Here is a 70,909-nt window from a genome sequence, read left to right as displayed (position 1 = left end):
AGTTGTTGAGGGGTTGCAGTTTTGATTTTTTTTAAAGTGCTGGACAGTTCAGAAACTGACCAGTTGAAGGGAATGGGTACAGATTGGGAAGCCAGTCTGGCTACCATAGGGATCACCCTGGACCCTTAAGCGGGTCAGTGGGGCAAAAGGGACCCAGCACTTGATAAGTAGGTGTCCTTGATGTTATGCAGGTACCAGGGGCATAGCTGCCCAGAAAGAAGGTTGCAGCTGGCAATGGGGTGCATGACTGTCAGATTTGGGTTGTGTGGTGGAGTGGCAGTACACTTCACATGGTGGGCATAGAGTGGGAATGGGAGAGGAAAGAAGGGCATGAAGGCCATACTCTCAGCATAGGATCCACTGTCGAAGACGGGGCAACTCGGAGATAACCGGATCCCAGTGCTACACGGAGCTGAGACTCTCTGGGTAGACGGGCGCTGACATCTGTGGTCTCGTCGCTGAAGACCTCAGCACTGGTCACCCTGCCCTGCCAGCAGCCATCAAAACCACTGCGGCCTTGAACTTTGCTTCTGAATTCTTCAAAAGATCAGTTGCGGATCCTAGAGGCATCTCATAAGCGGCTGTACGCCACTGCATCTGGCAGGTCACGGATCTATTTTTGACGGAGCTGAGCAGTACATTCATCTAATGACAGATGTGGCCTTCGGGTTTTGCTGCTATCACTGGATTCTCCCAGTGCACAGCACTTCCTCCAGCCACCGTCTAGCAACAGGATCTTCCCCCTCTCCATTATGGCTTGCAGTATTAGATTTAGCTTGGCATTGATGAAGGGGGGGGTCACCCTGCCCTGGGTTCCAGGCCTCCCCCTCCCCTGTGACATCTCACTTCCTCCTGGTGCTCTGGAAGGCATAAACTTCAGATTTCTCCCTTCAGAAAACAAGCAGCCTCAGTGATGTCTGCTGTGAGGAATCGAAATCAGTCCCACACTTCATCCACAGAATCATAGAAAGTTTATGGCACAGAAAGCGAGGCCATTTGGCCCATGATGTCTGTGCTAGCCTAATCCCACTTTCCAACATTTGGTCTGTAGCCCTGCAGGTTCCAGCACTTGAGGTGCCTATCCAGACACCTTTTAAATGAGTCGAGGGTTTCTCCCTCTACTACCCTTTCAATCAATGAGTTTCAGACCCCCACAACCCTCTGGGAGAAAACATTTTTCCCCATCACTCCTCTAAACTTTCCAGCAATCATTTTAAATCTCTGCCCCCTAGTCACTGACCTCTCTGCTAAAGTAAATAGGCCCTTCCCATCCACTCTGTCCAGGCCCCTCACAATTTTGTACATCTCAATCAAATCTCCCCTCAGCCTCCTCTGTTCCAAGGAGAACAACCCCAGCCTATCCAATCTTTTCACATAGCTGCAATTTTCCAGTCCTGGCAATATCCTCGCAAATTGATCTGACTGGACTCCATTCCTGTGCCCTGGCTCCAATTGGACAGGAGTCTTGTCTCCATACCAATTAAGGGTTCACTCCTGTGAAAATCTGAACTTTAATCAGTTCCCCACCAGAGGTAGGGTCCTGAGCAGAAAACAAACCCAACCCCTGTTTCCTAGAACAAAAACAAAAATACCTGGAAAAACTCAGCAGGTCTGGCAGCATCAGGGGAGACGAGCAAAGTTGACGTTTCGAGTCCTCATGACCCTTCAACAGAACTGAATCAGAACAGTTCTGTTGAAGGGTCATGAGAACTCGAAACGTCAACTGTGCTCTTCTCCGCCGATGCTGCCAGACCTGCTGAGTTTTTCCAGGTATTTCTGTTTTTGTTTTGTGTTTTTATTGGGCTTTATTGTTTTATTTTGGTGCTTCTGATCCTCCTCCTCCAGGTACCATGCCCTAAGAGGGCATTGGTGTCCATGGACTTCCATTGGCTTGATCCATGATTGTGCTTGGCAAAGTACTGCAATGGTTTGACATCGCCTTATGCAGTATGCCTGACCAGGAAACTCTCCCGCTCTTTGCCACCTACCATCGGGCGTTTTGGAAGGATTTACAGGCTGATAATCAACCTGGTTGGCCAGGTCATGAACACATCTTCCATGGTTATCAAGTGCTGAAGTGGGTCTTGAATCTGGAGCTTCTGGCCCAGAGGTCAGGATGCTACCCACTGTGCCACAAGACCTCCCTCACAGTGCTTCTGATAGCTGCTCTTAAAAATGTCGTTGTGATTTACGGCATTAATAGGACTCGAGTTAAGGTTGTCATTGTTCCTTGCAGCATCTGTTGAATAGGCACATTGAGGTAACTTGCTGTGGTGCCCAAATAACATTTTAATTTTCCTTTTGTGTTTTCAGAGACCAATTCTCTGCACAAATGCCCAAGTTTAAAAAAAAATCCTGGAGTATTAAATTTCATTTTTTTGCAAATCAGAAACTGCGCAGGCATGATTGAACATGTTTAATGTTGAATATTCTGAAATAAAGTGAACTCAGATACTGAAGCATATGTAGCAAGACCTGGACAATATCCAGGCATGGGCTGATAAGTGGCAAGTAAACATTCGTACCACACAAGTACCAGGCAATTACCATCTCCAACAATGAGAATCTAACCACTCCCCTTGACATTCAAAGGCTGAATCCCTCACTATCAACATCCTGGGGGTTACCATTGACCAGAAACTGAACTGGACTAGCCACATAAATAATGTGGCTACAAGAGCAGGTCAGAAGCTGGGAATTCTGCAGCAAGTAACTCACCTCCTTATTCCCCAAAGCCTGTCCACCATCTACAAGACACAAGTCAGGAATATGATGGAATATTCTCCACTTGCCTGGATGAGTGCAGCTGCAATAATACTCAAGAAGCTTGACACCATCTGCTTGATTGAAAGCCCCTCCACCTCCTTAAACATCCACTCCCTCCACCACCAATGCACAGTAGCAGCAGTGTGTACCATCTACAAGATGCACTGCAGCAACTCACTAAGGCTTCTTCAACAGCACCTTCCAAACTTGCGACCTCTACCACCTAGAAAGAGCAGGGCAGCAGACACATGGGAACACCACCACCTGCAAGTTCCCCTCCAAGTCACTCACCATTCTGACTTGGAAATATATCACCATTCCTTCACTGTCGCTGGGTCAAAATCCTGGAACTCCCTCCCTAACAGCACTGTGGGTGTACCTACACCACATGGACTGCAGCGGTTCAAGAAGGCAGCTCACCACCACCTTCTCAAGGGCAACTAGGGATGGGCATTAAATGCTGGCTTAGCCAGTGACACTTGCATCCCAAGAGCATTTTTTAAACATTTTCTGTTTATTTTTATATACTTTTCCTATCACTTCCCCACATTATATTGCATCCTGCTTGCAGCTTACTTTCGCAACCTAACTTCGTATTGCAAACAAACCTCCGTCCTCCCATCCCCACCCCGTCTCTCCCCCCTCCCTTTTTTTTCAATAATTTATATAGATTCTTCTTTCCCCACCTATTTCCATTATTTTTAAATCTAAAACTAAAACTTTGTTAGTCTTTCCACCCCACCCCCACTAGAGCTGTACCTTGAGTGTCCTGTCTTCCATTCTTAATTAGCACTTTTCTTAGACAATATCACCACCTTCAACACCTCTTTGATCCTTTTGTCTGTGACATCTTTTGATTATCTGCTCCTATCACTGCTTGCTTATCTCCACAATCACCCCACCCTCCACTTCTCTCTCCCCCCGCCCCCCCCCACCTTAAACCAGCTTATATTTCACCCGTCTCCTAACTATGCTTCAGTTCTGCCGAAGGGTCGTGAAGACTCGAAACGTTAACTGATTTCTTCTCCACCGATGCTGCCAGACCTGCTGAGTTTTTCCAGGTAATTCTGTTTTTGTTTTGGATATATTGCACTCAGTCCTCTCATCTAAGTCATCAATAAAGTTTGTAAATAGATGAGGGCCACGTACTGATCCTTGTGGTACCACACAACATACCAACCTGAAAATGATCCATTTATTCCCACTCTGTTTTCTAACAATTAAACAATTCTCAATCCATGAAATATATTACTCCTAATCCCATGAGCCCTCATTTTGTGTGGTACCTTATCTAATATTTTATGAAAATTCAAAAACACTACATAGTTACTACCTCAAAAAACTCTAAAAGATTTGTCAAGTCTGATTTTACTTTCATAAATTGATGCTGGCTCTGTTTAATTATCTGATGATTCTCTAAATACCTTGTTACCATGTCCCTAATGCTAGATTCTAGTATTTTCCCTACTACTGATGTCAGGCTAACTGGCCTAGGGTTCCCTGTTTTCTCTCTGCCTCCCTTCTTAAATAGCAGGATTAAATCTACCGCCTTCCAATCGATGTGGAATGTTCTAGAATCTAAGGAAGATCAAAACCAAAGCACCCACAATCTCTGCAGCCACTTCTTTTAAAACCCTAGGATGAAGGCCATAGGGTGCAAGGGATTTGTCAGCTTTTAGTCCCATTAATTTCTCCAGTACTATGTCCTTATTAACACCGACTTCTTTGGGGTCTGCAGTCTCATTGCCCCTTTGGTTCCCCATTTTATCTGGAATGTTTTTTACTGCCTTCTTCCATGAAGACAATTACAAAGTATTCCATTCCCCTTTATTTATGTCTCTAACTTCCCCTAAAATGCATCTATGCTATTTGCCTCAATTACTCCCTGTGGTAGCGAGTTCCACATTCTAACCACTCTTGAGGTGAAGAAGTTTTTCCTGAATTCTCTTGAGGATTTATTCATGACCATTTATTAATTATGGACCCTGGTTTTAGGTCTTCCCCTACAAACAGGAGAGACCTACATCTACATATGAAACCCTTTCATCATTTTAAAGACCTATATGAGGTCACCCATCAGCCTTCTATCTTCAAGAGATAAAAGCCTCCAGTCAGTTCAGTTGGTCCTGATACTCGTACTTGCCTAGTTCTGGTGTCATCCTTGTAAATCTTGTTTGCACTTTCTCTATTGCCTCTATAACCTTTTTGTAGTATGGAGACCAGAACTGCATAATATTCTAAATATAATCTAACCAAGGTTCTATTAACTTTAACACAACTTATCTGGTTTGGAATTCTATTCCGATAGAAATGAATCCCAACACGTTGCACTTTTTAATGGCTTTCGACTTGTAATAATTTGTGTTCCAAGGATTATGTAGCCTCCATATTCCTCCTTTCAAAATGCAACTCCTCACACTTATCAATATTGAAGTTCAATTGACAATTATGTGCCCATTCTGCAAATTTATTAATTTCTTCCAGTAGTGTTGGCGGGTTTAAGTAACAGTCTTTTGCAGCAAATTGGAAAGGCTTTGTGGAGGCAATTTCCGACTAGCCCAGTTGGAAGTTAATGGGGCTCTTACGCCCATGGGTAGAAGCTGCAGTTGTGAAAAGGGAGTTACAGAAATGTGATGTAAGTTAGTGAAAGATATGGGGCGGAATTTCACGCTGGCAGGATTTTACAGTCCGGCCGAAGTCAACGGACTTCTGAATGGCTCGCAACAGGACCGTAAAATTCCGTCCATAGTTTCATATTGTTAAAAAGTAGATAGCATACTTGGGGGGGGGGGAGGTGTAGTATAAAAGATTAACAGAATGGATATGCTAATATATGATGTAGATGATGGTGTATCACTGACACAGGTTATGTATTAGACTCGAGAGAGAGGAGAGAGAGAGAGAGGTTGGAACACACAATGCTCAGGAGCAACATGCTTACTCTCTAACTAATGTAGTACTAATAAACAAGGGTCAAGCAGGTACCAGAGGGTGGCTTCATTCTGTCCAATTGCGAAGAACTATGCCAAGAGTCCACAGATCAGAGGGGCCATCCAAAACATATATTAGGCAGTGATTTTTAACTTAATATTGTTTATTTATTTACTGAATACATTATTTTGTAGGAAATAGAATAAATCTTTTTGATAGCATTTAACTGAAGTCCTGTTGAAAGAAGCAATAGCCTGCTGTATTGCTGATGAGAATTTAAGTACTAATAACCAACTGTCCCATAAGTTGGCCTTTTGTCACATGACCTGGCCCAGGCCATCCCGATACGTGTTTCATCTTTTGCTGGAGATCTCACTGCGGCACATGTGTTGGGCCTGGCATGTATGTGGCTTGAGTTTGGGGATGTCCTGTGACACACTGGATGGGCTGGTTGCAAGTAGGCAGAATTAGAACCGGTATGGACTGCACAATTGTAGGCCCCCACGCCAGTCCCACATATGACCCACTCCCCCCACACCCCCCATTGCTCCTATAGGCTTCCCCAGCACCTCCCCCCTCCCATAGGCTCGTCACCACCCCCTCCACTGTCACTGGTCTTCCAGACCCCCTCCCACCCCTTGCCCTCACAGGTCTGCCTACCCAACACCCCTGCTCTCCCAGATTCACTAGCGTCCCACCCCCAAACCGGTCTGAACAGCTCACTAGCACACCTCCCCTCCCCCGGTCCTACAGTACCCTGTGCCAAAGTGACTCTCAATATTTTTCACCGCGAGTTGGTCACCCTGCTAACAACTGGCAAATGAACAGAACATTTTGGGTTGCAGTTAATCCTAACATGGTTCTGTTTAATTTACTCCCTAATCCCAGGTTTCCATTTGCATCGCAAACTGAATTGAGTTCAACAACTTCAGACCATGAACTCTCTCCTTCATCTTTACCCCTTCTTACATCCATTTATTTATTCATTTTTATTTAATTTTTTTATCCTTTTCTCCCAACCCTGCCCCAAACACACACAGGACCATCTGTCACTTGTTTCTGTGTTGTTATTTCACAGAGTGCTGACCCTTGCTCTGCCATTAATACATTTTGCTATCTTACCTTAATGCCACTATCAGCACCTTCTTTAATCTTTAACATTACCATGACCACTCCCTTTGTCTCGTGTCTATGAATCTTTGTCAATCTCTCCTGAGCTCCTACCTCTCCCTGTTCTTCCATTTTGCTCCACATGCTCTTAAACAGCTGTGGAGGTCACCTTATTGAATATATTTAAGAAGGAAATGGATAGATATCTAGACTCTAAAGGTGTCAAGGGAGAGCGGGAGTGCGGTGTTGAGATAGAGGATCAGCCATGATCATACTGAATGGTGGAGCAGACTCAAAGGGCCGAATGGCCTACTCCTGCTCCTATTTTCTATGTCAAAATCCATCACGTTTCTACTTCTCTTAAGCTCTGAAGAAGAGTCATACGGTACTCGAAACCTAAACTCTGTTTCTCTCTTCCACAGATGCTGCCAGACCTGCTGAGTTTCACCAGCACTTTCTGGTTTGAGTTTAGGATCTGTCTAGTTGCAAACGACAAAAGACACAGATTGATTCAGTGCGACTGACACTGGCTCGGTTGTTTGTAGGGGAAGTGCTGCAGGAGACAGAATTCAGCCCTGGCCTGATGTGAAGCGAAGTTGTGGTGAAGCTCAGATAACAAACAACCTTGGGGCATTGAATTGTGTGTGGAAATAAAAGAGCGGGCTGGTTCACTGCCAGTGGGCGGGTCCCTTCACCAGGAAGCGGCTTTGTTACTATACAAAACCAAACCTGACTTGCTGCAATTTAACTTGAATTGAGAAAGTAGGTTTGTGTGAAGAATTGGACTGTGTTTCTGCACGGAGTGGTCCTGATCTACAGTCTTTCCGTTTTACAGGGAAGAGCCGAGTTTGGATTGCATTAAATTTAAAAAAAAATCATGACAACAGCACAGTTTCTACTCCAGGTCCTCGATGAACTGAGCGAAAGCGACTTTCACCGATTCAAATTCTATCTCCAGGACAGCACAGGGTTTAAACCGATAGCCGGTGGTGTGCTGGAGGGTAAATCTCGTGTGGAAATGGCTTTTCTACTGCAGAAACACTATGCCCAGGAGGCTCGGGACATCAGCAGAAAGATCCTCCTGGAAATTCCCAGGCGCGACCTGGTGCAGGACATGTTTGGAGAGGGAGGCGCGAGCGGCGCAGAGGGAAGGGCTGAAGGTAATAACACGGCGTGTCAATTTCACCGGGGAAACTGACAAGGGGGGGTCGTACCCAGGGGGTCGTGGAAAGCGCGCTGGGGGGACCCCCCCCCTCCCGGAAGTCCCCACACAAGGACTACACGGGAAGTGCCCAGGAAGGTTAAACTTCCGATGGGCAATTACCCTGCACTGGGCACCATCTGAATTTAAATCACAGACAGAGGATGGATCAGACCCTCTTACAACAGTCACCCAGGAAAAGTTAGAAGAATTAAAAGCGCTTCTAACTCCTGGGTAACTATAGTACTGGACCCCCCGACTACCCCCCAGTGTCCCAGACTACCCCTCCACCCCGACTACCCCCACCCAGACTACCCTCCACCCCGACTATCCCCACTCTGACTACCCTCCACCCAGACTACCCCCACTCTGACTACCCTCCACCCAGACTACCCTCCACCCCGACTACCCCCACTCTGACTACCCTCCACCCAGACTACCCCCACTCTGACTACCCTCCACCCAGACTACCCTCCACCCCGACTACCCCCACTCTGACTACCCTCCACCCAGACTACCCCCACTCTGACTACCCTCCACCCCGACTACCCCCACTCTGACTACCCTCCACCCAGACTACCCCCACTCTGACTACCCTCCACCCAGACTACCCTCCACCCCGACTACCCCCACTCTGACTACCCTCCACCCAGACTACCCCCACTCTGACTACCCTCCACCCCGACTACCCCCACTCTGACTACCCTCCACCCAGACTACCCCCACTCTGACTACCCTCCACCCAGACTACCCCCACTCTGACTACCCTCCAGAGCCCCCGACAACCCCCTACCCCATACTACTACCCCCGACTACCCTCAGAGCCCCCAACAACTCCCCACCCCAACTACCCTCCAGCGCCCCCCTACTACCCCCCACCCCAACTACCCCACCCCGTCTACACTCCAGAGCCCACGACAACCCCCCTACCCCGATTACCCCTATCCCCAACTAACCTCCAGAGCCCTCAACAACCCCCCCAACCCTGGACTACCCCCACCCCGACTACCCAACTACTACTGTCCCACCCTCAACTACCCTCACCCCTGACTACCCCCACTACCGCCCTATCCTCCCTACGCTGAGATTCACTAAAGTTTAAACGGACACGATTTCACAGTGACTTGTGCTGTATTTATTGAAAAGCTAAGAATGGCTGTGTTTATCGCAGAAGCTTTCTTCGAAAGAGAGGGTTTCTCTTCGAGTGCCTCACTGCAAGTAAATTCTAAAACGGAGCCAGAAAAGTTAAAAACAGCGTTAAAAGCAGAAATAGGTGAGGTGTTGGCTCAACACCTGAACCTTAAGGAAGGAAAAGGTAACCCAGATAAAATGCAGCTCGAGCGAGCGAAGTTTGAAGCAGCTTGGAATAGAAAAAGAAGTGAACTCACGAGAGAAGAAAGATAAAGTGAAAAGGGAAATGCAAAAACTTGAATTAGAATTCCAAAGGGAAGAAAAAGATAGAGGGTTTCAACGAATAAAGAGAAGGAAAGCCTTGAATTACAAAGAGAAAGGGAAAGCCAGGACATTTGCACAGGACAGTGAAAGGCTTCGATTAGGTGATCAGGGAGTAACAGGTAGATTTGACGAGGGGTCAGATTCAACTCCTGGTTTTGGTTTAGCTAGGAACATTCACCTCGTGCCTAAATTCAGTGAGGAAGCAGTTGCAATGCATTTAGTCTTGTTTGAGAAAATTGCTGCAACATCCCAGTAGCCACAAGATATTTGGACAATCCTATTACAAAGTGTTTTGATAGGAAAAGCCTTGGAGGCTTGCTGAAAGAAGAGACATGTCTAAGCTTTTCATCTTGCAATCGTCAGGACACTTGCAAGAATACCAATATAAGGGGAAAACAACAATTTATACTGTATGTGAAGAGAGTGCTGATTGGTTGGCAAGTGACGTTGCCTTGGCGAATGCACATACAGTATAAATTGTTGTTTTCCCCCTATATTGGTATCCTTGCGAGTGTCCTGATGAGTGCAAGATGAAAAGCTTCGACATGTCTCTTTTCTTTTTAGCAATACTCAAGTTCTCTGCTATCAAATGACTACTGGTATACCTTGGAGATTTATTCAACTGTTTCTAATGAACAGTCTGCAAACTGTGGTACGGCTATGTCTGCTGTGCTTAATGCGTATGAGCTGGTTCCAGATGCTTATCAAGAAAAATTTCAACACTTGAGGAAGAAGCAAAATCAGACTTTTGTGGAACTTGCTAAAGAAGAAAGAGATGGTTTTTGATCGATGGTATAGATCCATGAAGCTGAATTAGGATTTTGAAAACCTCAGAGAGGTGTTGTTAATGGAGGAATTTAAAAACAGCATTCCTTTCGGAATCAAGTCCCAGCTAGAAGACTGTTTCTAAAATAAGGGAAGCAGCTGTTTTAGCTGATAGCTACGACCTGACCCACAAACATCGAGTTGTCTCCACACCATTGTTTGCAAACCTACACAGGAGCCTGGAGGGAGAAGCAACGAGATAACAAACAGGATACGAATTACAATGAGGGGGATAGCAGCACTGAAAAGACAAATGCTCCTCAAATTAGTAAAAGAGGATAGTAATAGAGGATAAAAATGATTCGAGAAGACCAATGTTTTTATGGTCACAAGACGGGACATGTCAAGTCAGAGTACTGGAAGTTAAAACCAAAACCGGTAGAGTTAGTGAATGTATCTAGCATTTCTCCAGAAAATGCTGTACCAGTGGGAGGATCCAGTGACAAACCAAGACCATGTAATGTATTTTCAGACAACAGAATATCTAAAAGCCCTTGGAGAGATAGAATTAGAAGTGATAACAGAAATTTGTGATCAAGTATGTACCAAAGGATACATTCCAAGTGACTTGAGACATTCATCAATCATTACGTTACCTAAGAAACCTAAAGCAAAGGAGTGCGATCAATTTTAAACTAGATGCTCATTGAGTCATCTTATTAAAGTGATCCTGAAGATCATAATAGAAAGAATTAATAACACATTTGAAGTAGAAATTAGTGAAACACAGTCTGGATTTAGACTGGAGTAGGAACAAGAAAGGGAAAATTTAAACCAAGAACAATCTTCAATAAATAGCTAGAAGTGAACAAGAATGTTTACATATGCTTCATAGACTATGAAAAAGCATTCAGTCATGTTCATCAGTAAAAGTTAGAGACATGTTGCTGAAATGTGACATTGACAGTAAAGATCTGAGATTTATCAAGAGCCTATATTGGGAGCAAATAGCGACCATCAGGATAGAAGAAGGACAATCAGATATGTTTCAAGTGACGAGAGGAGTACGACGAGGCTGTGTGCTCATGTCAAAATTATTCAATCTGTACACAGAACAAATATTCAGAGAATTAGAAGTACATCCAGGGGTAAAAATTGGAGGCAAGAACATAACAAACTTGTGGTATGCTGATGACACAGCATTACTTGCAGAATCAAAAGAGGCTGTAATAAATACCATAGACCAAGTAAGATCTAGAAGTTTAGAATATGGATTGAATATGAGCACCAAAAAGACAAAGATAACAGTAGTTAGAAGGAATAAAGTGAAGATTGAAGTGGATGGTATCACACTGGAACAAGGAGATAGGTTTGTCTACTTAGGACGAATGCTAACAGAAGATGGCAGATGCAATGCCAAAGTCAGATAAGGATGGAGGTAGCCAGAAGTAGTTTTGTGAAGATGAAGTATGTGTTAACAACAAGAAGACTCAAGCTTGTAACAAGGGGAAAACTCATAAGATGCTGTATTCTATCTACTTTCCTGTCTGCCTCAGAAACCTGAGTAATAAGTAAAGATCTGTGGAAGAAAATCGAGGCCTTTCAAAATGTAGATGCTCTGACATATTCCACATGCTAAAAATTCCACACACAGACCAGAAGACGAATGAAGAGGTGCTTGAAATTACAGGAGCAAAAAGAGCTCTAAAAAGTGACATCTGGAAAAGAAAATGTCAGTATTCAGCCATTTGATCAGAGCTGAAAAGCTACAGAGATCTCTTCTAGGGGGCAAAGAGGAGGGCAGCAGAAAGGGAGGTCAACCTGGGTATAGTTAGATGATGGACATTACAGAGCGGCTGCAGATGAGCTACAATGGATGTATAAGGATGGCGCAAGACAGATGAGTGTGATATACCATGACAGAAGATCTCCCCCAGTAGGGGTAGCTACAAGGAGGACAGGATAGGACAGTGACAATGGAAAGTCTAATTTTAAAGATGAACCAGAAGACATGCTGGAGCACACAAGAACTAAAGAAATATGAGCAGGAGTACAGGAGTAGAACATATAGTAGACCACGACTGAAGGCACCAGATACTGCAAAGGCTATGGGCCCTGGTAATATTCCGGCAATAGTACTGAAGACTTGTGCTCCAGAACTTGCCGCGCCCCTAGCCAAGCTGTTCCGGTACAGCTACAACACTGCCATCTACACGGCAATGTGGAAAATTGTCCAGGTATGTCCTGTACACAAAAAGGAAGACAAATCCAACCCGGCCAATTACCACCTCATCAGTCTATTGTCGATCATCGGTAAAGTGATGGAAGGGGTCATCAATAGTGTTACCAAGCGGCACTTGCTTAGCAATAACCTGCTCACTGACGGTGGAAGAGATTGAGTTACGTCACAAAATTGGGGATTTTGGTAGTCAGTAGAAAGGGGCACATTCTGTTCAGCTGTTTAAAGCATAAGTTCCATTGAAAAGAAAATAGTGTTTAGTCAATAGTGTTTATTTAGTCATTTGTTACAGTATAGGTTTTAAAAACATCAAATCTTGTGTTAATAACTGGAAGTTCAAATTTCTTTTTAAACCATTACTGGTCTCTATGGAAATTGTAACGCAAGTTATAAATGCTCCCTCAGCTTCCTGCTCACAGTAACTAGCACCTAACCAGGTAATCACTTCAACTGATTGACTGGTAACTGCCACTGACAGGCAGTTTCTTCTACAGTTTTTAAAGTTCTAAGTTAAGTTCAAAATTTTAAACTAAATTTCAGTTTGACTCTACTCATCCTCTGGTATCCTAAATTGCTACCAATGAAATACCTCAATCCTGTGCATGATTTGGACCTTTCCCACAGAGATATAAATAGATATAAATACTCTCAGTCTCTCTCCAGAATATAGTGTACAAAACGTTTAAGTTCTTAGCCCATAAAGCGCGCCTTTTTCATTGGTCAGAATCTGTGTGTTGGAACAGCAGAGGATTTCACTTTGGGTGGAATCCGTCTCTGCCAGGCTACTGCCCGATGTGGAGGGGCATGTGCTGCTTGTGCCCCCGGTACCTTCATCCCAACATGTTTGAGAAGTCCCTGCGCTTTATCCGAATGTCTTGCAGTAAGTCAGATTCAAAATTAACAATTGAGCTAGCATCAATTGCCATTTGAGGAACAGAGTTCTCAACTCCTATCACCCTTTGTGTCTGAATGTGCTTCCTAATGTCACTCCTGAAAGGCCTGGCTCGAATTTTGACACTCTGACCCTGAGCGTCCGAAATAGGGTTGACAGGGAGAGAAACTGTCAGTTCTGCTTAATGTCTTGAAAATTTTGATTAAATCACAAAATCGCACCACCTTCCTGCACTAAGCCCACGTCCTTGATTCCCTCAACATCCAAAAATGTGTTGATGTGGAAGAGGATGAACCGTCCCTCATGAACCTGCTGAAGTTTTCAAGGGGTCGTTGTTAAGAGAATCAACTTAGAACCTAGCAGTACCTAGTGTTGGGGTTCAGGGGGCTTCTGGCAGATCGGAGTCATTGCTGGGTATTCAGGAGTAGTGGCTTTGGAAAGCAAAAATAAAAATAGCTGGAAAAACTCAGCAGGTCTGACAGCATCTGCGGAGAGGAACACAGTTAATGTTTCGAGTCCGTGTGACTCTTCAACAGAACTAAGGAAAAATAGAAGAGAGGTGAAATATAAGCTGGTTTAAGGGGGGGTGGGGTGGGACAGGTAGAGCTGGATAGAGGGCCAGTGATAGATGGAGATAGCCAAAAGGATGGTGATATCTGAGGAATGTGTTAATAGGTGACATTAAGGGTAGAAAGCAGGACGAGCAAGGTACAGATAGCCCTGGTGGGGGTGGGGTGGGGGGAAAGGATCGAAATAGGCTAAAGGGTAGTGGCTTTGGAGTTGATCTGGCCGGACTCGAAACATTAACTGTATCCCTCTCTGCAGATGCTGTCAGAGCTGCTGAGTTTTTCCAGGTATTTTTTTGTTCTGAATTCTCACACCTTGTTCCTTTACTTAGCACAGAGAAAGAGGGAGACACCTGAGAGCCGTGAATCTTCTGGAACTGTGTCCGATCCTTTGGAGAATGAAGTGCTCCCATTGAAGAAAAACAGTATGTAAAATCGTGCTTAAACATTCTAAAATTAAAATCATGGAATATTTCAAACAGGGACATAGAAGTTAGAGAGGTCACAGTGGTCTCATTGTAATGATACACATCAGTTCTGTACTGTTGTCTCCGTCTCAGCTTGCTCCTGTGCATAACACTGCACTTGGCAATAAATCTACAGAACAGGGCAAGACGGCTCCTGAGGTTAATTACAATTCTTTCCCCTCTCCCCCGCTGTTAAGCAGAGAATCAATTGGTTGATTCACTGCCTGGGAGCTTATCCCATTTCCTTGCCCGGCAGGGATCCCAGGGAGAAGGGGAGCGGCAGAGCTCATAGCAGGTCTGGTACCGCCCTCACTGGCCCTCTTTTCAGGACCTCGTCACCATAGCCAATGCTTTATCCCAATACTTTATCTCTTTCTTTGCAGAAGTGGAGCCAAAGTTACTGACAGACAAAGAACTGATGACACTGGCCAAAAACATGGGCCATAATTGGAAGCAAATTGGAATCCAATTCCTGGACCTGCAAAGCTACGAAATCGATCAGTGTGAAGTACAGCACCGGACCGTAGTCTTGCAAAGCTTTGAAATGTTCAAGTGCTGGAGGAACCGAGAAAAGGAGGGGGCAACTGCTCTCAAACTGCACTCCATTCTCGCCAACAAGGAATGCCCCATCAGCTCTGAACAGTTCGATTGTCTTCTTGACAAAAATCATTGAACAAAGACAAAGAGGGGAATATTTTCTGTATCTTTTTTTTATTTAAACGATCTTAATAAAATTTGTACATTTCAGAAGTTAAAAATAGACCGTCAATGACTGATGCAGATATCTTACGGCATTAAACCCTAGGAAGGGAGTTCCAAGATTTTGACCCAGCGACAGTGAAGGAACGGCGATATATTTCCAAGTCAGGTTGGTGAGTGACTTGGAGGGGAACTTCCAGGTGGTGGTGTTCCCATGTGTCTGCTGCCCTCGTCCTTCTATATGGTAATGGTCGTGGGTTTGGAAGGTGCTAAGGAACCTTGGTGAGTTGCTCCAGTGCATCTTGTAGATGGTACACACTGCTGCCACTGTGTGGAGGGAGTGAATGTTTGTGGATGTGGTGCCAATCAAGTGGGGCTGCTTTGTCCTGGATGGTGTGGAGCTTCTTGAGTGTTGTTGGAGCTGCACTCATCCAGGCAAGTGGAGAGTATTCCATCACACTCCTGACTTGTGCCTTGTAGATGGTGGACAAGCTTTGGGGGAGCCAGGAGGTGAGTTACTCACCACAGGATTCTGTCAACATCCTGGGGGGTTACCATTGACCAGAAACTGAACTGGACTAGCTTTTAGCATCTTTTCTGGAAACTACATGAAAAGTTTAAATCCTCAATTGAGATACCTGTAGACTTCATGGCTCTACACAAAGCTCCAAAATGGGCCATCCGTCGCATCTGTTCTGATGATGCTACCTTCAAAAACAGTTCCTCTGACATGTCCTCCTTCTTCCTTAAGCGAGGTTTTCCACCCACGGTCGTTGACAGGGCCCTCGACCATGTCCGGCCCATATCCCGCGCATCCGCCCTCATGCCTTCTCCTCCCTCCCAGAAACATGATAGGGTCCCCCTTGTCCTCTTATCACCCCACCAGCCTCCGCATTCAAAGGATCATCCTCCGCCATTTCCGCCAACTCCAGCATGATGCCACCACCAAACACATCTTCCCTTCACCCCCCCTGGCGGCATTCCATAGGGATCGTACCCTCTGGGACACCCTGGTCCACTCCTCCATCACCCCCTACTCCTCAACCCCCACCTATGGCACCTCCCCATGCCCACGCAGAGATGCAACACCTGCCCCTTCACTTCCTCTCTCCTCACCGTCCAAGGGCCCAAACACTCCTTTCAAGTGAAGCAGCATTTCACTTGCATTTCCCCTAACTTAGTCTACTGCATTCGTTGCTCCCAATGCGGTCTCCTCTACATTGGAGAGACAAAACGCAAACTGGGCGACCGTTTTGCAGAACACCTGCGGTCTGTCCGCAAGAAAGACCCAGACCTCCCTGTCACTTGCCATTTTAACACTCCACCCTGCTCTCTTGCCCACATGTCTGTCCTTGGCTTGCCGCACTGTTCCAGTGAAGCTCAACGCAAACTGGAGGAACAGCACCTCATCTTCCAACTAGGCACTTTACAGCCTTCCGGGCTGAATATTGAATTCAACAACTTTAGATCTTAAACTCCCCCTCCCCCCATCCCCACCCCGTTTCTTCCCCCTCCCCTTTTTTTTCAATAATTTATATAGATTCTTCTTTTCCCACCTATTTCCATTATTTTTAAATCTAAAACTAAAACTTTGTTAGTCTTTCCACCCCACCCCCACTAGAGCTGTACCTTGAGTGTCCTGTCTTCCATTCTTAATTAGCACTTTTCTTAGACAATATCACCACCTTCAACACCTCTTTGATCCTTTTGTCTGTGACATCTTTTGATTATCTGCTCCTATCACTGCTTGCTCATCTCCACAACCACCCCCCCCTTCAACTTCTCACTCCCCCCGCCCCCCACCTTAGACCAGCTTATATTTCACCCCTCTCCTAACTATACTTCAGTTCTGTTGAAGGGTCATGTGGACCCGAAACGTCAACTCTTTTCTTCTCCACCGATGCTGCCAGACCTGCTGAGTTTTTCCAGGTAATTCTGTTTTTGTTTTGGATTTCCAGCATCCGTAGTAGCTTTTAGCTTTTTGTTTTTATCACAGGTTAATTTAACTGTAATTAACCCGGGCTTGTTTGATTTGCATTTAGATTACATATCTACCAATTTCTCAACTAAGTATTTCCATTTATTGACATGTAAGAAAATTCCCAATTCCCAAACTACAAGTTATTTTCTAAAACATGAATTATGAAATGTTTGTGAAAATATTTAAAGCAATACTAAGTTTAGAATTAAAAATTTGAAGCATTATAAATACAGGTGTTTTGAAAAGTTCATCTGAAGCTGCTGCCCAGGATCAGAAAATTCACATTTATCATGGATGAGGTGAATGGCTAGAGGGCTCCTTCACTGCCCTGTAACATCTAGTTTTTCCGCATCAGAAAACATTTCCACAGAGCTTTTTGTCAAGATCATCGCTTTCAAATCCAGTTGTTGTGGTTCACCTATTCCCATTGAAATAGAAAGAGATTAATTTCAGAATCTTCTGTCAAACTACATAGTCATCTCACAAAGAAGTGGACATTTATCCGGTCCCAGAGTGAGAATGGACAGTGTGATATCCCACTGTACCCAGTCCCAGAGTGTGAAAGGACAGTGTGATAACCCACTGTACCACCCAGTCCCAGAGTGTGAAAGGACAGTGAGATAACCCACTGTACCACCCAGTCCCAGAGTGTGAAAGGACAGTGTGATAACCCACTGTACCACCCAGTCCCAGAGTGTGAAAGGACAGTGTGATAACCCACTGTACCACCCAGTCCCAGAGTGTGAAAGGACAGTGTGATAACCCACTGTACCACCCAGTCCCAGAGTGTGAAAGGACAGTGTGATAACCCACTGTACCACCCAGTCCCAGAGTGTGAAAGGACAGTGAGATAACCCACTGTACCACCCAGTCCCAGAATGTGAAAGGACAATGTGATAACCCACTGGACCACCCAGTTCCAGAATGTGAAAGGACAGTGTGATAACCCACTGTACCACCCAGTCCCAGAGTGTGAAAGGACAGTGTGATAACCCACTGTAGCACCCAGTCCCAGAGTGTGAAAGGACAGTGTGATAACCCACTGTACCTCCCAGTCCCAGAGTGTGAAAGGACAGTGTGATAACCCACTGTACCACCCAGTCCCAGAGTGTGAAAGGACAGTGTGATAAGCCACTGTACCACCCAGTCCCAGAGTGTGAAAGGACAGTGTGATAACCCACTGTACCACCCAGTCCCAGAGCGTGAAAGGACAGTGTGATAACCCACTGTACCACCCAGTCCCAGAGTGTGAAAGGACAGTGTGATAACCCACTGTACCACCCAGTCCCAGAGTGTGAAAGGACAGTGTGATAACCCACTGTACCACCCAGTCCCAGAGTGTGAAAGGACAGTGTGATAACCCACTGTACCACCCAGTCCCAGAGTGTGAAAGGACAGTGTGATAACCCACTGTACCCAGTCCCAGAGTGTGAAAGGACAGTGTGATAACCCACTGTACCCAGTCCCAGAGTGTGAAAGGACAGTGCGATAACCCACTGTACCACCCAGTCCTAGAGTGTGAAAGGACAGTGTGATAACCCACTGTACCACCCAGTCCCAGAGTGTGAAAGGACAGTGTGATAACCCACTGTACCACCCAGTCCCAGAGTGTGAAAGGACAGTGTGATAACCCACTGTACCACCCAGTCCCAGAGTGTGAAAGGACAGTGTGATAACCCACTGCACCACCCAGTCCCAGAGTGTGAAAGGACAGTGTGATAACCCACTGTACCACCCAGTCCCAGAGTGTGAAAGGACAGTGTGATAACCCACTGTACCCAGTCCCAGAGTGTGAAAGGACAGTGTGATAACCCACTGTACCCAGTCCCAGAGTGTGAAAGGACAGTGTGATAACCCACTGCACCACCCAATCCCAGAGCGTGAAAGGACAGTGTGATAACCCACTGCACCACCCAATCCCAGAGCGGGAAAGGACAGTGTGATAACCCACTGTACCACCCAGTCCCAGAGTGTGTAAAGCCTATTGTATCAAGCTGTCCCAGAATGTGCCTTAGTCCCACCCTGAGAAGAGTATCCCAATTGGCACCTTACGACATTAGCTCTTTTTCATATGTCAGCCATCCTTTGCCATCTCGGAGTAAAGTTTGCACTGCCATCGCTCTATGAGCAGTATAATGAAACTGATCTGCTGCCAGTTATGCACTGTGGGCTCATGCCCAGCAGGAGCTGGACTGGGACTGCCCTTTTTACATGCCAACCTTACAGTAACGACTTCGCACTCTACTCACAGGGGATTTCATTGTCTACTAATTCGCCATGCAGGGCTAGTGTGGGTCGGGGAGAGGATATCGGCTGCAGAGTCAGTGAGTTCAAAGCGGATGGTAATGACTGAATGACGTGAGTTGTTGCATTTCTCATCATTAATGCCATGGCCGCAACGGAAGATGTGAAGGGCTATTAAATGTAAAGATCCGACCTGTGGGACAGTCGTCGGTTCGTGATATCTGTACGTGCCAAAAATTTTAAAAAGATAAAAAGAAACGGCCCTCTTCGCCAGCTGCCCTTACTACACCACCGCAGATATCAGAGCAGAATACATAACGCATTATATTACAAGAAACAGAAACCCCGCTGCTATTGGCCAAATCAGGCTGGAGCAGAGCATCTTGTGATGGGCGCCATTAACTGGACTGTTCTCTCCACCCTTCAGCTCTGAGAAACGTTTGCGTTTTAACTTGCTGGAAGTGTGAGCTGGGTAATAGTGTGACGAGGGCGACGGGGCAGTGAATAATGGAACTAACAGTTTATCACTTTAACCAATGAATTTTGAGGATTGAGAAATAAACAGAAGAGCGACGGATAATAAAAATAGAGTTGAATCAGATAGAAGATCATAGAACGGTTACAGCACAGGAGGCCGCCATTTGGCTTGTAAAATCCATGCTAGTTCTCGAAGTGCTCCTGCTCCTAATTTGTATGTCTTAGAGGAACAGTTACCCAGGAAAAGTTAGAAGAATTAAAACCACTTCTAACTCCTGGGTAACTATAGTACTGACAACCCACCCCCCTGCCCCAACTACCCCACCCTCCCACTACCCCCCAACTGCCAACTTTCCCCCCCTACTACTCCCTACCTCCCCCAACTAACCCCAATCCCCCCCAACTAACCCCTACCTCCCCACCGACTAACCCCCATTCCCCCCACTACACCCCAACCCCCGACTACCCAAATGGCATGCCCCTTGTTGGACGTAGAATTTCAAAAAACTATCCCGGATGCACTCGAGAAATTCACTACCTTTCTGATGTATGCTAGTCTGCTTATTCCAATCTATATGGAAGTTAAAAGCCCCCATTAAAACCATTCTGCCTTTGCTACATGCTTGTCTAATCTCAGCATTTATACATTCCACCACTTCACAAATGCACTCAGGTCCCTATACATAACTCCCACAATAGTTCACTATTTCTTAATTCTACTCATAAAATTTCCACTGCATGCTTATTTCTCCTTATATTCTCTCTTACCATTAAGGATGAAATCCCTTCAATCATTAAGGCTACTCCTCTCCTTTGACCATTTTCCCCATCTTTCCTGAAGACCATATTAACCTGGTATATTTAGTTCCTAGTCTTGATTGACTTGCAGCCATATCTCAGTATGGCTACCATGTCAGATCCTCCAAGTTGAACTTGTGCCTGCAACTCATTACTGTCCAATATCATAATAACACTGATCTCAGAAATTCAGGGTCACGCAGACACACCTGGAAACTGATGAAGACCTGAGCCTAGTCCACCCTCACTCCATGCTGCAAGAAACATATATTTTTATTTCTGTTGGGCTCTTGTAAAGAATGTATCTTTTTATTTTCTGTTGGAATGTGGAATTTAAAATTACATGGCTACAGTTTGAAAGACATGTCCACTGGAACAGGATGAGATATATATACAATGTTGTAGTCCTGGAAAAGTGTGTGCCATGAAAGACAGGATGGTACCAGAAAGGAGTCCTGGACTAAGGGAACTGCCTGACAACAGCATTTTAATTTGCTCCTGACCAGGTGACCAGGTTAGTGTGAAGAACAGTGCAGCTGAACAGCTCCTAGCCTGAAACGAACAAGGCCTAAAACCTCTCTCTCCTGTGTGTAAGATTCCAGTAATCCTACAAGAATAGCTAGCTGGCTTTTTCTCCTCATATCTCTATAACCTGCTCTGTCTGAAAACCCCTGTCAAGAGGCAAAGGGGAAACTCATTGTTAGAGACATTGAAAAGCAAGTGCTCAGCCAGTGAGCTAAATACTGAAAGTGCTGGAAGACCCACCTCGTGTCATCAACACAGAATTGAAAGGAATTTGGAAGACATCGATCAAAATCAACCCATCGGATCCTGTACTCGGGAATTGGTGCTATTGAACTGTTTTATCCCACCCTTAAGATCCATGTTTTTGTGTGTCTTACGTGTGTGTGCGCGCATCGGGATTTAAGAAGGGGTAGAGTTTAGGTTATAGTGTTAGAAATTAGCAGTTCATGTTTCTTTCTTTTGCCACTGGTTAACGAGTTTGTTCAATGAGCAGTTATTTACATATTAAGTTTACAAACCTGGTCCTCGTATTCTGTTAACCTAAATTAAACAGTTGGGTAGAATTGGGGCAATCTGGTGGTTTGGTCAAACTTTTCACATTTGTCATGGCTCGGGGAGCAGTGGGGCTGGATATTATAGCGCACTATCCCCAGTGAGTCGTGACAATGCCAATATTGTGAGTACTCACTGTCTTTCACGTTAAGTGCGGGTTCACTTGTCAACTTGCAGTCTGTAAAGTCGTGGATTGGCCTGGTGTAAGTCAAGGACTTAACCACTGACACCTCTTCTACTGAGACAGGCAAATACTCTCCAGCCCCCTGTTCCTGCACAGGTTCCTGGGTAACTGCCTCAGCACCATTCGTTTCATCAGGCTTCTGCTGAGAGAGAACAGACTGAGTTAATGGGATAGACAACTTCACAATATAAAGAAAAACTCAAGCCTGCCATGAAATCACTGAAATCAGCTGATGATCAATGGGGAATTCTAGTATAGGAACCACCGTGAACCACATGGGTTTCTGCACATTAATATCTGAGAATAGAAAGGTGTGCATGTCACCTCTTGCTGCCAAATTCCACACTGTGCTCCCATGGAGGTGAAACGCTGAGCAGGGAGCTTCGGGTTGTGAAATCTACTCCAATATCTGAAATAAACGCAAAGCTTTTTGATGTTTAGAATCAGTCCATCCAAGACTTCAAAGGCACTCCTATATTTAGGGAGGCTATTCTAGCCCTCTCTCTCTCAGACCTGAAAACATTTCTCAGCTGACAGATGACCCCTCGCTCATCTCTGGCCTCCAGCCTCCATTATAGCTATCTCTCTCTCTCTTTCGGTCAGTACTGGTTTCCTCGCACTGTATGTTGGGTGAGGGGTAGAATAATGCTAGTTCTGTTTTTTGGAACAGTGGCACCAGTGTTGTATCAAACTGACCAGCTCTGATCATAATATAAGTAAATTTAATCTTACTGTGAAGCAAAGGTTGCAGATCATCTAAACCCCATGTCTTAAAAGAGCTAACTTTACCAAAAAAAAAGTGCCCATGGCAAAACAAAACCATTCGGGCTAACAAGAAATGTATAGGTGCAAATTCAGTTGGAACAGAAGACATTCTACACACTTAACATAACTTGCAGGAGAGCAGGGACAATATCACAAGACATTGAGGGGAACAAAACATCCATAAGATTAGCCTCTGGAAAGGAAGCTGGTGTGTAATTGGAGCAGGAATGGTAAATGCTGTTTTAGCTAATGTCAGAAGTCGGAAAATCATTAAGGATTATATATGGTCACTGAAGGATACTGTTGATCAGATTCAAACTGACTCTCAGGTTATGATAGAGTTGCTAAGTGACTGTTTTACATCAGTCAATATTCCTGTAGATTTTGTGTATGTTCCAGATGAGGAATGCTCAGTGCTCAATGGCAGTGCTAATATTAAAACAGATAGCAGCGTCATCTTGGATAGATTAGCAAATCTCAAAATTGATAGGGCTGCAGGTCTGGTTAATAACCATCCAAGGGTTATAAAAGAGATGGGACAGCTGCTCTGTGAGTCTCTTGCCTAACATCAATAGCTCAATAAAGTCAGGGATAGTTCTGGGAGACTGAAAACTATCTCATGCAGTTCCTACTTTCAAAAAATGGAACAGATTGGAGCCAGGGAACTACAGACCTATCAGCCTAACACTCATTATTGGGAAGATGCTAGAATGCATTGTAGGAGATTCCTTTTATGATCACTGGGAAAGGGATGGGGCCATTAGAAATTTACAATATGGCTTCTGAAAACAATTTGATAGGAAATCACTAAGGTAGTGGATGAGGGAATTTCAGTAGATGCTGTTTATCTGGACTTTCAGAAGGCCTTTGATAAGGTTCCTTATGCTTGATTATCCAAATAGGAATTTGATATGCTGGATCAGGAATTGGCTCCAATTCTGCAGCCAAAAGTTGTAGCTAATAGATCTGGTTCAACTTGGAGACATGATTGACCCAACGCTCACCACTCTTCACAGTTTGTATTAGTGACCCAGAGACTGGTGTTGGGAATGTGGGAGAAAAGTTTGCAGATGACACCATGGATAGGAGTGAAAATCCAAGATGTAGGTGTGCTCAGGGAGTAGACCACACATTGGCAAATGGTGTTTAATTCAGATAAATGTAGTGTTCTGCATATTGGTAGGGCCAACACATAATTTGTAGGGAAACCAACTCTGCTCCTGACAGAAAGGGCTCAGATTAATGGAGGGCACGAATGGAGTCAGTCATGATTCAAGAACCTGCTGACACTTAAGCTCCAGGCTCATGTGCTGAGATGGTCCATCTGAAAGCACAGTGCTTTACATGAGGGGGAGGGGAGCTGGAGGAGAAGGAAAAAGGAGCTTTTCCATCAGAATATCTCAAACGTTGGTTGGCTAACTGAAGTAAGTCTTTCTCACTCCTTTACGTCTCATCTCCATGAAACCATGGAGCAACATAAGGGTTGAAACCCATCTCAGGCGGGTGTGAATTGGCTGCTCATTGACTCCAGTGGGAAAGCAGATCGAGTTGGGTGTAAGGTGAGTGGCGCATTTACTCGCGTCCAAAATGAATTTTATCCCCTTGCTTGACCCCAGATGATAATAAACATTGAGCTTCATAAAGGATATAAGGACAGCCTACCTTTGAAAAGAATCGACGAGCTGAAAGACACAAAAAAATCAAATAGTTTTTAATAACATTCACACATAACAAATTCCTGATAATAATGAAATAAAAACAGAAAGTGCTGGAAAAACTCAGCAGGTCTAGCAGCCTCTGTGGAGAGAGAAACAGACTTAACGTTTTGTGTCCATATGGGACTCTTCTTCAGAGCTGCACTTGCTGTTCTGAAGAGTCATATGGACTCGAAACGTTAACTCCGTTTCTCTCTCCACAGACGCTGCCAGACCTGCTGAGTTTTTCCAGCACTTTCTGTTTTTATTTCAGGTTTCCAACATCCACAGTATTTTGCTTTTATTTTAGTACAGTACCCTGATAATAGTGAGCCAGGTTCCGTGCAATCTTCCAACCAAGTCCCTTCTAGTCCCAAAACATCCCAATTCTCTTGTCTGGCTGCTCTGACAGGTTTCTGTCATCAGGTGGGTCAGGCCCCTGTCAGCAGAACCCATCTGCAAAGTTGGCCAGAGTGCGTGCACACTAGTGAACCCTCTGGTGTAGTCCCAGGCCCACCCAGGACACCAGCCAGGTCCCCCAGCTTCTAGGCCCAATCTATGCCAAGTAGACTAATCTGAGCCAAGGGTGACAATGACGTGGCTCGAGGGGATCGCTGCAGGCTGTTGCTCTGAAGCAGGTGGCTTGGAGTCCAGGAAACACCAGAATAGATAGATCTCCTGTCACTTGATGGAAACAGTGACAGTCAGGAATTATCGCCTGTGACACATCAGAATCCACCTGCCCATCTGATTCTGAGACCTGGGTGTCAGAACTTCCTTTAGCTAAATTTCGTAAAGAAACAGAGACAGTCCATTCAGATCCCCGTATACTTATTACCATTTCGCTATGACTGCATTAACTGCCTGTCTGCTCAGGCTGAAGCCAGTGCTGAAAGGCCTTGACAACATGCTCAACCCTGGTCTACCACACATCCAGTACATCATGAAAAGCATTACCACTCCCTCGAACACATCTATGTCCCCCTCTCCCATCACACCCAGTGCCTATCCTCTTCCACTCTCTCTCTCCCAAACTCCCTCCTCCCCATCCCATTCAGCATTCCTCTCTACCCCCTCCACTCTCCCTCTCCCATCCTTCTCAGTGCTTCCCACTTCCCTTCCCTGTCCCATCCAGCAGTCTCCTCTAGCCCCCACTCTCCTCCTTCCAATGCTCCAATTCTCACTGCACCCCCTTCCATTCACTGCTCCCCCAAATGCCACCACTCCCTCTCCCCTCACTCATCCTCCTCCCTCTGCTCCCCTTCCTCCCATGGCCCTTCCCTCTTACAATTCTCCCTCTCTGTCCCACACTGCTCTCCCTCCCTCCTTGGCTCCCCCTCCCCGCTCTCACACTACTGTCCAAACTCATCCTGAACCTCTCCTACACCCAGTCCCAGGCCCCCACCCACCGCTGCACCCAGCTCCACAGGCTCCCTGTGCTAGAGTTACTCAAATTCTGGGCTCTTGTCCCTGTTTTAAAACCCTCCATAGCCCCTCTAACCCACATGAGCCATCTTCTCCCACCATTTGATCCAGGCTATATCCACACTTGCTCCGACACCAGGGAACGGGCACTTTGCTGGTTCTGTATTGTAATGTCAGCCACAACCTCCCCTGCTTTCTGTAATTCTCTCAAAGTGAAACCATTTCTCCATTACCTCTCTCCCTGGCTCTTTGACAATGGCTTTGACCACCCCCCCCCCAACCCACCCACCCAAATGACCACCCTGGAGACCCACATTGAAATTTCTCTTCCTCCATGCTGATTAAGAGCTCTACCAGGTTTCCAATATGTGGGCAGCCTCAGCATTCAAAATGTAGTTCACAAACTGTTGAAATTTCAGAGATACCTTTGTGGAAACAACGGGCTATAAATCTCCGCCCATAGAATAAAATGATCACAGCTTGAATAACATTCAGGAGGCTTAGGATTATAGCTGGGATCTTATATATGTCTCCAGGTCTGCACCCAGTCCGTCCAGTCTCTCTATCTCTGTGGAAACAAAATGCAAATTGAGAAATATAATTGCACTATTTTAACAAATTCATAAAAGCAGAGTGTCTTGAGAATAATGGGTTGAACAGTGCAATCTCAGTCAGGCACAGCTTAACGCATTGGTGTCAATTCTTTGTTATTTTAATGAAGCCAATGATTTATGTTAATGACTTGGATGAAGGGACCAAATTTGCTGATGACACAAAGATAGGTAGGAAAGTAGGTTGTGAAGAGGACATAAGGAATCTGCAAGGGGATATAGACAGGTTAAGTGAGGGGCAAAAAACTGGCAGATGGAGTATAATGTGGGAAAGTGTGAACTTGTCCACTTTAGCAGGAAGAATAGAAAAGCAGCATATTATTTAAATGGAGAGAGATTGCAGAACTCAGGACACAGAGAGAGACAAGGTGGAGAAAGAGATTGAGGCAACAGAGAGCCAATCAACAGCACTACCCCCTGAACCTTCCAGTCCTCAGGACAGCGAATCAATGGAGGAGGAGGCAGCAGTGGAAAAGCAGCAGGGGGAGTGGCGGACGGTGAAGAACAAGAAAAGTAAGAGGGAGCGAAGAAGAAGCAAAGGCGTTTCCCAGAGAAGCGGCAAGAGGCGTCTCCCATCCGACACGGATGACAAGGGCAGCAGCTCTTCGGATGAGGAAGTGCCAGAGCGGCACCGACAGAAGAGGCGGCAAAGCTCCAGGGCGTTGGAGGACGAGACACCCGAGCTCCAGAAAATTGGAGACAACAAGGAGCCCAGCGCACCCCAACTTCGCCTGCAACCTGAGGAGGCCAGTGCACCACAGCCCCTGGAATCTGGGAGCAGTGAGGCAATCATCGCACCCCAGCTCCAGGAAGCCGGGAACAGCAACCCCCCAGAGGGGGTGAGTTTTGGAGAAGCTTCTCCAGCAAAGGTCATCTCAAAACCCGCTCGCTACGTTAACCTCCAGATGCCACCGGAGCAGAACACGGCCAAGGAGATCTACCTCAGCCCATCCAAAGTGAAGGAATTTGAGCTCACTACGGGTATGAAGGAGCAGACTAAAGGTCTGGGACTCTCAGAGACAGTGGGTTTGGTAGGAGAATAAATGCTTTAATATGGGTTTAAAGATTGTATCCATAAATGTGCGTAGCATTAAATCTACTACGCGATGTGTTGCGACCTTGGACTACCTAGCCAAGGTCAAAGCTGACCTGTTGTTTCTGCAGGAGTGTGCGATACCGCACCTCAGCTCCTACAGGCAATGGTCACGATGGTGGTCCCACGGGCCATCGATCTGGTCGGGCGGAAACGACTCTCGTTCCTCCGGCCTGGGTATTCTGCTGCGGGGAGGCAACTTCACCGTCTCCGAGGTCAAGGAGGTGGCGGGCGGGCGACTCCTGGTAGCAGACGTAATGTACAAGAACGCTCCACTCCGGTTAATTAACGTGTACGGCCCGGCACAAGGGGCTGAGCGGCTGGAGGTTTTTCAGCAGCTCCCACTGCTGCTGGCGACCTCCAGGCCGGTCATTCTGGGCGGGGACTTCAACTGCATCATCGATGCGGCTGGACGATCCGGCAGGGCCGGAAGCAGATTGGACGCTACGTCCAGATCCCTGATGGAAACAGTTAAGGATGCCAAGCTGCACGACGTCTTCAGCAACCCTGCAGACGGAGCGCAGCGTAGATACACCTGGTCGCGGCCAGACGGGTCCATTCGTTCCAGGATAGACTTCCTGTTTGTGTCCCGTGCATTCACAGTCAGATCCACCGACGTCAAGCCGGTGTTCTTCTCTGACCACTGCCTCCTACTGGCGGACTGCCACTTGGAGGAAGACCTGAGGGTGGGCAGGGGGGCATGGAAGCTAAATGTGCAACTGCTGACCCCAGAGAACATTGAGGAGCTCAAGAGGGATTACAAAGGTTGGAGAACCGTGAAACCCCTCTTTGAGTCCCTGACACACTGGTGGGAAGTGATCAAGGGAAGCATCAAGAGGTTTTTCATCCGCAAAGGCACCCAGAAAGCTAGAAAGGAACAGAGGGAAATGTCCCGACTCCAGGAAAAGATGCAGAATCTGCTCCGGCTGCAGTCGATGGGGGTCGATGTCAAGGAGGAGCTCCAAGAGGTGAAGGGCCAGCAAGCCTCGCACTTTGCCTCGGAGGCCTCCAAGATCATCTTCCGTTCCAGAGTCCGCTCCGTGGAGCAGGATGAGACGTGCTCACGTTTCTTCTTCCAAAAGGTACACAGAGAGCGCTCTGTGATCAGCAGCCTGAAGGAAGAAGACGGCTCAGTAAAGTCATCACGGTCCGACATTCTGAGGATCAGCAAATCCTTTTATGCCGGACTGTATGACGTGAAGCCCACGGACAGCACGGCCTCCCAGTCCTTCCTGTCCTCTATCACGGAGGTCTTAGACCACAGTACGCGGGAGAGCCTAGACAAACCGCTAACTCCTGACGAACTGACTAAGGCCCTCGAGTCCTTCGAGAAGAGTAAAACCCCCGGAAGCGACGGCCTGCCGGCGGAGTTGTATTCGGCTCTGTGGGACTTGATCGGCCCAGACCTGCTAGAAGTGTACGAGAGTATGCTCCTGGCCGGCAGCATGTCAGAATCCATGAGGAAAGGCATCATCACCCTCATCTACAAGCACAAGGGGGAAAGGGAGGAAATTAGAAATTGGCGACCCATTTCACTGTTGAATGTGGACTATAAGATTCTGTCCAAGGTCATCGCCAACCGGGTCAAATCCGCTCTGGAATTGGTGATTCACCCTGACCAGACCTGCTCTGTGCCAGGCAGGAAGATCTCTGACAGCCTGGCGCTGCTCAGGGATACGATTGCCTATGTACAGGACAGGGGTGTGGATACCTGCCTCATCAGCTTGGATCAGGAGAAGGCCTTTGACAGAATATCGCACACCTACATGGGGGATGTGCTCTCCAAAATGGGCTTTGGGGAGGGAATTCGAAATTGGATCCAACTGCTCTACACTAACATCAGTAGCGCAGTCTCAATCAATGGGTGGGAAACAGATAGCTTTCCGATTAAATCTGGAGTCAGGCAGGGCTGTCCTCTCTCGCCTGTCCTTTTCGTGTGCTGCATAGAACCCTTTGCCGAGTCCATCAGGAAGGATCCGGGCATAAGAGGAGTGACGATCCCAGGCAGTGGAGGCACTCAGGTAAAAGCCTCCCTGTACATGGACGACGTCGCCGTTTTCTGCTCGGATCCGCTGTCGGTGCGCAGACTGATGCACGTCTGCGACCAGTTCGAACTGGCCTCGGGAGCCAAGGTAAATCGGGGGAAGAGCGAGGCCATGTTCTTTGGGAACTGGGCTGACCGATCCTTTGTCCCCTTCACTGTCAGGGCTGACGGCCTGAAGGTGCTGGGGATACGGTTCGGAGGGACCGGGGCATGCGTTAGAAATTGGAAGGAGCGAGTGGCTATGGTGAAAAGAAAACTGGGCATGTGGGAGCGACGCTCCCTCTCCATTGCGGGTAAGAACCTGGTCATCAGGTGTGAGGTACTCTCGCTGTTGCTGTACGTGGCGCAGGTCTGGCCCATTCCACACTCCTGCGCGATGGCGATCACTCGAGCCATCTTCCGCTTTATCTGGAGGTCGAAAATGGATCGTGTCTGCAGGGACGCGATGTACAAGCCTCTAGATAAAGGGGGAAAAAACGTGCCCAACATCGCCCTCATACTGATGGCCACCTTTGTGTGTGGCTGCATCAAGCGGTGCGTAGACCCTCAGTACGCAAACACCAAGTGTCACTACGTGCTGAGGTTCTACCTGTCCCCGGTGTTGCGAAGGATGGGTCTGGCCACGCTGCCGCGGAACGCTCCAAGTAGTTGGACCGTGCCGTACCACCTGTCCCTGGTGGAAAAATTTATGCAGAAAAACTCTGCAGTACAGAGGGATCTGGGTGTCCTGGTACATGAATCACAAAAAGTTAGGAAGGGAAAGGTTTATTGTAAGGGGAATGGAATATAGAAGTAGGGATGTTTTGCTACTGTTGTACAGAGCGTTGGTAAGACCACATCTGGAGTACTGTGTACAGTTTTGGTCTCCTTATTTAAGAAAGGATATAATTGCATTAGAAGCGGTTCAGAGAAGATTCATTTGACTGATTCCTGGGATGGAGAGGGGGTGGTGGGGGCGGAGGTGGGGATTATCCTATCAGGACAGTTTAGATAGGTTGGGCCTGTATCCATTGGAGTTTAGAAGAATGAGAGGTGATCTTATTGAAACATATAAGATCCTGAGGGGATTTGACAGGATGGATGAAAAGATGTTTCCCTTTGTGGGAGAGACCAGAACCAGGGGACAGAGTTTAAAATAAGGGGTCTCCCATTTAAGATGGAGATGAGAAGATTTTTTTCTCTCAGAGGGTTCTGAGTCTTTGGAACTCTTCCCCAGAGAGCAGTGGAGGAAGGGTCTTTGAATATTTTTAAGGCAGAGGTAGATAGATTCTTGACGAACACGGAGTCAAAGGATATTGGGGGTAGGTGGAATGTGGAGTTGAGGCCACAATTGGATCGGCCATGATCTTATCGAATAGCGCAGCAAGCTCAAGGGGCCGAATGGCCCACTGCTGCTCCTAATTCATATCTTTGTATGTAAGCCACTGAGGCAGTAACTCATTATATGGGATTGTCATCCAACACAAGAGAAACTCAATGCAATCTGCAAGGCTGCAGGGCTATGGAATAATCACTTCTTTTGAAATGTTAGGCAGATATTCCTCATCCAAACAGTGGACACAGAAATTCCACACAGACACATCATCACATTGGTCATGAACATTAGCCAGTGTCTGTACAGCCACATTGTTTTTTTCGTGAATTTTGGGAATATTGACAGGGTTAGATACAGAGTAAAGTTCCCTCTACACTGTCCCCATCAAACACTCCCAGGACAGGTACAGCACGGGGTTAGATACGGAGTAAAGCTCCCTCTACACTGTCCCCATCAAACACTCCCAGGATAGGTACAGCACGGGGTTAGATACAGAGTAAAGCTCCCTCTACACTGTCCCCATCAAACACTCCCAGGACAGTTGCAGCACGGGGTTAGATACAGAGTAAAGTTCCCTCTACACTGTCCCCATCAAACACTCCCAGGACAGGTACAGCACGGGGTTAGATACAGAGTAAAGCTCCCTCTACACTGTCCCCATCAAACACTCCCGGGACAGGTACAGCATGGGGTTAGATACAGAGTAAAACTCCCTCTACACGGTCCCCATCAAACACTCCCAGGACAGGTACAGCACGGGGTTAGATACAGAGTAAAGCTCCCTCTACACTGTCCCCATCAAACACTCCCAGGACAGGCACAGCACGGGGTAAGATACAGAGTAAAGCTCCCTCTACACTGTCCCCATCAAACACTCCCAGGACAGGTACTACAGTTTGCTGTGTGCAAATTGGCTGCTGCATTTCCTACATTACAACAGTGACTATACTTCAAAAAAAAAACAATCTGCTGACTGCAAAGTGCTTTGAGATGTTGCTCAAGTTGCTATAGAAATGCGAGACCTTCTTTCTTTTGCTTGGGTGGTAGCACAGCTCCAAAGAGAGGGGATGGTTTGGGGTTCTGGCTTCTGATCACTGGAAACTGGGTGTGAACATTCGAGAAGGTTAGGTTCAGAATCGAATGTGATAACCACGACAGGAGAATTGCCAACGACTCCGATTCAGGATCACGCACTGAAATGGGATAACAAAGGCTGCCAAAACCCCTAGAACTACACGTCAACAGAATTCAGCACCTTCAAGAGAGGCGGGAAGAGAGCAGTGATGCTGCCAGAATATAGGTGTGTGGTGTCTGCCAATATGCTGGATTGAAAAAGTGTTCTGTAACAGTCTACTCACTCAGACCCTTTTGCAGATGGTTTTGTAGCTGCTTCTCCAGATATAGAACTCCCACTTGGTTGAGGGTGGCACACTGTGTCTTTCCTGTAAGCTCCTGAGAAATATAAAGTTTAAGCATTCAACATTCCCAATAATAATACCTCGGGCTGGCATCACAGTTCTAGTCTGCATCCCAGTGAGAAACACTGAGCAGTAAAGATCCCGGTTGTGTACAAGCCTGGCCTCGCTCACACGTTCACTTTCATGAGATCATAATAAGATCATAAGAATTTGAAGCAGTAGGCCATTCAGTCCATCAGGCCTGCTTTGCCATGGCTGATCTGATTGTGGCCTTAACTCTACCTTCCTGCCTGCCCCCTTGACTATCAAAAATCTAACTCAGCCTTGAATATATTCAATGACCCAGCCTCCACTACTCTCTGGGGAAGAGAAGTCCACAGATTGATAACCCTATGAGAGAGAAAATTCTTCCTCATCTCCGTCTTAAATGGGAGACTCCTTATTTTTAAACTGTGCCCTCTAGATTCCCCCCACAAGGGGAAACATCCTTTCAGCGTCCACCCTGTCAAACCCCCCCTCAGAATCTTACATGTTTCAATTACATCGCCGCTCATTCATCCAAACTCCGATTGGTCTATGGGCCCAACCTGTCCAACCTTTCCTCATAAGACAAACCCATTCATCCCAGAGATCAGCCGAGTGAACCTTCCTTGAACTGCTTCCAATGCAAGTTTATCCCTCCTTAAATACGGAGATCAAAACTGTACACAGTACTGTAGGTGTGGTCTCACCAATGCTCTGTACAGCTGTAACAAAACCTCCCTACTTTTATACTCCATCCCCCTTGTAATAAACCCCAACATTGCATTTCCCTTCCTAATCACTTGCTGTACCTGTATGTGAACTTCTTGTGATTCATGTACCAGGACACCCAGATCCCTCTGTACTGCAGCATTCTGCAGTCTCTCTCCATTTAGATAATATTCTCCTCCTTATGACCAGGAGTGGGAATTCTGACTAATTTCACTGTTTCTCTTACTCCCAGCTGTCACAGTCCATTGCAGCGCCCCTACCGTGCCCTGGCGCATTTGGTCAATGCAACACAGCAAGTATCAGCTATGGGTCATGTTGGCCTCTGAGTCCAAGGGTCATTGTTAGATCCTGTTTGCACGCTTGTTGTAAGGGGTGGCCGATTTGGTGCGAGTGATAGCAGACACTTTATAGGCGAAAACTCTTGTGTTTATTTACAAAAGGTACTCAGCAGCAACTAAACATGTACTAACACTTCAAACTCTAGCTCTACACTACTCCCAACTACTAACTAGAGGTAGCCCACACTACTCTGCTATTGGATACTAAGATCATGTGATCTTCCATTGTAACATTCTCCTTAAAGGTATATTACACATCAGATTACCATATCCATCCCCCTTTACTCAAATACATTTTATATTTACATTTACAATCTTATCAGTGTAAATATTTTGCTATTCTGAGAAGTAGTTTATAAATTCAGTCTTTCTGGGGGTTTCCTTATGCATGTAGAGCGTCTCAGCTTTATAACTTCAGATGCCCTGTCAGGAACCTCCTTTTCCAGTGTTGGTGAACATCAGGTCTTCAGTGACCATCTGCAGATCTGTATCCTTCACTCTTACAGGAACATCAGGTGTGTCTGAGCTGGGTTAAGTTCCCTCAACAGGAAACACTGACCCGGTTGTGAACACTGGTGGGATCATTTCTTGGTGCAGAGTTTCTCTTTTCTGAAGATGATCCACATGTCTCCGTAAGGCTCAGTCTTCCAACTCCACCTGGTAAGATTGAGGTTCAGTCACTGCACTTATTTCACCCGCTAACCACTTTGGTCCTTCTCCAAAGTTCCTCACCTATACCGTCTCTCCCACGGTAAATTTCCTCTCGTGACTATTCCAGTCGTGTCCAGTTTTCTGACTTTCCTGACTCCTTTCCACTTCCTCCCCTAAATTTGGGGTTATTAAACTCAGCCTCATCCTGAGACAGCGTTTCATTGATAACTCTGTGGGTGTGACACCTGCTGTTGTGTGAGGGGTGGTCCTATAATGGAAGAGAAAACTTGCTAACTTGGCTGTTAAAGAATCTCCAGTTAACTTCTTCGTGCCTGACCTGAATGATTGAATCGCCCTTTTGGCCCAACCGTTTGAGGAAGGGTGGGTACGGTGCAGTTTTCACAAGTGATACCGCTGAGGCTGATAAACCGCTGGAACACAGCATTCATAAATGCTGTGCCGTTAACAGATACAACCACTTCTGGTAATCTGTGAATGGCAAAACTTTCACGTAGGTTCTCGATTGTAGCAGAAGACGTTGGTGACTTCACTTCATATCTGTCCATCCACTTTGAGTGGGCATCAACAATGAGCAGAAACATTATCCCCATGAAAGGTCCCACAGTCAATCTGTAACCGCACTCCTGGTCTTCCCGGCCATTCCCAAGGGTGTAACGGAGCTGTTGAAGTTGAACTTTTGCAGTTGCTGACATTACACACAATTCTTCACTAAACTCTCTATTTCTCCATCCATCCCAGGACACCATTGATAGCTGCGTGCTATGGTCTTCATTCTGGATTTTCCTGGATATGCGCTGTGTAGTTCAATTAACAATGGCTCACTACCCTTTGGAGGAACTATCACTCGAGCTCCCCACAATAAGATGCCATCCTGGCTGGTTATTTCATGCCTTCTCTTAAAGTACGGTTTCATTTTGTCTTATTCAGGCTCTTGTGACCAACCTTGTAGCACTTCTCATATTTGTGATAGGACTGGGTCCCTATTTGTCCAATCTCTGATCTGTCAAGTACATACTGGCAAGGAATCTAAGAAATTTAACAATAAAACGTGTTCTTGTGGAACTGGGACTTCCACATCCTTTTCTGGCAAATAACTAAGTGCATCGGCGTTTGCAATTTGACTACCAGGCCTACGTACGAAAGTATACTCGTATGCTGCCAGGATCAGAGCCCTTTTTGTGTTTCTGTGTCTTCTTTCTATTGCTGACTTTAATCTCAGCTTTCTTTTTGGTTTCAATATTGGCCGGACTAATCTCAGGTGTACGCTTGACTTGAGTGAACTCAGTGGCTGAGTCTCCCAGGATTTCATCATCCGTCTGCTTCTTAGAAAATTCTGTAACTTTTGCCCCCAAAGCCTCTTTGGCTTCACCGAGCTGACTCTTCAGCTCTTCCATCTCTTTTTTGTATTTGTTTGCTGCCTCCTGGGAAATTGAGCATCGCTGCATCTTCTCTGTCAACTCACCCTTCAGTTTGTTTAGAGAGGTGCTGAATTCTTTCCGTTTCTCTTTGTACTTTTCCCGTGGTACAAACATTGACCTGAGGGAATCTTGTCATGTGTGAAGGTCTTTCAACAGGTTTTCTTGTTCCTTTCGGAGGTTGCTCACCTCGTCTCGAACTCTGTCCTTAAGCACGGTCTCTTCGAGTCCTTTCTGCTGTTCTTCCAGGTTTTGGCTTAAGACAGCCTGCAGTTCATCAGGTTGTGGCGTCTTTACACACTCCTTTTCCAAAACAGGAACGCTTCCTGCTTCCTTTTGCAACCTCAGTGGTCCCTCAAGGTTGATTTCCCTCAGCCAGTTTCGCCCTAGGAGGCTTTGTCCTCTGCCTCTCAATACCAACACTGGTAGCTTTTCCGATTGGCTCCCATAATGAACAGTTACTGTGCTTATGCCTTTGATATGGATGTTTTCGCCTGTGTATGTTTTTAATTGGGCAGTTGTTTCTTCCCAATCTATCTGATGTTCCCCATTATTCAGATATTTGAAGAATGCTCCCCAGTTACTGTACTGGAAGTTCCTGTGTCCAATTCCATTTGAACAGGGCTACCATTCACTTTCACTGTTACATAGATTGGTTCTGTTCTTCCAACCTTCAAGTTTTACAATGAATAAATACCTGGATCTGTTGCTTCAGGCTCTTCTACATTGTAGATCTCACTGATTTTATTCTTTGTTTAAAATTCTGCTTGACTCTTTCCTTACACTGTCTCATTATCTGACCCTTTTTATGACAATAAAAACATTCTTTTTTTTAAATGCCAATCATTAAGATTGTTTGTTTCCACCTCTATTGATATTACTCCTTGTCTTCGCTGCTGAGTTGTTTTTTCCCTCATTTTCCTGCTAGCGGAGGCTGTTTCCCAGTGCAGTCTCAGTGCAGTCTTGCATTTTCGCGCTCTTTTTAGCTGGGACTTCCTGTCCGATGTGGAGGACATCGCCATTTTACACTCCCTGTATGGCTCTCGAATCTCTAACTGCACTTTCCATTGGCAGCGCAATCTCTCGCACCTTCTTAAAATCCAAACTTGTTTCTGATAACAATCACTTCCGAATCCGAACTTCTACATACAATTACTGTGCGAGGTACAGTGCCAACTCCACTCATTCACACTAAACACTAAACAATCTCTAAGCATGTTGTTTAAGGATGTACCAAACTAACAATGTTCTGTTAATTGCTTCAAACTTGCCACATAGTTTGTAACTGTCTCCCCTGGGGCTCTAATTCTAGAATTAAACTTGAATCTTTGCATCGTTACTGAGGGCTTTGGTTGGTAATGGCCCTTCACCAGGTCCACTAATACATCCAAATTTCTCCAGTCTGGGGCACTGGGTGCCATCAAACTTCGAATCAAACCATAAATCTTATTCCCGCACGTACTTAAGAGGATCACCCACCTCTTCTCTTCCCCTGTAATCTCGTTTGCTTGGAAAAAGTACTACTGCTACTGACTACTGACGACAGAGGTAGCCCGCGCTACTCTGCTATTGGATACTAAGATCATGTGATCTTCCATTATAACATTCTTCTTAAAGGTATATTACACACCAGATTGCCAGAGTCATGGTTCATATCCCACTGCACTGACAGAGCTGACACTGTAGTGCAGGACTGAGGGAGCGCCGCACTGTCGGAGGGTCAGTGCTGAGGGAGAGCTGCACTGTCGCAGGGTCAGTGCTGAGGGAGAGCTGCACTGTCGCAGGGTCAGTACTGAGGGAGTGCTACACTGTGTGAGGGTCAGTACTGAGGGAGTGCTGCACTGTCGCAGGGTCAGGACTGAGGGAGTGCTGCACTGTCGCAGGGTCAGGACTGAGGGAGTGCTGCACTGTGTGAGGGTCAGGACTGAGGGAGTGCTGCACTGTCAGAGGGTCAGTACTGAGGGAGTGCCGCGCTGTCGCAGGGTCAGGACTGAGGGAGCGCTGCACTGTCAGAGGGTCAGTACTGAGGGAGCGCCGCACTGTCGCAGGGTCAGCGCTGAGGGAGAGCCGCACTGTCGCAGGGTCAGCGCTGAGGGAGCGCCGCGCTGTCGCAGGGTCAGCGCTGAGGGAGAGCCGCACTGTCGCAGGGTCAGCGCTGAGGGAGCGCCGCGCTGTCGCAGGGTCAGCGCTGAGGGAGAGCCGCACTGTCGCAGGGTCAGCGCTGAGGGAGAGCCGCACTGTCGCAGGGTCAGCGCTGAGGGAGAGCCGCACTGTCGCAGGGTCAGCGCTGAGGGAGCGCCGCGCTGTCGCAGGGTCAGCGCTGAGGGAGAGCCGCACTGTCGGAGGGTCAGTACTGAGTTAGTGCTGCACTGTCAGAGGGTCAGTACTGAGGGAGTGCTGCACTGTCAGAGGGTCAGTACTGAGGGAGTGCTGCACTGTCAGAGGGTCAGTACTGAAGGAGTGCTGCACTGTCGGAGGGTCAGTACTGAGGGAGTGCTGCACTGTCGGAGGGTCAGTACTGAGGGAGTGCCGCACTGTCAGAGGGTCAGTACTGAGGGAGTGTGGGGCGGGCGGGAGCGAGGGCGACGGGCACAGGGAGGGCGGTAGTGGCCACATTGAGAGACTCTTTGTGCCATGATGTCGGGCCAGCAGATCCTGGTGATGGTTTCTCGCTGAATTTTAATGAGCTGCGGTAATACCTGCTCGTTTGCAGTTCCTTTGATGCCAGTCTGCTTGGACAGGTTTTCATGAACAAATTCTGAATGGAGAGTGATTGAAACTCCCGTAGCAATCAGTTACAGAGTCTGGCAACAGGACACACTGAAGTGCTAAGCTGTCTGACCTTATAGATATTTTCAAATTTACTGACAATTAAATAAAACTCACAATAGTAACACAGACAGTGCAGAGATCAGAATGACACCTCTCACCTTTACTTCTCATCGCCTCCCCTGGGAGACAGGTGCTGTGCTTTGTACATTGCCCGCAGCCATCATCAGTGATGTTATCGCAGTGAAAGCCTTCCAAGCAGTCACAGACAGTGTCACCTGTAAGTGTACACTCTTTGAGTGGAAACATCCCTGTATCAGACCAGAGAACAACAGATTCTTGTTAACATTTTGGGGTTGGTGTTAACTTCTTGTAGTTGTCAATAACAGCTTCAGATTTGGTTTTGTGGATTTGCTGCCTCTTTAACAGAGTCTTATCATCATGGGAGTGTGGAAGGGAGGGCTGAGGTCCCTGTCTTTTTCAGGCAGTCATCCACAGGACTCCAGAGGCTGGGAATCCTGTGACAAGTAATTCACCTCCTGACCCACCAAGGCCTGTCCACAAGGCACAAGTCAGGAGTGTGATGGAATATTCCCCACTTGCCTGGGTGAGTGCAGTTCCCACAACACTCAAGAAGCTTGACACCATCCAGGACAAAGCAGCCCGCTTGATTGGCACCACATCCACAAACATTCACTCCCTCCACCACCAATGCACAGTGGCAGCATCTACAAGATGCGCTGCAGGAATTCACTAAGGCTCCTTGGACAGCACCTTCCAAACCCACGACCACTACCACCTAGAAGGACAAGGGCAGCAGACACATGGGAACCACCAGCTCCCAAGTTCCCCTCCAAGCCACTCACTGCCCTGAATGTTCCTTCACTGTCGCTGAGTCAAAATCCTGGAACTCCCTCCCTAACAGCACTGTGGGTGTACCTACACCACATGGACTGCAGCGGCTCAAGAAGGCAGCTCACCACCACCTTCTTGAGGGGCAATTAGGGATGGGTAATAAATGCTGGGCCCGGCCAGCAACACCCACATCCCAGGAAATAATAAAAAAGGTTGACATTTTAAGAAACAATTATTCAACATTGTTCATCCTTACCCCACAATCCCTGATACATGCAATACAACTCAAAAACCACTGATACACCAGCATACACACCAGAACTCAGTGACTGCACCCTCTACCAAGAGCATAACTCCTCTAATGTATAAACTTCAATATGTTTGGATATTGTGTTCCATGGACTTTGTACCTAGTATTCAATTTCGCTCTCAAGTACAGCTCGTGTTGTAGTCAGGTCTGTGCACAGTTAAAGAACGGGCATAGAATCATGGAATGGTCACAGCGTAGAATGAGGCCATTTGGCCCATTGTGTCCATTTCGGCTCTCTGCAAGAACAACTCAGCTAATTCCACTTCCCTGTCCTTTCCCGATAGCCCGTCAATTTCTTTCTCTTCAGGAGCTTCTGAAATTCCATTTTGAAAGCTACAATTGAATCTGCCTCCACCACACTCAGGCAGTGCATTCCAGATCCTAACCACTCGATTGACCCTGTCTCCACCACACTCTCAGGCAGTGCATTCCAGTCCCTAACCACTCGATTGACCCTGTCTCCCCCACACTCTCAGGCAGTGCATTCCAGTCCCTAACCACTCGATTGACCCTGTCTCCCTCACACTCCCAGGCAGTGCATTCCAGATCCTAACCACTCGATTGACCCTGTCTCCATCACACTCTCAGGCAGTACATTCCAGATCCTAACCACTCGATTGATCCTGTCTCCCCCACACTCTCAGGCAGTGCATTCCAGATCCTAACCACTCGATTGATCCTGTCTCCCCCACACTCTCAGGCAATGCTTTCCAGATCCTAACCACTCGATTGACCCTGTCTCCCCCACACTCTCAGGCAATGCTTTCCAGATCCTGACCACTCGATTGACCCTGTCTCCACCACAATCTGAGGCAGTGCATTCCAGGTCCTAACTATTCGCTGAGTGAGAAAGGTTTCTCATGTTGTCTCTGGTTCTTTTGCCAATCACTTTAAATCAGTGTCCCCTGGTTCTCGATCCTTCTGTTGATGGGAACAGTTTCTCCCTATCTACTCTGTTTAGACTACTCATGATTTTGAGTACCTCCATCAAATCTCCTCTCAACCTTCTCTTGAAGTAGAACAGCCCCAGCTTCTCCAGTCAATCCACGTAACTGAAGTTCCTCATCCCTGGAACCATTCTTGCAAATCTTTTCTGCACCCTTTCTAATACCTTCACATCCTTCCTAAAGTGCAGTGCCCAGGACTGGCCACAATACTCCAGTTGAGGTTGAACAAGTGTTTTATACAGGTTTAACATAACCTCCTTGCTTTTATACTCAATACCCCTATTGATAAAGCCCAGGTTTGTTATCCCTTATTAATCACTTTCTCAACCTGTCCTGCCACCTTCGCTGCTTTGTGCAGATATACCCCCAGGTCCTCCTGCCTACCAAGATGTATTGCGTCATGCTTCTCTGCATTAAATCTCATCCGTCACTTGTCCACCCATTCCACCAACCTGTCTATGTCCTCTTGAAATCTATCACTATCCTCCTCACAGTTCACAATACTTCCAAGCTTAGTGTCATCTGCAAACTTTGAAATTGTGCCCTGTGCACCCAAGTCTAAGTCATTAATGTGTATCAAGAAAAGCATTGGTGTGGCCCCTAGGAAACCCCACCGTATACCTTCCTCCAATCTGAGAAACAATTGTTCACCGTGACTCTATATTTCCTCTTACTCTGCCAACTTCATATCCATGCTGCCACTGTCCCTTTTATTCCATGGGCTTCAGCTTGGCTGGAAAGCCTATCATGTGGCACTTTATCAAACACCTTTTGCAAGTTCATATACACCACATCAACTACATTAGTCACATCAGCTCTCTCTGTTAACTCACCAAAAACCCCAATCAAGTTCACTCAACACAATTTGTCCTTAACAAATCTGTGCTGGCTTTTCTTAATTAACCTACATTTCCCCATATTTTGATTTTGTCCCAGATTATCATTTCTAAAAGCTTCCACATCAACGAGGTTGAACTGAGTGGCCTGTAGTTGCTGGGCTTATCCTTACAGCCTGTTTTGAGCAAGGGTGTAACATTTGCAATTCTCCAGTGCTCTGGCACTGCCCCTGTATCTAAGGGGGATTGGAAGATTATGGTCAGGCCTTTGCAATTTCCACCTTTATTTCCCTCAGTATCCTCGGATGCATCTGATCCGGTGCTGGTGACTTATTAACTTAAGTACAGACAGCCTCTCTTCTTGATCGATTTTTAGTCCAACCAATGTCTCAACTACCTCCTCTACAATTTGGGCAGCATCTTCTTTCTTGGAAAAGTCAGCTGCAAAGTATTCATTTAATGCCTCAGCTATGCCCCTTGCTTCCATTTGTAAATCTCCTAATTGGCCATCCCTCCTCTTTCTACTGTTTTCTATTTATATGCCTATAGAAGATTGGGGATTCCCTTTTATATTAGCTGCCAGTCTCTTCTCATACTCTATCTTATTCTCTATCTCTTTCATCATCCAGGGAGCTATGGATTTGTTTGTCCTACCTTTCTACCTTGTGGGAATGTACCATGACTGTACCTGAACCAACTCCTCTTTAAAGGCAGCCCATTGTTCCATTATAGCTTTGCCTGCCAGTCTTTGCTTTCAATTTACTTGGGACAGATCCGTTCTCACCCCACTGAAATTGGCCCTCCCCTGTTAATTATTTTTACACTGGATTTCTGCTTGTCCTTTTCCACTCTCTAACTAAACTTTATGATGCTATGATCACTGTCCCCCAAATGTTCCTCTACTGACACTTGATCTACTTGTCCCACCTCATTCTCCAGAACTAGATCCAGCAAGGTCTCCTGCCTTGTTGGGCCAGAAACGGATTGATCCAGAAAATTCTTCTGAACACACTTTAGAAACACTTCCCCCATCTCTGCCCTGTTTAATCACTCACCTTCTCCACAAAGCTTACATGTCTTACACTTCTCATCTCCGTTGTAACTGTCTTGGTAGGATTTGTTAGTACATGGGTGGCACTGTGTGCCACTATTTGGAGTGCAATGTTCCCCAACGCGTAGACCTAGAACAGGAAACAAGAGTGAGAGAGCCAACTGTTAAAACCCCAACAAAAAAGCAATGCATTTGAACATATGAATTAGGAGCAGGATTAGGCCACTTGGCCCCTCGAGCCTGCTCCGCCATTCAATAAGATCATGGCTGATCTAATTGTAACCCCAGCTTCACTTTCCTGCCTAACCCCCAATAACCTTTCACCCCCTTGCTTATCAAGAATCTATCTAGCTCTGCCTTAAAAATATTCAAAGATTCTGCTTCCACCGCCTTTTCAGGAAGAGAGTTCCAAAGATTCACAACCCTCAGAGAAAAAAATTCTCATCTCTGTCTCATATCGGAAACCCCTTATTTTTAAACAGTGACCCCTAGTTCTAGATTCTCCCACAAGAGGAAACATCCTCTCCACATCCACCCTGTCAAGACCCCGCAGGATCTTATATGTTTCAATCAAGCCTAACCTGTCCAACCTTTCCTCATAAAACAACCCACCCATTCCTGGTATTAGCCTGGTAAACCTTCTCTGAACTGCTTCTAACGCATTTACATGTTTCTTCAAATAAGGAGACCAGTATTGTACACAGTACTCCAGATGTGGTCTCACTGGTGCTCTGTACAACTGAAGCATAACCTCTCTATTTTTGTAATCAATTCCCCGCACAATAAATGATAACCATTCTATTAGCTTTTCTAATTATCCGCTGTACCTGCAGACTAACCTTTTGTGATTCATGCACTAGGACACCCAGATCCCTCTGCATCTCAGAGCTCTGCAATCTCTCACCACCTAGATAATAAGCTTCTTTTTTATTCTTCCTGCCAAAATGGACAATTTCACATTTTCCCACATTAAACTCCATTTGCCAGATCTTTGCCCACTCACTTAACCTATCCATGTCACTTTGTAGCCTCCTTACATCCTCTTCACAATTTACTTTCCTCCCTATCTTTGTGTCATCAGCAAATTTAACAACCATACCATCCATCGCTTCATCCAAGTCATTTATATAAATTGTAAAGAGTTGAGTTCCCAGCACTGATCCCTGTGGCACAGCACTTGTTACATCCTGCCAAGCAGGAAATGACCCATTTATGCCAACTCTGCTTCCTGTTAGCTATCCAATCTTCTATCCACGCCAATATGTTACCCCCTACACCATGAGCTTTTATTTTCTGCAATAACTTTTCATGTGGCACCTTATCGAATGCCTTCTGGAAATCTAATTACAGTGCATCCACCCTTTATCCACAGCACGTGACTCCTTCAAAGAACTCCAATAAATTGGTTAAACATGGGGCAGGATTTTGAGGTCATCGGGTGGGTGGGCCCGGGAGCACCCCGCGATCGGCCCCTGGGTGGGTGGGCTCGGGGGCGCCCTGCGATTGGCCCCTGGGTGGGTGGGCCCGGGGGCACCCCGCGATCGGCCCCTGGGTGGGTGGGCCCGGGGGCGCCCCGCGATCGGCCCCTGGGTGGGTGGGCTCGGGGGCGCCCCGCGATTGGCCCCTGGGTGGGTGGGCCCGGGGGCACCCCGCGATCGGTCCCTGGGTGGGTGGGCCCGGGAGCACCCCGCGATCGGCCCCTGACCACGATTTCACACTGGCATGCCAATTAAGGCCCGCCCAGCGTGAAACACGGCTTGTCAGTGATCGGGGAGGACCGAGTGGGGGGGGGCAGGGGTCTGATGGCCGCCGGGTCCAATAGCGACACAGCGGCTGGTTGAAAAAGAGCCCAGGCAGCCCCTGGAAGGCTGCCAAGGAAGAACGCCTCCTCTGCGTTGTCAATGTTGTAATGCCACTGGACGCGGCAGGCTGGAGGGCAAGTTGGGTGGGCACTCAGCTCCCGCTTTTCGGATGAGAAGGCATGGGAGGAGGTGGCAGCTGAGGTCAGCAGCCGTGTCGTGGTGCGGCGCTCCTGGGTGCTGTGCCGGAAGCGCTTCGATAACCTGCTGCACTCAGGAAGGGTGAGTACCATGGTGGCATGGGTCAGTGTGCAGAAGTGTTAAGGTGTGGCTGTCCCCCCATGGACCTCAGTCTGAGTGCCAGCTGTCAATGACGGCAGGGCTGGCCAAGGGGGTGAGCCCTGGCTGTTTGGACTGAGTGTCTTGCGACTCGAGGGCCACGACTCGGATGTGCCCTGCGAGGTGCTCCTCAGCTGGGGTTGGCCAGGCTGCAATGGTGCTGCAGGTAGAGAGTGGACTAATCAATGCTCCTCTGTCCTTTCAGGAGAAGACGAGCCATAACCAAGCAGAGAGGGCACGTACAGGCTGAGGCCCATCCAACCTGCTGCTGCTCACCAGCTTTGAGCAGGACACCCTGGAGCTGGAGAGCCGGCACACTCCCCATGCAACCGGGCGTGGAGAGGCGGGGGTGTCAGACGAAGGTAAGAGCCCAGTGCACAGAGGTGAGAGTTTCAGATTGTGCAACCATTCTAGTGGAGTCTCTTCATTGATGGGAGCCTCGAACCTGGAGTCCCCATTGATCATTGGAAGACGATGGCGCCATGATGCAGATCCCCATTGTCTCACCAGGGTGCCTGGCATGCACAGTGACAGTGTGAGGACTTTAACTAATGACATGTTCTTCTTCTCCCTTTTATGTTCACCAACAGGCGTTCACTCTCCGGACCCCGAAGGACCACCCCCTGACACCGGAGGACCACTGGGCGTCATTTTCACCTGTGTCACACCCGCTCTCTGAAGCGGGCACCAGCGCAGACAGCAGCACCTCAGTGGGCATTAGATTGGCAGATAGTATCTTGGTGCAGGCTGGTGAGGGCACTTCACACTCGCTTGAGGTGCAGGTGGAGGCAGAGTGTGCCCGGGGTGCCGGCAGTCAGAGGCATCATCAGCTGCTTCATCAATGACCTTCCTTCCATCATAAGGTCAGAAGTGGGGATGTTCGCTGATGATTGAACAATGTTCAGCACCATTCGCGACTCCTCAGATGCTGAAGCAGCCCATGTCCAAATGCAGCAAGACCTGGACAATATCCAGGATTGGGCTGACAAGTGGCAAGTAACATTCACACCACACAAGTGCCAGGCAATGACCATCTCCAACAAGAGAATATCCAACCCTTGATGTTCAATGGCATTACCATCACTGAATCCCCCACTATCAACATCCTGGGAGTTACCATTGACCAGAAACTGAACTGGACTAGCCATATAAATACTGTGGCTACAAGAGCAGGTCAGAGGCTGGGAATCCTGTGGTGAGTAACTCGTCTCCTGACTCCCCAAAGCCTGTCCAACATCTACAAGGTACAGGTCAAGAGTGTGATGGAATACTCTCCACTTGCCTGGATGAGTGCAGCTCCAACAACACTCAAGAAGCTCAACACCATCCAGGACAAAGCAGCCCACTTGATTGGCACCCCATCCACAAACATTCACTCCCTCCACCACCGACACACAGTAGCAGCAGTGTGTACCATCTACAAGATGCACTGCAGCAACTCACCAAGGCTCCTTAAACAGCACCTTCCAAACCCACGACCACTACCATCTAGAAGGACAAGGGCAGCAGATACATGGGAACACCACCACCTGGAAGTTCCCTTTCAAGTCACTCACCATCCTGACTTGGAAATATATCTCCGTTCCTTCACTGTCGCTGGGTCACAATCCTGGAACTCCCTCCCTAACAGCACTGTGGATGTACCTACACCACATGGACTGCAGCGGTTCAAGAAGGCAGCTCACCACCACCTTCTCAAGGGCAGCTAGGGATGGGCAGTAAATGCTGGCCCAGCCAATGAAGCCCACATCCCGTGAATGAATTAAAAGAAAACCAGGACGATGTGCCTCTGGAGTCATCCATTAGGTGGCAGATGCTGGATGTCCAGTGAGGTGTGTGGGAGGATCAGTCGGAGATCCATGAGGGTCTGCGTGCCATGGTCTCCGTTGTGGAGGAGTTCATGCAGAGTATGAGCGCTGCGTTGACCCTCATGGCCGAGCGCATTGCCTCCTCCATGGAGAGAGTGGCGACTCTCATGGAGAGGCAGCTCCAGGAACAGAATCAGGGGTTCCTGGGGATGTGCTCGGACCTGCAGCCCTCACACAGGCACTGACCTCAGCTGGTCAGTGCCAGTGTGAGAGATGGATGAGGCACCCAGTATCCCAGCGAGGTGTCCGTCCATCAATGGTGAGCAGGGGGGTCCAGAGCGACCTCACATTGGCACACAAACTGCTCGTCATCTCCACGGGCTCCTCTCAGGGCACTCCGGACGAGGGCAGCAGCTCCTCTGCCCCTCCGCCAGAGACCATGGCATCTGATGAGGCTGCGATGAGTGGGGAGATGCCAGCCATGGCACTGGCCGCTCCGTCCCAGGCGGGGCCAGCACAGGCTCCACTGGCCAGAGGACGACCACCAAGGTCATCAAGGCCAACAGGACACAGTCAGCAGCTGTCTCCAATGCCGGTGCCAGCGAGAGGGGGGGGCACCAAGATGTAGCACTCGCAAACTTAAGTTTAAGGCACCTTGAGCACAAGAGGGGCAGTTCACGGGTGGTTCTATGTTCGTTATGTTTGCTTTATCTATACTGGTCTGGGAATGAAGACCAGAGGAGTTGATGTAAATAGTTCGGAATTGTCAAAATGAGATAAATGTTGTTTTTGTCGTAATGGCCTGAGTATGTTTCACCTTTTTATTTCGGTGCAGGGTACGCCAGTCTGTAATGCTGGACCTGAGTGGCTCTGAACTTTATTGCACAGACACTGAGTGGACTTTGGGTTCAAATGACAGGGGCATTTCAGATACCCGGGATGGAGGCAGCAGCCCTGATGTGAGGTTGAAGCTGATCTTTGGCAGCCTAGCTGAAGGATCAAGGTGTTGGATCAAGGTGTCCCTGGTATCCCTGCCTCCCTGGAGGTTACCGAGGTCTGCCTCCACACCCTCAGTGTTCTCCTCACCGAGCTCCTCTTCTGACTACGGGACTCATCCTCTGTGGCCTGTGGAGCTGCCTGAAGATCCTCTCCCTCCAGTGGGTCCCCCCTTGCCAGTGCCAGATTGTGGAGAGTGCAGCATGAAACCACTATCAGTGATACCCGCTCTGGGGAGTATTGTAGTGCTCCCTCTGAACAGCCCAGGCATCGGAAGCGCATCTTCAGAAGACCCATGGTCCTCTCTATCACTGCCCTTCTGGAGCCGTGACTCCTGTTATATCGCTGCTCTGCCTCTGTTCTTGGATGGCGGAGAGGCGTCATGAGCCAACTCTTCAATGGATAGCCCTTGTCACCCAGCAGCCATCCATCCAGCCGGGCTGGAGCACTGAAGAGCCCCGGCACCTGGGAGTGTCTGAGGATGTAGGTGTCGTGGGAGCTGCCTGGGTACCTTGCACAGACTTGCACAATCTGCATCCTGTGATCACACACTATCTGCACGTTCATGGAGTGGAATCCCTTCCTGTTAACAAAGGCACCGGGCTCACCCGCTGGCGCCTTGATGGCCACATGTGTACAGTCTATAGCACCCTGGATGCGGGGGAAGCCAGCAATCGCTGCAAGGCCTCTGGCTCCCTCAGCCTGGCTGGCCTTGTCCGTATGGTAAAGAATAAAGGTCAGTACCCGCCTGAACAGAGCTCCTGTCACTAGCTTGACACAACTGTGGACAGCTGATTGGGAGACTTCACACTTGCAACCCTTGGAAAGAGCCGGAGGTATAGAAGCTGAGGGCCACTGTGACCTTCAGAGCCACTGGCATGGGGTGTCCACCCACACAGTCGGAGCTGATCTCAGGGCCAATCACCTGACAGATGGAGGTCACTGTCTCCCTGGAGAGACGGAGCCTCCTTCAGCATTGCACCTCGGACATATTGAGGTAGCTGCATCGCTGCCTGTAAACCCTGGCAGCAGGATAGTGGCGTCTTCTGCGGCCCCTTCTGCCTTGGACTTCCCACTGGCCCTGCGCCCCTTGTGCCTGCGCCTCTCCTCCCACAGGTCCCTCCCCTGGAGGCTGAATAGGGACACCCGGCCTCCTCTCCCTTCTGCCCCTCTCTTCCTCCTCAGATGAGGTGCCACCAGAGGAGACCCCAATCCCCATTCCCAGGGTAAGGGAAGGCTGTCTGATACCAGGAAGGATCCACACAGTCTGAGTCCTCTGGGGGCCTGGCAGACAGCAATGAGTCCTGAAATGAAGCCGGGAAATGCTAAGACTGAAGCCCTGAACAGAGATGAAGCTGCCAAGTACCAATAAGTCACCAGCAACAAACTATCTCCTAAACTCCTCACTGCTCACACTGGCAATGCTGCTGACCCTGTTTATCCTGCCCGTGGGTGCGATTTTTGAAAATGTCGGCTGGCCACCTGCCCGTTCTGCCCGTGCGATGAGCGCGAGTGCATGATGATGTTGGGACGCTCACCCAACGTCATCACGGGCTATTTTACACCTGATCGGGTTGTAAAATTCCGCCCATGACTTCCCTTTTACAAAACCATGTTGACTCTGCCTGATTACCTTGAATTTTTCTAAGTGCCCTTTTATAACATCTTTAATAATAGCTTCTAACATTTTCCCTATGACAGATGTTAAACTAACTGGCCTGTAGTTTCCTGCTTTCTGTCTCCCTTTTTGAATAAAGGAATTATATTTACTATTTTCCAATCTAATGGAACCTTCCCTGAATCTAGGGAATTTTGGAAAATTAAAACCAACACATCAACTATCTCACTAGTCACTTCTATTAAGACCTTAGGATGAAGTCCACCTGGACCTGGGGATTTGTCAGCCCACAGCCCCAACAATTTTCTCAGTACCACTTCCCTGGTGATTGTAATTTTCCCGGGTTCCTCCCTCCCTCCCATTTCCTGATTTACAACTCTTTTCAGCATGTTACTTGTATCCTGTATAGTAAATAACAATGCAAAATATCCGTTTAATTCATCTCCCATCTCCCTACTTTCCATTATCAATTCCCCAGATGCATTTTCTATAGGACCAACGCTCACTTTGTTAACTCTTACTTATTTAAATATCTTTAGAAACTCTTACTATTCGTTTTTATGTTACTAGCTAGCTTTCTCGCATTTTTCCCTCCTTATTGATCGCTCGGACACATGCTTTATTTGTGAATCTCTGGCAGAATGAAGAAATGCCAAGTGACCTTAGAGACGCCACAATGATCACAATCTTCAAGAAAGGAAACAAGTTCAACTACAGCAATTACAGAGGTATCTGTTCCCAATTGGCAAAGTCCAAGCCATGTTACTTTTTAACCGTCTCTCACCAATTGCAGAGGAGGTTCTTCCAGAGTCCCAGTGTGGTTTCCAACCCACCAGAGGAACAACAAATATGATCCTCACGGCACACCAACTTCAGGAAAGTGCAGAAAGCAGAACATCTCTTTGTCCATGGCTTCCTTCAATCTCTTTGACTTGATGAATGGAACTGCCCTTTGGAAGGTGCTACAGTGATGTGGATGCCCAGTTAAGTTCACAAACATCATCCATCTGCTACATGACAATATGCAAACAGCAGTAATATGCAATGGCTCCATTACAGACCCTTTCCCTGTCAAAACAGGTGTTAAACAGGTGTGTGTCATTGCACCAACACTATTCTCAATCTTTCTTGCAGCAATGCTACAGCTTACTACTGACAGACTTCCCCCATAATTTATTGCACTGATGGTAAACTCTTCAACCTCAACCAGCTGAAGACCAAAACCAAGATAACAACCACTTCTGTGATAGAACTACAGTATGCTAACACAAGTTAGTGCTCACTCTGACAAAGAACCAGACCAAATTGTTGCCGTATTCACCTAAGCCCGAGAGAGTATGGGACTTGCCCTGAACACTAGGAAGTCCAACATCCTCTACCAATCCATTCTAAATGTATTAAATCCAATGCCTTCAACTGAGCTTCATGGTGAAATGTTGGAAAATTACCCTCACTCCTTGGAAGCAGTCTATCCCAAAAAGCTGAAATTGATGAAGAGGTACACCACCGAATGTGAATCCAATGTGCTAACTCAGCCTATGTGTAAATTACATACTTAAGTTTTTGAGAATCGTGATATCAGACCTGACACTAAACTCTAAGTCAATCAGGCAGTGGTTCTCTCCATGCTTCTCAACTATGTTGAAGCTTGGACAATGTAGCGAAGCCTTATCAAGGCCCTGGAACAACATCATCAACACTGTCTTAGAAGGATCTTGCAAATCAAAGGGGAGATCAAAAGAACAAACATGAGTATCCTTCAAGATACAGGTATGCCAAGTATAGAGGCCCTGGTAAACTCACATCAGCTGAGATGGATAGAACATGTTGTTAGAATGACCACCTCAAGCCTGCCCAACCAAGTGCTCTACACAGAAGGCCCAGTTTCAGGAAGCCCGATCACATAGCAGCCAAAGGGAACATTTCAAAGACAATCTCAATGTCTTCGTGCAGGTCTGCTCTACGAACATCAACACATGGGAAAGCATTTGTCCCAAATGGCAACTCATCATCAAAAATAGCATCAAGACCTTCCAATCAACAAGAGCAGTCACTGAGAGAGAACGGTGAGAGAGACGGAGTCAAGTCAACAATCCACCACCACCTCTCCCAGCCGGCAATCGATGACCTCACTGAGGGAGGGCCTGTAAGGCTAAGACAGGGATCATAAACCGTCAGCGAATCCACAGCGAACACTGACTTCTCACTTACACCCACCAACCATGTGGAAAAAACATCTGCGACAAGAGGGATTGCGAATGGTGAACAACCACTTCCATCCAGAGGTCAGAAAGGTGAATCACTCCCCTCACTCCTGTCAGTATATACTGGCTCTGGAATACATACTTACCAGGTTTACACTTTGGGCAGCAGAAGCCTTGATGCTCATATTCCTTTTCATCACATGCACTGTGATAGATGAAATGCAAAGCACAGATTGGAACCTGGATAAATAAACGAAGAGCAAGGAGTAACATTTCGGCAGTTAGATTTTCACGCTGAAATGACAAGAGCAGCATGATCACAAAGGGAGGGGGAATGATGCAATGAACCAGAAAATAACCAGGCCACTGGGGTGTCTGCTGAGTCTGAGTGGAGAAAAAAGATCCTGTAATATTCCACTCTCCCCATCACTCCTGACATCCTTTAATATCCCACCCAGTCTAATCCCACTCTCCCCCTCACTCCCGACATCCTTTAATATCCCACCTAGACTGATCCCAATCCCCTCACCACTTAACATCCCATCCAGTCGAATCCCACTCTCCCCCTCACTCCCGACATCCTTTAATATCCCACCCAGTCTAATCCCACTCTCCCTGTCTCCCCACACCCTTTAATATCCCACCCAGTCTAATCGCACTCTCCCCCTCACTCTCCACACCCTTCAATATTCCACCCAGGCTAAACCCACTCTCCCCATCACTCCCCGCACACTTCAATATCCCACACAGTCTAATCCCACTCTCCCCCTCACTCCCCACACCCTTTAATATCCCACCCAGTCTAATCTCACGCACCCCCTCACTCCCCACACCCTTTAATATCCTACCCAGTCAAATCCCATTCTCCACACCATTTAGTATCCCACCCTGTCTAATTGCACTCTCCTGCCCACACCATTCAATATTCCACCCAAGCTAATCCCACTCACCCTTTAATATCCCACCCTGTCTAATCCCACTCACCTCACTCCCTACACCCTTTAATATCCCAACCAGACTAATGCCACTCTCCCCCTCACTCCCCACACCCTTTAATATCCCACCCAATCTAATCCCACTCTCCCACCTCACTCCCCACAACCTTCAATATCCCACCGAGTCTAATCCCACTCTCCTCCTCACTCCCCGCAACCTTCAATGTTCCACCCAGGCTAATCCCACTCTCCCTTTAATACCCCAACCTGTCAAATCCCACTCTCCTCCCTCCCTGTACACTTTAACAGCCCAACCAGACTAACGCCACTGGTGCCGCTCACTCTCACGCCCTTTAATATCCCAACCAGTCTAATCTCACTCTCACACCCTTCAATATCCCACCCAGTCTAATCCCACTCTCCCTTTAATACCTGACCCTGTCGAATCCCACTCTCCTCACTCCCTATACCCATTAATATCCCAACCAGACAAATACCATTGGTCCCCCTCACTCACACACCCTTTAATATCCCAACCAGACTGACGCCACTGGTCCCGCTCACTCTCACGCTCTTTAATATCCCAACCAGTCTAATCCCGCTCTCCCTTTAATATCCCACCCAGTATAATCCCGCTCTCCCTTTAATATCCCACCCAGTCTAATCCCGCTCTCCCTTTAATATCCCACCCAGTCAAATCCCACTCTCGCCTCACCCTTTAATATCCCACTGTCTAATCCCCCTCTCCCCACACACTTTAATATCCCACCCAGTCTAATCCCACTCTCCCTTTAATATCCCACGCAGTCTAATCCCACTCTCCCCACACCCTTTAACATCCTTCCCAGACTAATCCCATTCCCCCCATCCTTTAATATCCCACCCAGTCTAATCTCACTCTCCTCACTCCCCACAGCCTTTAATATCCCAACCAGTCTAATCCCATTCTCCCCCTCACTCCCCACACCCTTCAATATTCCACCCAGGCTAATCCCACTCTCCCTTTAATACCCCAAACTGTCGAATCTCACTCTCCTCACTCCCTATACACTTTAATATCCCAACCAGACTAATGCCACTCGTCCCACTCACTCTCAAACCCTTTATTATCACACCCAGTGAAATCCCACTCTCACGCCCTTTAATATCCCACCCAGTCTCATCTCACTCTCCCTTTAATATCCCACGCAGCCTTATCCCACTCTCCCCTCACCCTTTAATATCCCATTTTCTAATCCCTCTCTCCCCACTCCCTTTAATATCTCACCCAGTAAAATTCCACTCTCCCCCTCACTCCCCACACCCTTTAATATCCCACCCAGTCTAATCCCATTCTCCCCCTCACTCCCCGCTCGCTTTAATATCCCACCCAGTCTAATCCCACTCTCCCCCTCACTCCCCACACCCTTTAATATCCCACCCAGTCTAATCCCACTCTCCCTCTCACTCCCCACACCCTTTAATATCCCACCCAGTCTAATCCCACTCTCCCCCTCACTCCCCGCTCCCTTTAATATCCCACCCAGTCTAATCCCACTCACTCCCTCACTCCCCACACCCTTTAATATCCCACACAGTCTAATCCCACTCTCCCCCTCACTCCCCACACCCTTTAATATCCCACCCAGTCTAATCCCACTCTCCCCCTCACTCCCCACACCCTTTAATAACCCACCCAGTCTAATCCCACTCTTCACTCTTATATTCCACCCTGTCAAATCACACACTCCCCTCACTCCCCACAACCTGTAATATCCCACCCAGTCTAAACCTAGTCTACACCCATTTATATCCCACCCAATCTAATCCCCCTCACTCCCCGCACTCCTTAACATCGCACCCAGTGTAATCCAACTCTCTTCACTCGCTGGACGTTTTAATATCCCACCCAGTATAAACCCACTCCCCCCACCATTTATTATCCCACCCAGTCTAATCCCACTCTCCTCACTCCCTATATCCTTTAATATCCCAACCAGACTATCGCCACTGGTCCCGCTCACTCTCTCACCCTTTAATATCCCACCCAGTCTAATCCCACTCTCCCCCTCACTCCCCACACCCTTTAATATCCCACCCAGTCTAATCCCACTCTACCCCTCACTTCCCACACCCTTTAATATCCCACCCAGTCGAATCTCACTCTCACACCCTTTAATATCCCAACCAGACTAATGCCACTGGTCCCCCTAATTCTCACGCCCTTTAATATCCTAACCAGACTAATGCCACTGGTCCCCCTCACTCTCACGACCTTTAATATCCCACCCAGTCTAATCTCACTCTCACGCCCTTTAATATCCCACCCAGTCTAATCTCACTCTCACACCCTTTAATATCACACCCAGTCTAATCTCACTCTCACACCCTGTAATATCTCACCCAGTCTAATACCACTCTCCCTTTAATATCCCACCCAGTCTAATCTCACTCTCCTTTTAATATCCCACCCAGTCTAATCCCGCTCCCCCTTTAATATTCCACCCAGTCTAATCGCACTCTTGCCCCTCACTCCCCACACCCTTCAATATTCCTCCCAGGCTAATCCCACTCTCCCTTTAATACCCGACCCTGTCGAATCCCACTCTCCTCACTCCCTATACCCATTAATATCCCAACCAGACAAATACCATTGGTCCCCCTCACTCACACACCCTTTAATATCCCAACCAGACTAACGCCACTGGTCCCGCTCACTCTCACGCCCTTTAATATCGCAACCAGTCTAATCTCACTCTCACGCACTTTAATATCACACCCAGTCTAATCCCACTCTCCCTTTAATATCCCACCCAGTCTAATCCCACTCTCGCCTCACCCCTTAATATCCCACCGTCTAATGCCCCTCTCCCCACACCCTTTAATGTCCCATCCAGTCTAAACCGACTCTCCTCACTCCCCACACCCTTTAACATCCCACCCAGTCTAATTCCACTCACTCCACACAACCTTCAATATCCCACACAATCTAGTTGCAATCTCCCACTCTACCCACACACTTTAATAACCCACACCATCTAATCCCACTCTTCACTCTTATATATTCCAGCCAGGCTAATCCCATTCTCCCTTTAATACCCCACCCAGTCTAATCCCACTCTCCTGACTCCCCGCAGCCTTTAATATCCCACCCAGTCTAATCCCACTCTCCCCCTCACTCCCGCCATCCTTTAATATCCCACCCAGTCTAATCCCACTCTCCCGCTCACTACCCAGATCTTTTAATATCCCACCCAGTCTAAACCCACTCTCCCCCTCATTCCCCACACCCTTTTATATCCCACCCAATCTAATCCCCCTCACTACCCGCACTCCTTAATATCCCACCCAGTATAAACCCACTCCCCTCACCATTTATTATCTCACCCAGTCTAATCCCACTCTCCCCCTCACTCCCCACAGCCTTTAATATTCCACCCAGTCTAATCCCACTCTCCCCCTCACTCCCCACACCCTTTAATATCCCACCCAGTCTAATCTCACGCTCCCCCTCACTCCCCACACCCTTTAATATCCTACCCAGTCTAATCCCACTCTCCCCCTCACTCCCCACACCCTTTAATATCCTACCCAGTCGAATCTCACTCTCACACCCTTTAATATCAACAACCAGACTAATGCCACTGGTCCCCCTAATTCTCACGTCCTTAAATAGCTCAACCAGACTAATGCCACTGGTCCCGCTCACTCTCACGACCTTTAATATCCCACCCAGTCTAATCTCACTCTCACACCCTGTAATATCTCACCCAGTCTAATACCACTCTCCCTTTAATATCCCACCCAGTCTAATCTCACTCTCCCTTTAATATCCCAACCAGACTATCGCCACTGGTCCCGCTCACTCTCTCACCCTTTAATATCCCACCCAGTATAATCCCACTCTCCCCCTCACTCCCCACACCCTTTAATATCCTACCCAGTCTAATCCCACTCTCCCTTTCACTCCCCCTCACTCCCCACACCCTTTAATATCCTACCCAGTCGAATCTCACTCTCATACCCTTTAATATCCCAACCAGACTAATGCCACTGGTCCCCCTAATTCTCACGTCCTTTAATAGCTCAACCAGACTAATGCCACTGGTCCCGCTCACTCTCACGACCTTTAATATCCCACCCAGTCTAATCTCACTCTCACACCCTTTAATATCCCAACCAGACTAATGCCACTGGTCCCCCTAATTCTCACGTCCTTTAATAGCTCAACCAGACTAATGCCACTGGTCCCGCTCACTCTCACAACCTTTAATATCTCACCCAGTCTAATCTCACTCTCCCTTTAATATCCCGCCCAGTCTAATCTCGCTCTCCTTTTAATATCCCACCCAGTCTAATCGCACTCTTGCCCCTCACTCCCCGCACCCTTCAATATTCCTCCCAGGCTAATCCCACTCTCCCTTTAATACCCGACCCTGTCGAAACCCACTCTCCTCACTCCCTACACCCATTAATATCCCAACCAGACAAATACCATTGGTCCCCCTCACTCACACACCCTTTAATATCCCACCCAGTCTAATCTCACTCTCACGCCCTTTAATATCCCAACCAGTCTAATCTCACTCTCACTCCCTTTAATATCCCGCCCAGTCTAATCCCACTCTCGCCTCACCGTTTAATATCCCACCGTCTAATGCCCCTCTCCCCACACCCTTTCATGTCCCACCCAGTCTAAACCAACTCTCCTCACTCCCCATAACCTTTAATATCCCACCCAGTCTAATTCCACTCACTCCCCACAACCTTCAATATCCCACACAATCTAGTTGCAATCTCCCACTCTACCCACACATTTTAATAACCCAGACCATCTAATCCCACTCTTCACTCTTTTATATCCCACCCAGTCTAATCCCACTCTCCCCCCTCACTCCCCACATCCTTTCATATCCCACCCAGTCTAATCCCACTCTCCCCCTCACTCCCCACACCCTTTAATATCCCACCCAGTCTAATCCCACTCTCCCCCTCACTCCCCGCACCCTTTAATATCCCACCCAGTCTAATCCCACTCTCCCCCTCACTCCCCACACCCTTTAATAACCCACCCAGTCTAATCCCACTCTCTCCCTCACTCCCCACACCCTTTAATATCCCTCCCAGTCTAATCCCACTCTCCCCCTCACTCCCCGCACCCTTTAATATCCCACCCAGTCTAATCCCACTCTCCTGCTCACTCCCCACATCCATTAATATCCCACCCAGTCTAATCCCACTCTCCCCCTCACTCCCCGCACCCTTTAATATCCCACCCAGTCTAATCCCACTCTCCTGCTCACTCCCCACATCCATTAATATCCCACCCAGTCTAATCCCACTCTCCCCCTCACTCCCCACAACCTTTAATATCCCACCCAGTCTAATCCCACTCTCCTGCTCACTCCCCACATCCATTAATATCCCACCCAGTCTAATCCCACTCTCCCCCTCACTCCCCACATCCTTTAATATCCCACCCAGTCTAAACCCATTCTCCCCTTCACTCCCCGCACCCTTTAATATTCCACCCAGTCTAATCCCACTCTCCCCCTCACTCCCCGCACCCTTTAATATTCCACCCAGTCTAATCCCACTCTCCCCCTCACTCCCCGCACCCTTTAATATCCCACCCCGTCTAATCTCACTCTCCCCCTCACTCCCTATACCCTTTAATATCCCAACCAAACTATCGCCACTGGTCCCGCTCACTCTCTCACCCTTTAATATCCCACCCAGTATAATCCCACTCTCCCCCTCACTCCCCACACCCTTTAATATCCCACCCAGTCTAATCTCACGCTCCCACTCACCCCCCACACCCTTTAATATCCTCCCCAGTCGAATCTCACTCTCACACCCTTTAATATCCCAACCAGACCAATGCCACTGGTCCCCCTAATTCTCACGCCCTTTAATATCCCACCCAGTCTAATACCACTCTCCCTTTAATATCCCACCCAGTCTCATCCCGCTCTTCCTTTAATATCCCACCCAGTCTAATCCCATTCCCCACACCCTTTAATATCCCACCCAGTCTAATCGCACTCTTGCCCCTCACTCCCCACACCCTTCAATATTCCTCCCAGGCTAATCCCACTCTCCCTGTAAAACCCGACCCTGTCGAATCCCACTCTCCTCACTCCCTATACACATTAATATCCCAACCAGACAAATACCATTGGTCCCCCTCACTCACACACCCTTTAATATCCCAACCAGACTAACGCCACTGGTCCCGCTCACTCTCACGCCCTTTAATATCCCAACCAGTCTAATCTCACTCTCACTCCCTTTAATATCCCACCCAGTCTAATCCCACTCTCGCCTCGCCCTTTAATATCCCACCGTCTAATGCCCCTCTCCCCACACCCTTTCATGTCCCACCCAGTCTAAACCAACTCTCCTCACTCCCCACACCCTTTAACATCCCACGCAGTCTAATGCCAACTCTCCCCCTCACTCCCCACACCCTTTAATATCCCACCCAGTCTAATTCCACTCACTCCCCACAACCTTCAATATCCCAGACAATCTAGTTGCAATCTCCCACTCTACCCACACACGTTAATAACCCACACCATCTAATCCCACTCTTCACTCTTTAAATCCCACCCAGTCTAATCCCACTCTCCCCCTCACTCCCCACACCCTTTAATATCCCACCCAGTCTAATCCCACTCTCCCCCTCAGTCCCCGCACACTTTAATATCCCACCCAGTCTAATCCCACTCTCCCCCTCACTCCCCACATCCTTTCATATCCCACCCAGTCTAAACCTAGTCTACACTCTTCAATATCCCACCCAATCTAATCCCCCTCACTCCCCGCACTCCTTAACATCGCACCCAGTGTAATCCAACTCTCTTCACTCACTGGACATTTTAATATCCCACCCAGTATAAACCCACTCCCCTCACCATTTATTATCCCACCTAGTCCAATCCCACTCTCCCCCTCACTCCCCGCACCCTTTAATATCCTACACAGTCTAATCCCACTCTCCCCCTCACTCCCCACATCCTTTAATATCCCACCCAGTATAAACCCACTCCCCTCACCATTCATTATCCCACCCAGTCTAATCCCACTCTCCCCCTCACTCCCCACACCCTTTAATATTCCACCCAGGCTAATACCACTCTCCCATTAATACACCACCCAGTCTAATCCCACTCTCCTCACTCCCTTCACCATTTCATATCCCAACCAGACTGACGCCACTGGTCCCGCTCACTCTCTCACCCTTTAATATCCTACCCAGTTTAATTCCACTCTCCCCCTCACTCCCCACACCCGTTAATATCCCACCCAGTCTAATCTCACGCTCCCCCTCACTCACCACACCCTTTAATATCCTACCCAGTCGAATCCCATTCCCCACACCCTTTAGAATCCCACCCTGTCTAATTGCACTCTCCTGCCTACACCATTCAATATTCCACCCAAATCTATCCCACTCACCCTTTAATACCCCACCCTGTCTAATCCCACTCTCCTCACTTCCTACACCCTTTAATATCCCAACCAGACTAATGCCACTGGTCCCACTCACTCTCACGCCCTTTAATATCCCACCCAATCAAATCCCACTCTCCCCCTCACTTCCCACACCCTTTCATATCCCAGTCTAATCCCACTCTCCCCCTCACTCCCCACAACCTTCAATATCCCACCGAGTCTAATCCCACTCTCCTCCTCACTCCCCGCACCCTTCAATGTTCCACCCAGGCTAATCCCACTCTCCCATTAATACCCCAACCTGTCGAATCCCACCCTCCTCCCTCCCTATACACTTTAACAGCCCAACCAGACTAACGACACTGGGCCCGCTCACTCTCACGCCCTTTAATATCCCACCCAGTCTAATCTCACTCTCACGCCCTTTAATATCCCACCCAGTCTAATCTCACTATCACGCCCTTTAATATCCCAACCAGTCTAATCTCACTCTCACGCCCTTTAATATCCCAACCAGTCGAATCTGACTCTAACGCCCTTTAATATCCCACCCAGTCTAATCTCACTATCACGCCCTTTAATATTCCAACCAGTCTAATCTCAGTCTCCCTTTAATATCCCACCCAGTCTAATCTCACTCTCATGCCCTTTAATAACCCACCCAGTCTAATCTCACACTCATGCCCTTTAATATTCCACCCAGTCTAATCTCACTCTCATGCCCTTTAATATTCCACCCAGTCTAATCTCACTCTCTCTTTAATATCCCAGCCAGTCTAATCCCACTCTCCTCCTCACTCCCCACACCCTTTAATATCCCACCCAGTCTAATCCCACTCTCCCCCTCACTCCCCACATCCTTTAATATCCCACCCAGTCTAATCCCACTCTCCCCGTCACTCCCCACATCCTTTAATATCCCACCCAGACTAATCCCACTCTCCCCGTCACTCCCCACATCCTTTAATATCCCACCCAGTCTAATCCCACTCTCCTCCTCACTCCCCACACCCTTTAATATCCCACCCAGTCTAATCCTGCTCTCCCCCTCACTCCCCACAACATTTAACATCCCACCCAGTCTAATCCCACTCTCCCCCTCACTCCCCACACCCTTTAATATCCCACCCAGTCTAATCCCACTCCCACCCTCACTCCCCACACCCTTTAATATTCCACCCAGGCTAATCCCACTCTCCCTTTAATACACAACCCAGTCTAATCCCACTCTCCTCACTCCCTATACCATTTAATATCCCAACCAGACGGACGCCACTGGTCCCGCTCACTCTCTCACCCTTTAACATCCCACCCAGTATAATCCAACTCTCCCCCTCACACCCCACACCCGTTAATATACCACCCAGTCTAATCTCACGATCCCCCTCACTCCACACACCCTTTAATATCCTACCCCGTCGAATCCCATTCCCCACACCCTTTAGTATCCCACCCTGTCTAATTGCACTCTCCTGCCCACACCATTCAATATTCCACCCAAACTAATCCCACTCACCCTTTAATACCCCACCCTGTCTAATCCCACTCTCCTCACTTCCTACACCCTTTAATATCCCAACCAGACTAATGCCACTGGTCTCACTCACTCTCACGCCCTTTACTATCCCACCCAATCTAATCCCACTCTCCCCCTCACTTCCCACACCCTTTCATATCCCAGTCTAATCCCACTCTCCCCCTCACTCCCCACAACCTTCAATATCCCACCGAGTCTAATCCCACTCTCCTCCTCACTCCCCGCACCCTTCAATGTTCCACCCAGGCTAATCCCACTCTCCCATTAATACCCCAACCTGTCAAATCCCACCCTCCTCCCTCCCTATACACTTTAACAGCCCAACCAGACTAACGCCACTGGGCCCGCTCACTCTCACGCCCTTTAATATCGCACCCAGTCTAATCTCACTCTCACGCCCTTTAATATCGCACCCAGTCTAATCTCACTCTCACGCCCTTTAATATCCCAACCAGTCTAATCTCACTCTCACGCCCATTAATATCCCAACCAGTCGAATCTGACTCTAACGCTCTTTAATATCCCACCCAGTCTAATCTCACTATCACGCCCTTTAATATTCCAACCAGTCTAATCTCAGTCTCCCTTTAATATCCCACCCAGTCTAATCTCACTCTCCCTTTAATATCCCACCCAGTCTAATCTCACTCTCACGTCCATTAATATTCCAACCAGTCTAATCTCACTCTCACGTCCTTTAATATTCCACCCAGTCTAATCTCACTCTCATACCCTTTAATATCCCACACAGTCTAATCTCACTCTCATGCCCTTTAATATCCCACCCAGTCTAATCTCACTCTACCTTTAATATCCCACCCAGTCTAATCTCACTCTCCCTTTAGTATCCCACCCAGTCTAATCTCACTCTCCCTTTAATATCCCACCCAGTCTAATCTCACTCTCACGTCCCTTAATATTCCAACCAGTCTAATCTCACTCTCCCTTTAATATTCCACCCAGTCTAATCTCACTCTCCCCCTCACTCCCCACACCCTTTAATATCCCACCCAGTCTAATCCCACTCTCCCCCTCACTCCCCACACCCTTTAATTTCCCACCCAGTCTAATCCCACTCTCGCCCTCACTCCCCACATCCTTTAATATCCCACCCAGTATAAACCACTCCCCTCACCATTCATTATCACACCCAGTCTAATCCCACTCTCCCCCTCACTCCCCACACCCTTTAATATTACACCCAGGCTAATCCCACTCTCCCTTTAATACACCACCCAGTCTAATCCCACTCTCCTCACTCCCTTTACCATTTCATATCCCAACCAGACTGACGCCACTGGTCCCGCTCACTCTCTCATCCTTTAATATCCTACCAAGTTTAATCCCACTCTCCCCCTCACTCCCCACACCCGTTAATATCCCACCCAGTCTAATCTCACGCTCACCCTCACTCAGCACACCCTTTAATATCCTACCCCGTCGAATCCCATTCCCCACACCCTTTAGTATCCCACCCTGTCTAATTGCACTCTCCTGCCCACACCATTCAATATTCCACACAAACTAATCCCACTCACCCTTTAATACCCCACCCTGTCTAATCCCACTCTCCTCACTTCCTACACCCTTTAATATCCCAACCAGACTAATGCCACTGGTTCCACTCACTCTCACGCCCTTTAATATCCCAGTATAATCCCACTCTCCTCCTCACTCCCCGCACCCTTCAATGTTCCACCCAGGCTAATCCCACTCACATTAATACGCCAACCTGTCGAATCCCACCCTCCTCCCTCCCTATTCACTTTAAAAGCCCAACCAGACTAACGCCACTGGGCCCGCTCACTCTCACGCCTTTTAATATCCCACCCAGTCTAATCTCACTCTCACGCCCTTTAATATCCCACCCAGTCTAATCTCACTCTCACGCCCTTTAATATCTCAACCAGTCTAATCTGACTCTAACGCCCTTTAATATCCCAACCAGTCTAATCTGACTCTCACGCCCTTTAATATTCCAACCAGTCTAATCTCAGTCTCCCTTTAATAACCCACCCAGTCTAATCTCACTCTCATGCCCTTTAATATTCCAACCAGTCTAATCTCACTCCCCTTTAATATTCCACCCAGTTAAACTAACTCTCATGCCCTTTAATATTCCACCCAGTCTAATCTCACTCTCATACCCTTTAATATCCCACCCAGTCTAATCCCACTCTCCCCGTCACTCCCCACATCCTTTAATATCCCACCCAGACTAATCCCACTCTCCCCGTCACTCCCCACATCCTTTAATATCCCACCCAGTCTAATCCCACTCTCCTCCTCACTCCCCACACCCTTTAATATACCACCCAGTCCAATCCCACTCTCCCCCTCTCTCCCCGCTCCCTTTAATATCCCACCCAGTTTACTCCCACTCTCCCCCTCACTCCCCACAACATTTAATATCCCACCCAGTCTAATCCCAATCTCCCCCTCTCTCCCCGCTCCGTTTAATATCCCACCCAGTCTAATCCCACTCGCCCCCTCACTCCCCACACCCTTTAATATCCCACCCAGTCTAATCCCACTCCCACCCTCACTCCCCACACCCTTTAATATTCCACCCAGGCTAATCCCACTCTCCCTTTAATACACCACCCAGTCTAATCCCACTCTCCTCACTCCCTATACCATTTAATATCCCAACCAGACTGACGCCACTGGTCCCGCTCACTCTCTCACCCTTTAACATCCCACCCAGTATAATCCCACTCTCCCCCTCACTCCCCACACCCTTTAATATCCTACCCCGTCGAATCCCATTCCCCACACCCTTTAGTATCCCACCCTGTCTAATTGCACTCTCCTGCCCACACCATTCAATATTCCACCCAAACTAATCCCACTCACCCTTTAATACCCCACCCTGTCTAATCCCACTCTCCTCACTCCCTACACCCTTTAATATCCGAACCAGACTAATGCCACTGGTCCCACTCACTCTCAACCCTTTAATATCCCACCCAGTCTTATCCCACTCTCCCCCTCACTCCCCACATCCTTTAATATCCCACCCAGTCTAATCCCACTCTCCCCCTCACTCCCCACACCCTTTAATGTCCCACCCAGTCTAATCCCACTCTCCTCCTCACACCCCACACCCTTTAATATCCCACCCAGTCTAATCCCACTCTCCCCGTCACTCCCCACATCCTTTAATATCCCACCCAGTCTAATCCCACTCTCCCCCGTCACTCCCCACAACCTTCAATATCCCACCGAGTCTAATTCCACTCTCCTCCTCACTCCCCGCACCCTTCAATGTTCCTCCCAGGCTAATCCCACTCTCCCTTTAATACCCCAACCTGTCGAATCCCACTCTCCTCCCTCCCTATACACTTTAACAGCCCAACCAGACTAACGACACTGGGCCCGCTCACTCTCACGCCCTTTAATATCCCAACCAGTCTAATCTCACTCTCGCGCCCTTTAATATCCCACCCAGTCTAATCTCACTCTCACGCCCTTTAATATTCCAACGAGTCAAATCTCACTCTCACACCCTTTAATATCCCACCCAGTCTAATCTCACTCTCACGCCCTTTAATATTCCAACGAGTCAAATCTCACTCTCCCTTTAATATTCCATCCAGTCTAATCTCACTCTCATGCCCTTTAATATTCCACCCTGTCTAATCTCATTCTGACGCCCTTTAATATCCAACCCAGTCTAATCTCACTCTCCCTTTAATATCCCACCCAGTATAATCTCACTCTCACGCCCTTTAATATTCCAACCAGTCTAATCTCACTCTCCCTTTAATATCCCACCCAGTCTAATCTCACTCTCATGCCCTTTAATATTCCACCCAGTCTAATCTCAATCTCATGCCCTTTAATATCCCAACCAGTCTAATCTCACTCTCATGCCCTTTAATATCCCACCGAGTCAAATATCACTCTCACGCCCTTTAATATCCCACCCAGTCTAATCTCACTCTCCCTTTACTATCCCACCCAGTCTAATCTCACTCTCACGTCCTTTAATACTCCAACCAGTCTAATCTCACTCTCCCTTTAATATTCCACCCAGTCTAAACTCACTCTCCCTTTAATATCCCACCCAGTCTAATCCCACTCTCCCCCTCCTCCCCACACCCTTTAATATCCCACCCAGTCTAATACCACTCTCCCCCTCACTCCCCACATCCTTTAATAATCCACCCAGTCAAATCCCACTCTCCCCCTCACTCCCCACACCCTTTAATGTCCCACCCAGTCTAATCCCACTCTCCTCCTCACACCCCACACCCTTTAATATCCCACCCAGTCTAATCCCACTCTCCCCCTCACTCCCCACATCCTTTAATATCCCACCCAGTCTAATCCCACTCTCCCCCGTCACTCCCCACAAACTTCAATATCCGACCGAGTCTAATCCCACTCTCCTCCTCACTCCCCGCACCCTTCAATGTTCCACCCAGGCTAATCCCACTCTCCCTTTAATACCCCAACCTGTCGAATCCCACTCTCCTCCCTCCCTATACACCATAACAGCCCAACCAGACTAACGACACTGGGCCCGTTCACTCTCACGCCCTTTAATATCCCAACCAGTCTAATCTCACTCTCACGCCCTTTAATATCCCACCCAGTCTAATCTCACTCTCCCTTTAATATCCCACCCAGTCTAATCTCACTCTCATGCCCTTTAATATTCCCCCCAGTCTAATCTCACTCTCATGCCCTTTAATATTCCACCCAGTCTAATCTCACTCTCATGGCCTTTAATATTTCACCCAGTCTAATCTCACTCTCCCTTTAATATCCCACCCAGTCTAATCCCACTCTCCCCCTCACTCCACACACCCTTTAATATCCCACCCAGTCTAATCCCACTCTCCCCCTCACTCCCCACATCCTTTAATATCCCACCCAGTCTAATCCCACTCTCACCCTCACTCCCCACATCCTTTAATATCCAACCCAGTCTAATCCCACAGTCCCCCTCACTCCCCACACCCTTTAATATCCCACCCAGTCTAATGCCACTCTCCTCCTCACTCCCCACATTCTTTAATATCCCACCCAGTCTAATCCCACTCTCCTCCTCACTCCCTGTACCCTTTAATATCCAACCCAGTCTAATCCCACTCTCCCCCTCACTCCCCACAACATTTAATATCCCACCCAGTCTAATCAAACTCTCCCCCTCTCTCCCCGCTCCCTTTAATATCCCACCCAGTCTAATCCCACTCTCCCCCTCACTCCCCACAACATTTAATATCCCACCCAGTCTAATCCCACTCTCCCCCTCTCTCCCCGCTCCTTTAATATCCCACAGTCTAATTCCACTCTCCCCCTCACTTCCTGCACCCTTTAATATTCCACCCAGTCTAATCCCACTCTCCCGCTCCCTCCCCACACCCTTAATATCCCACCCAGTCTAATCCCACTCTCCTGCTCACTCCCCACACCCTTTAATATCACACCCAGTCTAATCCCACTCCCACACTCACTCCCCACACCCTTTAATATCCCACCCAGTCTAATCCCACTCTCCACCTCACTCGCCGTACCCTTTAATATCCCACCCAGTCTAATCCCACTCTCCTCCTCAGTCCCCGCACCCTTTAATATCCCACCCAGTCTAATCCCACTCCCACCCTCACTCCCCACACCTTTTAATATCCCACCCAGGCTAATCCCACTCTCCCCCTCACTCGCCGGACCCTTCAATATCACCCAGTCTTATCCCACTCTCCTCCTCACTCCCCGCACCCTTTAATATCCTACCCAGTCAAATCCCACTCTCCCCCTCACTCCCCGCACCCTTTAATATACCACCCAGTCAAAACCAACTCTACCCCTGATTCCCCACACCCTTTAATATCCCACCCAGTCTAATCCCACTCCCACCCTCACTCCCCACACCCTTTAATATTCCACCCAGTCTAATCTCACTCTCATGCCCTTTAATATCCCACCCAGTCTAATCTCACTCTCCCTTTAATATCCCAGCCAGTCTAATCCCACTCTCCCCCTCACTCCCCACACCCTTTAATATCTCACCCTGTCTAATCCCACTCTCCCCCTCACTCCCCACACCCTTTAATATCCCACCCAGTCTAATCCCACTCCCACCCTCACTCCCCACTCCCTTTAATATCCCACCCAGTCTAATCCCACTCTCCCCCTCACTCCCCGCACCCTTTAATATCCCACCCAGTCTAATCCCATTCTCCCCATCTCTCTCCACACCCTTTAATATCCCACGCAGTCTAATCCCACACTACCCCTCACTCCCCGCACCCTTTAATATCCCACCCAGTCTAATCCCAATCTCCCCCTCACTGCACGCACCCTTTAATATCCCACCCAGTCTAAACCCACTCTCCCCCTCATTCCCCACACCCTTTAATATCCCATCCAATCTAATCCCCCTCACTCCCCGCACTCATTAACATCGCACCCAGTGTAATCCAACTTTCATCACTCGCTGGACGTTTTAATATCCCACCCAGTATAAACCCACTCCCCTCACCATTCAGTATCCCACCCAGTCTAATCCAACTCTCCCCCTCACTCCCCACACCCGTTAATATCCCACCCAGTCTAATCTCACGCTCCCCCTCACTCCACACACCCTTTAATATCCTACCCAGTCGAATCCCATTCCCCACACCCTTTAGTATCCCACCCTGTCTAATTGCACTCTCCTGCCCACACCATTCAATATTCCACCCAAACTAATCCCACTCACCCTTTATTACCCCACCCTGTCTAATCCCACTCTCCTCACTCCCTACACCTTTTAATATCCCAACCAGACTAATGCCACTGGTCCCACTCACTCTCACGCCCTTTAATATCCCACCCAATCTAATCCCACTCTCCCGCTCACTCCCCACACCCTTTAATATCCCACCCAGTCCAATCCAACTCTCCCCCCTCACTCCCAACGACCTTCAATATCCCACCGAGTCTAATCGCACTCTCCCCCCTCACTCCGCGCACCCTTCAATGTTCCACCCAGGCTAATCCCACTCTCCCTTTAATACCCCAACCTGTCGAATCCCACCCTCCTCCCACCCTATACACTTTAACAGCCCAACCAGACTAACGCCACTGGGCGTGCTCACTCTCAAACCCTTTAATATCCCAACCAGTCTAATCTCACTCTCACGCCCTTTAATATCCCACCCAGTCTAATCTCACTCTCACGCCCTTTAATATCCCAACCAGTCTAATCTCACTCTCACGCACTTTAATATCCCAACCAGTCTAATCCCACTCTAACGCCCTTTAATATCCCACCCAGTCTAATCTCACTCTCCCTTTAATATCCCAACCAGTCTAATCTGACTCTCATGCCCTTTAATATTCCACCCAGTCTAATCTCATTCTGACGCCCTTTAATATCCCACCCAGTCTAATCTCACTCTCATGCCCTTTAATATTCCACCCAGTCTAATCTCATTCTGACGCCCTTTAATATCCCACCCAGTCTAATCTCACTCTCCCTTTAATATCCCCCCCGTCTAATCTCACTCTCACGTCCTTTAATATTCCAACCAGTCTAATCTCACTCTCACGTCCTTTAATGTCCCACCCAGTCTAATCTCACTCTCCCTTTAATATTCCAACCAGTCTAATCTCACTCTCACGCTCTTTAATATCCCAACCTGTCTAATCTCACTCTCACGCCCTTTAATATCCCAACCTGTCTAATCTCACTCTAACGCCCTTTAATATCCCACCCAGTCTAATCTCACTCTCCCTTTAATATCCCAACCAGTCTAATCTCACTCTCACGCCCTTTAATATCCCAACCAGTCTAATCTCACTCTCACGCCCTTTAATATTCCAACCAGTCTAATCTCACTCTCACGCTCTTTAATATCCCACCCAGTCCAATCCAACTCTCCCCCCTCACTCCCCACAACCTTCAATATCCCACCGAGTCTAATCCCACTCTCCCCCCTCACTCCCCGCACCCTTCAATGTTCCACCCAGGCTAATCCCACTCTCCCTTTAATACCCAACCTGCGAATCCCACCCTCCTCCCTCCCTATACACTTTAACAGCCCAACCAGACTAACGCCACTGGGCCCGCTCACTCTCACGTCCTTTAATATTCCAACCAGTCTAATCTCACTCTCATGCCCTTTAATATTTCACCCAGTCTAATCTCACTCTCCCTTTAATATCCCACCCATTCTAATCCCACACTCCCCCTCACTCCACACACCCTATAATAACCCACCCAGTCTAATCCCACTCTCCCCCTCACTCCCCACATCCTTTAATATCCCACCCAGTCTAATCCCACTCTCACCCTCACTCCCCATATCCTTTAATATCCCACCCAGTCTAAATCCACGGTCCCCCTCACTCCCCACACCATTTAATATCCCACCCAGTCTAATGCCACTCTCCCCCTCACTCCCTGCACCCTTTAATATCCAACCCAGTCAAATCCCACTCTCCCCCTCACTCCCCACAACATTTAATATCCCACCCAGTCTAATCCCACTCTCCCCCTCTCTCCCCGCTCCCTTTAATATCCAACCCAGTCTAATCCCACTCTCCCCCTCACTCCCCACAACATTTAATATCCCACCCAGTCTAATCCCACTCTCCCCTTCTCTCCCCGCTCCTTTAATATCCCACCCAGTCTAATCCCACTCTCCCCCTCACTCCCCACATCCTTTAATATCCCACCCAGTCTAATACTACTCTCCCCCTCAATCCCAACATCCTTTAATATCCCACCCAGTCTAATCCCACTCTCCCCCTCACTCCCCTCACCCTTTAATATCCCACCCAGTCTAATCCCACTCTCCTACTCACTCACCACACCCTTTAATATCCCACCCAGTCTAATCCCACTCTCCCCGTCACTCCCCACATCATTTAATATCCCACCCAGTCTAATCCAACTCTCCCCCTCACTCCCCACACCCGTTAATATCCCACCCAGTCTAATCTCACGCTCACCCTCACTCCCCACACCCTTTAATATCCTACCCAGTCGAATCCCATTCCCCACACCCTTTAGTATCCCACCCTGTCTAATTGCACTCTCCTGCCCACACCATTCAATATTCCACACAAACTAATCCCACTCACCCTTTAATACCCCACCCTGTCTAATCCCACTCTTCTCACTTCCTACACCCTTTAATATCCCAACCAGACTAATGCCACTGGTCCCACTCACTCTCACGCCCTTTAATATCCCACCCAATCTAATCCCACTCTCCCCCTCACTCCCCACACCCTTTAATATCCCTCCCAGTCTAATCCCACTCTCCCCCGTCACTCCCAACAACCTTCAATATCCCACCGAGTCTAATCCCACTCTCCTCCTCACTCCCCGCACCCTTCAATGTTAAACCCAGGCTAATCACACTCTCCCTTTAATACCCCAACATGTCGAATCCCACTCTCCTCCCTCCCTATACACTTTAACAGCCCAACCAGACTAACGCCACTGGGCGTGCTCACTCTCAAACCCTTTAATATCCCAACCAGTCTAATCTCACTCTCACGCCCTTTAATATCCCACCCAGTCTAATCTCACTCTCACGCCCTTTAATATTCCAACCAGTCTAATCTCACTCTCCCTTTAATATCCCACCCAGTCCATTCTCACTGTCATGCCCTTTAATATTCCACCCAGTCTAATCTCACTCTCATGCCCTTTAATATCCCACCCAGTCTAATCTCACTCTCATGCCCTTTAATATCCCACCCAGTCTAATCTCATTCTCATGCCCTTTAATATTCCACCCAGTCTAATCTCATTCTGACGCCCTTTAGTATCCCACCCAGTCTAATCTCACTCTCCCTTTAATATCCCACCCAGTCTAATCTCACTCTCACGCACTTTAATATTCCAACCAGTCTAATCTCACTCTCATGCCCTTTAATATTTCACCCAGTCTAATCTCACTCTCCCTTTAATATCCCACCCATTCTAATCCCACACTCCCCCTCACTCCACACACCCTATAATAACCCACCCAGTCTAATCCCACTCTCCCCCTCACTCCCCACATCCTTTAATATCCCACCCAGTCTAATCCCACTCTCACCCTCACTCCCCACATCCTTTAATA

General features: G+C 48.0%; 2 protein-coding genes across 3 annotated transcripts; one reads left to right on the top strand and one right to left on the bottom strand.

The window, feature by feature from the left end:
* The first annotated feature begins 7,500 nt into the window (after positions 1–7,500).
* On the top strand, positions 7,501–15,150 carry LOC144674724 (uncharacterized). Of its 2 annotated transcripts, XM_078535945.1 has the most exons (3): positions 7,501–7,967; positions 14,258–14,350; positions 14,776–15,150. In XM_078535945.1, the coding sequence occupies exons 1-3, from the start codon at positions 7,685–7,687 to the stop codon at positions 15,063–15,065; spliced, it is 666 nt and encodes a 221-aa protein (XP_078392071.1). In that variant the 5' UTR covers positions 7,501–7,684; the 3' UTR covers positions 15,066–15,150. The 2 variants fall into 2 exon arrangements, with proteins under 2 accessions (XP_078392071.1, XP_078392072.1); XM_078535946.1 differs by lacking the exon at positions 14,258–14,350 and having other exon boundaries at positions 7,518–7,967.
* Positions 15,151–17,265: 2,115 nt separating this feature from the next.
* LOC144674723 (tumor necrosis factor receptor superfamily member 5-like) lies at positions 17,266–51,200 on the bottom strand. Its single transcript, XM_078535944.1, has 8 exons — positions 51,074–51,200; positions 42,168–42,293; positions 38,326–38,475; positions 32,158–32,251; positions 26,162–26,304; positions 24,280–24,299; positions 21,806–21,994; positions 17,266–17,500 (listed from the first exon to the last, which is right to left on the bottom strand). Exons 1-8 carry the CDS (start codon positions 51,198–51,200, stop codon positions 17,393–17,395), a joined length of 957 nt encoding a protein of 318 aa, XP_078392070.1. The 3' UTR covers positions 17,266–17,392.
* Between the last annotated feature and the right edge of the window lie 19,709 nt (positions 51,201–70,909).

Source organism: Cetorhinus maximus, unplaced genomic scaffold (assembly GCF_964194155.1).
Source record: "Cetorhinus maximus unplaced genomic scaffold, sCetMax3.hap1.1 HAP1_SCAFFOLD_770, whole genome shotgun sequence".
Taxonomy (NCBI): domain Eukaryota; kingdom Metazoa; phylum Chordata; class Chondrichthyes; order Lamniformes; family Cetorhinidae; genus Cetorhinus; species Cetorhinus maximus.
This window is presented reverse-complemented; position numbering and strand designations above follow the sequence as displayed.

Coding starts and splice junctions, on each gene's coding strand:
- LOC144674724 (XM_078535945.1), top strand. CDS start 7,685: ATGACAACAGCACAGTTTCTACTCCAGGTCCTCGATGAACTGAGCGAA. Junction 7,968..14,257: donor CGCAGAGGGAAGGGCTGAAG/GTAATAACACGG, acceptor TCCTTTACTTAG/CACAGAGAAAGAGGGAGACA. Junction 14,351..14,775: donor GCTCCCATTGAAGAAAAACA/GTATGTAAAATC, acceptor CTTTCTTTGCAG/AAGTGGAGCCAAAGTTACTG.
- LOC144674723 (XM_078535944.1), bottom strand. CDS start 51,200: ATGTTACTCCTTGCTCTTCGTTTATTTATCCAGGTTCCAATCTGTGCT. Junction 42,294..51,073: donor CTGCCCAAAGTGTAAACCTG/GTAAGTATGTAT, acceptor TTCCTGTTCTAG/GTCTACGCGTTGGGGAACAT. Junction 32,252..38,325: donor GGAGGCGATGAGAAGTAAAG/GTGAGAGGTGTC, acceptor TATATTTCTCAG/GAGCTTACAGGAAAGACACA.